The sequence below is a fragment of the Melospiza melodia genome, unplaced genomic scaffold, assembly GCF_035770615.1.
Source record: "Melospiza melodia melodia isolate bMelMel2 unplaced genomic scaffold, bMelMel2.pri scaffold_32, whole genome shotgun sequence".
Lineage (NCBI taxonomy): Eukaryota > Metazoa > Chordata > Aves > Passeriformes > Passerellidae > Melospiza > Melospiza melodia.
The window spans coordinates 4,541,066-4,613,154 of NW_026948638.1; the positions used below are offsets into that span (position 1 = coordinate 4,541,066).

Here is a 72,089-nt window from a genome sequence, read left to right on the forward strand (position 1 = left end):
TTGTGACAAAACCTTACTTACCGATACCTGGATATCTGACTGACTCAGCTATCCAAAGCACTCAAACCGTTCAGAGAGCAGCATTTCTGCCACATTTCCCCAGCACAGGCACTCCTGTGTGCACACAGACACAAAGTGTCGGTGCAAGGCACCTGTGAGCAATTCCCCTGAGGGCAGACAATGCTCAGTGCTGATGCTTTGGCATCTCCCCAGCGGGTGAAGGGTTGAGCCTGGAGGAGTGGGGGGATCGGCCCAGGCTCCGTCGTTGCTCAGGATCCCTGAGTGCAACAAACGGGAGAATTCCCAGCTGGGACAGGCCCCACTCAGAGGGAGTCGCTGGCCCAGGAGAGCTCCAAGGGCTCCTTTTGGAGCGCTGTTTGCAGGGCCCCAAGAGAGGGGCTGCAGTCCCAGCAATGGCTCATCCTGGCTGCACTTGGCACCAACAGCTTTCTTTGGCAGTGTGAGAACAGGGATCTTGTGCCACGGATGGAACAAAAACAGTTCCCAGGGCTGCTCCTACAGAAAGCAGGAGCTGGTTGGGCAGCAGCAGTGCCTGGAGCAGACAGTGTTTGTGATGAGCTGCAGAGGAGCTGAGCCCAGGGGCTGGTGGCCAAGGCCAAGGCCCAAGAAGCATTTCTCAGCTGGCAGGGCAGCCTGAGAAAGGGAGGGGGGAATGCAGCAGCACAGGGCCATGGAACCAAGGGACCATTGCGACACATTGGGGCCCTGTGAGACCAAGGGACCACTGTGACACTGTGGGTCCCTGTGAGATCAAGGGACCATTGCGACACTGTGGGTCCCTGTGAGACCAAAGAGCCAGTGTAACACTGTGGGACCCTGTGACATCAAGGGACCATTGTGACACTCTGGGGCACCATGGAATAATGGAGAGCACTGTGACATTGCTGGGCCTCATGGAAACATGGAGACCATTGTGACACTATGAGGCCCCGTGGAATAAGCAAACCATTGGGACACTATGAGGCCTCATGGAACCAGTGAGACCATGAGGAAGTCCATTGTGATACTATGGACCTCCTCATGGTGGCCCTGGGAGGACCATTGTGATACTGTGGGGCCTCATGAAATCAAGAGGCCTTTGTGACACTACAGGGTGTGGGATCTCAGCACCTCAGGATGAGGGTGCAGAGCGACCAAGACCACCCTTGGGGGGCTCGGGAGTCCTGGAATGTTGCCAGAAGTGTCTGGTGGCAGGACTTTGATCCTACACAGGAGATGACACCTGTATGAGGACTGGGAGGATTTCACTGGGGTGAATGGTGAAGGGATAAGTTAATTAAGGTGTAGAACACAGGGTTTAGGATTTCTGTACAGGGGGGTCTAAAGAAGTAAGATGGAGGGATTGGGGTGTGTCCTGTCCTTCTTCTTCTTCTTCTTGGCCTCCATCTTCTGTGGTGATGGTGGCACTTTGGGATTGGTCTTTACTAGAAGTGCACCGGTTAATAGGAGTAGAAGGTATTGGAGAAAAATTGTAAATATTGTACACGTAACTTCAAGTATAAAGATAAGTGACCGCCCCAGGGGCTGCGGGAGTGTGCCCATGGCTGACATGCTGTGCAGACCTCTGTTGGGCTGAAAGAAAATCTTTTAGATAAACAATTAATAAACACCAAGACCGAAACAAGATCAGAAGTCTCTCCTCGTCCTTTGAAGCGCGGGCTGTCCAAGGCCACTCTGAGAATTCCAGGTCTTTGAAACAGCCGAGAAACCGAGCAAGTGGCATCCCTGAGAATCTCCGGACATAAATCAGCCAGCAGGAGAAACAGAAAACCAACAAGCATAAATCAGCAATAAATCAGCAAAGAAAAGAGAAACACACTGAAATCTACACAGGGCTGCATGGAACCAAAGCTCCAGGGCAACACAGAGTGGCCTCATGTCATCAGTGGTCCATTGTGACACTGTGAAGCCAGAGGAGACCATCATGACACAGCAAAGCCCCAGGGTACAAAGGTCCATTGTGACATTGCAGACCTCATGGAACAGAGGAGTCTCATGACATTTGGGTCTTGTGGAACCATGAAGACCATTGTGACACTGCAAGGGCTCATGGAGTCCTTGGGACCATTGCGACACTGCAAGGGCTCATGGAATCCTTGGGACCATTGTGACACTGTGGGGCCTTATGGAACCTAGGGGCCACTGTGACATTGTGGCACCCCATTGAACCTAGGGACCATTGTGGCACTGCAGGTCTTCTTGTAATCAGGGGGCCATTGTGACACTGCTGGAAACCATGGAATCAAGTCACCATGATGACACTACGGGGCCCCATGGATCCAAGGCACCATTGTGACATTATGGAGCCCCATAAAACCAAGGGCACACAGAACAGCTCTGGCTGGTTTGGCCTCCCATGGACTGCCTGACTGGTCCAGCTGACCTGTGTATGTTGAGGGTCACTTCTCATCTGCTGCTGAAACACTGGGGCTCTGTGCTTTCCTTCCCAATGGAAAAGAACTGTCCGGCTCCAGGCACCCATTGCCAGAATTGGGATTTCACCTCCAAATTTCCTTATATCCCGAGATTGTTCCCATAGGAATATTGCCAGGACAAGTCTGGCTGGCAGTGGTTTCACAATAGTCACTTCTCATCTGTCCCCAAAACACTGAGGGAGGGTCCATGCTCTCCTTCCCATGGGAAAGAACTGTCCTGCCTCTCCAGGTGCCCATGGCTGAGATTGGGTTTCCACCTCCAAAATTCCCTAAATTCAAAGACTGCTCCCAAAGAAATCCACCATTCCTGACACGTCTGGCTGGCCTTGGCCTACTGAGGTTCTCACCTGCCTTCCAAACCTTGGAGCTCTGTGCCTTCCTTCCTATGGAAAAGAATTGTCCTTCTGAAACAGGTGCCCATGGCCAGAATTGGGATTTCACTTCCAGCATTCCCTGTAGTGACAGACTGGAGGAGATTGTTGGCTCTAAACATTTTGTCTGTGGGGGAGGAAGGGGCAGGTCCAGCCTTGCCCTGTAAGCCCAGCCCTGCCCTGCCCTGGAACCTCAATCCCCCCAGAGCCTCTATCCCAGCCCAGCAGTGTCTGCCAGTCCCTGGCACAGCACAGGCAATGCTCCACAGCCACCTCTGCAGCCCCCAGCCCAGCTCCTGAGGGACCAAATGAGCCCAAGTCCCACCTGGGGGAAGGGCCCAGGAAGACCAAGGGGTATTGAAGGCTGACCACAAGGCAAGCACACATCTTGACCCTACCTCCTCTTGGAATTTCTATCTGAACACTGCTGGAATCCAGGAGTTGGTAGCTGTGTGTGTGCTTCTCTGTATCTTTTTTGTCTTTCTCTCTTTTTAATTCATGCTTCTTGTAAAATTTGAGTAACTTAAAATTGATCAAGCTAAGAGTTTGTGAAGGTGAATGGGCCAAGTCAGTGCTTTGAGAACTGGTTGTTGATTGAATGTCATACTAAACCTTTTGCCAAAGTTTCCCTGATTTTTCTAAAGTACCCAGTAAAGGCTGTTTTGTTCTTTTGAGCTCACAGCCACATTCCACACTCCATTTCCCAGCTGGAGCCACTGGTGCCTCTGAGCTGTGCTGCCCCAGCCCCAGGGATGCTCTCCTTGTCTGCCCATTCCCCCACGGTCTCTGGGCAGGGATGGTCTCAGTGGGGGCTGCTGACATCCTCAGCAACTTGGAGGCTGCTGCTGAATTTTCCTGCTCCAGAGGCTTGTTCAGCCTTCAGCTCTTGAGTGCAGGAATTCAGTGTCCCAGGGCTCAGTAACATTCAGAACACTTTAACAAGCCAAGCCTCTGGGGATAATTTGATTTCAGTTTTCAAATCTTGTGTGGTTAATTAGGCAGATTTCAAAAGTGCATTCAAACTGAATATATTCTATTTTAAAAAACAGTGAGAAAAGATTTCCTAGGTTCCGTTTAGGTTTTATTTCCTGTTAATAAATTGATATGTGCAATCTTCAATTGACACTGAATCCAAGTACATCCTCATGCAGTTTGAATAGATATGAAAATCAAGACTCTTCATGGCTGACAATCAATCAGACTCTGTCCCTATCCCCACCCCACCATTTCCCCCATCCAAGCCCTGGCACCCAGAGCAGCCTTGTGCAAATCTGAGCTCCCTCTAGCCCAGGTTGCACCTGCAGCTTTCAGCTCCTTGGCTCCAACTCCCACCTGCTTTCCTTGGAGAAGGAGCTGCCCGAGACACAGAGGGATGTTCATTTATTGTTAGTCAACAAAGCCAAGGGAAAGCACAGCTCCATCAAATGCAACAGTCATTCCTCTGCTGGATATTAAATCCACTTTCCATTGCAGACAGCCTCAGAGCAATGGAAAACACCTTCTGTGCCCAGCACAGATCCCAAGGTCTCCCCAAACCCTCCCTGCCCCAATTCTGCCCAGATTTGCTCTTTGCACACATGAGTCACACGCTGAAGTCAGGAGCTCCCTCCATGCCCAGAGGGAGGAAAAGAGAGAAAGGGGATGAAGAGCTCTCCTATGCAGAGCCAAGGTCCAAGTGCACTGGGATGTCCCAGCACCATCTGACAAGTCCACCATCCCCCAGAGATTTCCGTACAGCAACAGTTTCAGACAAAGACAAAAGAAAAGGTAATTCTGTGAGATGTAGACACAATTAAGATGTTGACTAATATGATATCATTTGAGCTTCAGAAATATTTGGCAATTCCCTGAAGCTCAAAGCATGAAACCAGTCAGCTGAAGGGCACTTGAATGACCAGAAAGCATTGGGAGGAGTGCTGAGGGTTTTTTGCAGGACAATGGACATATGCAACATGTGCACAATCCAGCCTTCATAGAAACTGAGTAAGGTCTCTATGCCCTTGAAGGACACAAAAGGAGAAGAACATGCTCAGCAGCAGACAGTTCAGGATGCAAAGGCAGACAAGAAAACCTGCAGCAAGATGCACGAAGAAGAAAGACTAACTAAAATTAACTGAAATGTCAAAATGCATGCATAAAAAGGATTTAACCAATCATGTATTAGCTTGAGGTGTGAACAGTAGAGAACAGTATAAAAATGGCTTGCTTTTTGTAATAAATTGGCTTCACTTGATCATATTGATCATGGTGTGATGTCCTGTCAATGATCCTCCGCACCTGGGGACCAGAAATGCATGCAAGCCTCCACCCCGAGAGACATTATGAATTCAGAAAACATGGCCATTAACTGCTTGATACCAACACAGAGTAATGGCAACCAAAATGCAGTCAGACCAGGGGTTTTTCCACTCTCTCTCAAGCCCCATGCGTTGGGCGCCAAATTTTGTCCTGGTTTAGGGCAAATTTGGGAGAAAACCTCCAAAGGGGCCCCTCCAGAAAGGAAACCCACACAGCCCCTCTCCCCAACCGGGTTGGGAAGGATTCCTTGGGGAGAAGTGGAAAGAACCTGTTTATTTAACAGGCAAAGCACCCCCAGGACACAAAATGAACAATACCAGGGGACAACACTCTTTCACCACTCTGAAAAAGATGACAAATTCAGAAAGTCTCTCTTGGGAGTGGTCGCTCTGTTATCAGTCCCTCTGGTGCAGGAGTAGCTGCTGCAGCCACAAGGTGCAAACTCTCGGTGTTTCCCAGGTCCCAGTCCAGAGCAGGCTTGAGTGGTTCCAAAAAAGGGGAAGGAAAACAGTCCAGGCAAAAATTCAGACTGCTTAGCTAAACTAACTAATGAGCAGAAACAAAAGCAAGAGCAAAGCAAAAAGCCAAACAAAAAGCCAAAGCAGCACCATGTACTGCCCTGTCTCTGTGTCCCGCCAGCCGTGGGGGAGCAGCTGATAACAAAACCAAAACAAAACTTCGCTCTTCAGAGCCAGTCTTGAAGGCACAGAACATAATATCCAGCATAAACAGAACAGACAGCTAGGGATACAAGCATCCTAATGTCACCCTAGGACAGCACAGTTACTCCAAACTGACCCCCAGCAGCCCCCTCCTCACCGATGCCATCTGCTGGGGCTGTGCCAGTTCAGGAGATGCCTCCAGGGCCTGCATTACCTGTGTGAAAAATGCATATTGTATGACTGGCTTTTCACAAATATTAAAATGAATATTATATGTGTTGTGTTAGACAGTTATGTTGTACTAATTTTCTTCAGTAGTGTGTTAAATCTAGTTTTAGGTTATAACATAATGTTAAAATAGAAACTATGCTACATAAGATACTTTTATACTTAGAGTATTAATAATTTGGACAATTTGAATTAGGACAATATGAGATAATAGAAACAAAGAGTTACAGACGTCTGGGTAACTTCTTCTGGGCAGCATAAGCCTGAAAAAGGACACACATTAACAGAGGGTTAACCCTAAAAACAATAGCCTGTTGCATATTCATACCCCTCATACACGATGCATAAATTCCATTCAAACACAGGATTCTGTCTGATCAATGTCAGCTTCTTCCTCTAAATCCTGATGGCATCTTCATGGCTGAGCAGGCAGGAAGAAGTTCGTTTCTTCTGATAAGAGAGCAATAAATTCTCTTTCTCTGAAAGATTTAGGTGTCCTGTGGCCGCTATCTCGTTGCGAGTCCTTTCTTTAAAAAAAGTATCTCACACAGCATAGTTTTTATTTTAACATTATGTTATACCCTAAAACTAGATTTAACACACTACTTGAGAAAATTAATACAGCATAACTTTCTGACACAACACATATAATATTCATTTTAATATTTGCGAAAAGGCAATCATAAAACATGCATTTTTCCCACGGGAGGACTGGGCTCCCCCAGTTATTCCCTGCACAGGCGGGACCCCTACCTTCCCCTCAGAGCTCTCCCGCGCTGAGGGGCCGCTGCCGCTTCCCGCCCTTCGCGCTCGCCCTCAGCGGCCGCCGGGAGCTGGGGCTGCCCCGGCTGCCCTTTTATCGGAGCCATGGAGAAGGAAAACCGCTTTAAATTGTTCATGCCGCCGCGCCTGAGTGCTGGCCAGGTGTCTGCGGGCAGATCCCAGATGAGCGCTCGGCCGCGGGGCCGCTGAGGGCAGCCCATATCGCACACCCCGGCCCCGGCCGCCTCCTCTGGCTGCTGTGCTCTGGAGGCCGCGGCTGAGGAGGGGACGGGGGGAAAGCGCAAGGGCCCTTCCCGGGGACACGGGGACAGTGCTGGGCCCGGGGAGTGCCCCGGCAGAGCCCCGAACTGGAGCACACACACACCTGCCCCTTGTCCAGGCAGAGCTGGAGCGCACACACACCTGCCCCTGCATAGGCCGGGACGGCTCCTGCACTCGACTCATTTCTGTGCGTGTGCCTTGAGTGGCGTATGCACAGACATCTTCGGTTTGAATTTTAAAGACTTTTGTTGTTGTTTTCTATCCAAACTGAAGGGAATAATCTTCTGGAGCATCCGCTCTGTGCTGTAAGTCCACGTTTGCTGTGGGTAATTCAGCCCAGAGAGTGAGCAGGGCTCTATCGCTGGCCGGGGTCTCTTAACAAATCACCAACGGGACAGGACTGCTGAGGAACTGCCTTGAGCTGTTTTATTTTCCAGCATCAGTCTCATTACATGGTTATGACAATGGGAAGATGCCAGCAGCTCACATCCCAGGCAGCCGACCAAGAACTTAATGGTACAACTTACTTGAAAAGTTTTTTGACCAATCACACAAAGCAAAAGCACACTGACAGTAGTTCTATCCAACCACTATAAGCACACATACCTTTGGTTAAAACAATGCTTGCTTATTTTGAATACAATACCTGCTTGTAAGCCTTAAAACACAATGCACAGAGCTCCATTATTAAGCTTAAAACTTCCTAATACCTTGCTAGATGAACTTTTCCGTAACTTAGGGAGTTGTTCTAGCCAAGCGTTAATACACAGACCATTGTTCTATTTGTCCTTGCTTTTCTACTTTTTACATAATTTTTCTGCTGACCTATCTCATGGCTGCTGCTTGGCTCTAATCACAGTTCTGCTCTCTCTGAGGCCTGCCTTTTGCAGCTTTCCCAAATCCTTCTGATTTTATGGATTCCCACAGGCCCCACTCAGATGCTCGCACTGGCATTGGTGTCTTGGTCTCATCGGATCAGGTGTGCAGTGAAAATGTTCTGTCCCCATGCTGAGTTATGGGAATTCAACAAGTTATTTTTTCATGTCGAAGATCCTAATGAAATAATTTGAGATTAGGGATGAGATATTCTGACAGCAGATGAGTTAGCTGTTTACAGGATGAACTTCTGTGACTTAAAAACCTTGTAAAAGGGTATTTTCATGCTGAAACATAATCAGATATGGTTTAGAAGTGCCCGTGGAAGTAAAGCAAAGAAATATCAACTACTGGTCTTCAAAAAAGTAATTTGTCTCCTTGAGTCCTTTGCCATGCAGCAATGCCCAGACAGGCAGGAGCTGCTGAGTTCCCTGCATTGAAAGCTCCCCTTTGGCCACAGTCTGTAAATCAAACTGCAGGACACCAACAGTTTGATCAACCACTGGGAAGTAAGAAGTGAGTTCCAAAGCCATTACCAATCCCCTGGGCTTTGAAAATTGTAGGCAGCTGTTTTATTAATGACAATTCTATTTTCACATCATCTGTAGGGATTTTTTTCCCCAGGATTTTATAAATCCTCTTTACAAATTTACCCATAAGAAACTAAGAAACTAAAAATTCTTAAATTTGTGCAGGGTTTTAACAGGCGCTCAGATGATGACTTTAAGTTGCCATTCGATGTGTTGAGCCGTGGCGAAATCACTGATTCAAGTACGATTGGAATATTTGCCATGCACCTTCTTTAGATTTGTATATATTGTCAAGTTTTAATTTTCATGAGTAGTCCCACAGTTTCATATCTGTAACTGTTAAATACAGTTTCACTGTTACTTTTTTTAGAAATAAATTGATCAAAATCTCTTCATGTTTCAGATACAATTTGACAGCAAGTGAAACTTTGCTCTGAAGTAGATGAAGAGGTCAGCTAAGTATCAGCTCTGCACATCTCATTCCTTGGGGTCTTTTGAATTTGTTCCCAAACAGTGCCTAAAGCATTATTCAGTAGATATTTGAGGGCTAAAGGAAGTAGTCAGAAGGGAATAATGTTTTCTGTCTCCTGTTTAAAGCTGAATCACTTAGAGGAGATACTTGTGATTTAGTGATCATGCCTGGAAATTAATCTTTAAAAATTAAGGTGATTGCAATATTGTTGTTGTTTTTTTCTTTGTTTGAAGTGTCTGCAAAGCCTATGAGCTTTAATTAGAGTAAGATTTAAACACTTAAATATCCTTGTGGAACTGGTTCTGAATATTCTGTTGAGGGGCAGAAGGGTTGAAGTCAGAGTATTCTTTGGAAAACTGAAGTGGATTATTCCAATTGCCTTTATTCTGGCTTTATTTTATCTGTAAAACAATGAATTCAGTGGTTTCCTCAAACACTGGATTCTTTTCACAGTGTATTTACCAGCAGATCTCTGCTGTAACACAATTCAGTACAGCTCATTTTTTTTGCAATAGCTTCTGTACTTTGCAGCTACAGAACACTGCTTGCTGCCACAAAATAAAACACATTTCTTGTGCTCTCTGTGCTGTTTTTCATATCCCTGACAACTTTTTAGACTTTTTTAATCCTAAGATATTAAAGTACCATCAGGACTGTAACAAAACTGTGATGCAGCCAAAACAAGGATGTTGTTTGGGGCTGTTGTAAGTGAACCAAAGGGCCCTTGGGGCTCCTGTGTTGCTCTCCCTGCCTCAACCACTGGCCCAGCACTGCTTGTAGGGCACTTTCAAGGTATTCTACGGGCACAAGGGTGGTGGTTTTCCTTCCTGCTCCGTGTGTGAGCAGAGAACTGCTGGGACACTTGGATATTTATAAATCTACTGGGTCCAGATGGGATCCATGCCAGGGTGATGAGGGAGCTGGCAGATGAGCTTGCCAAGCCTCTCTCCATCATTTATCAGGAGTTGTGGCTCACTGTAAGGTTCCAGATGATTGGACACTGGCCAGTGTGACACCCATGTACAGAAAAGGTAGGAAGGGGGATCCTGGTAATTCCAGGCCAGTCAGCCTGGCCTCAGTGCCAGGTGAGATAATGGAGCAGTTCATACTGAGTGCTATCACACAGCACTCACAGCATGGCCAGGCTATCGGACCCAGCCAGCAGGGCTTTACCAAGGGTGGGTCATGTCTGACCAACCTGGGCTCCTTCTGTGAACAGGTGACTGCCTGGTGCATGCAGGAAAGGCTGTGGGTGTCGTGTATCTGGGCTCCAGCAAGGCCTTTGGCACTGTCTCCCACAGCACACTCCTGGAGAAGCTGCAGCCATGGCTGGGACAGGAGCACTCTGTGCTGGGCTCAGAACTGGCTGCATGGCTGGGCCAGAGAGTGGTGGTGAATGGTGCTGCATCCAGCTGGCAGCCAGGCACCAGTGCTGTCCCTCCGGGCTGTACTGGGACCAGTTCTGTTCAATATTTTTACAGACGACATGGATGAGGGCATTGAGTCCTTCATCAGTAAATTTGCAGAGGACACTAAGCTGGGAGCTTGTGTTGATCTATTGGAAGGAAGGAGGGCTCTGCAGAGAGACTTAGATCAGTGGGATGGATAGGCAGAGTCCAGCGGCATGAAGTTTAATCAGTCCAAGTGCTGAGTTCCACATTTTGGCCACAGAAGTCCCCTACAACGTTCCAAACTGGGAACGGTGTTTCTGGATAGTGCTCAGGCAGAAAGGGCCCTGGGGGTGCTGGTGACAGCCGGTTGAACATGAGCCAGCAGTGTGCCCTGGTGGGCAAGAAGGCCAATGGCATCCTGGCCTGGATCAGGAATGGTGTGGCCAGCAGGAGCAGGGAGCTCATTCTGCCCCTGTATGGGCACTGCTGAGGCTGCACCTTGAGTGCTGTGTCCAGTTCTGGGCCCTCAGCTTAGGAAGGACATTGATATGCTTGAGCACATCCAGAGGAGGGCAACAAGGCTGGTGAGGGGTTTGGAACACAAGCCCTGTGAGGAACGACTGAGGGAGCTGGGGCTGTTTATCCTGGAGAAGAGGAGGCTCAGGGGTGACCTTATGGCTCTCTGCAGCTTCCTGCAGGGAGGTTGGAGCCAGGTGGGGTTAGTCTCTTCCACTGGGCAGCAAGACAGAACCAGAGGACACAGTCTCAAGAGACAGCAGGGAAGGGATAGGTTGGATATTAGGAAAAAATTTTCAACAAAAGAATAATGAAGCACTGGAATGCTCTTCCCAGGGAGGTGGTAGAATCACCATCTCTGGATGTGTTTAAAAAAAGCCTGGACATGGCACTTGGTGCTGCAGTTGAGGTGTCAGGGCATAGGTTGGACTCGATGATCTGAGAGGTCTCTTCCAGCCTCATTATTCTGTGATTCTGTGATTCTGTGATTCTGTGATTCTGTGTGTGTCCATGGCAATATCACAGGTACTCTTGGGCAAAGTCTCTGAAGCTGCTTTTACTTAACTCAGCAGTGTCTGTCAGAAGGAGAGGACAGAAATGGGGTGAAGAACCTGCTAGAAGGAATTTTGGCTTCACTGATAATTCTGGCAAAGCTTTTATTGATTTTGGTGGACTGCAGTTATCCATGTCTTTAAACCCATCTATTTGGTGATGTCTGAAGGGGGTTTGGGATATTTCATTGTATTTGTTTCTCCTGTGTGCTCTGTAATGCCTTTTGATACATACACAGAGGATGCACAAAGATTTAAACTTGGGCTCCTGATCATGTATAAACTCTTGTGATGTTTCTAAGAGATAAATACATTATCTACAACAGTATTAATTAGATATTATATACTATTAATTGGATAATATTGGAGATTAAATTGGTGAACCTGTTTTAATAAAATCCAGAAACAATGAATGAATTGTTCTCAAAACTCTACAAAGAGGCTGAAAAGATCAAGCAGTGGAAACTGACTGTGGAAACTGAACTAAACCAGAAAGAAAGAAAACTCCAAGAGAACAGAAAGATTATTGAAGCACAGAATAAAGCCATTCAAGAACTGCAGGCCAGTATTGTATAGTGTACATTGAATAAATGAAGTTCAGTGCTTCCTGATTCAGTATGACACTATTATTGATACAATTAAATATTAAAGACTGTTGCAGTTTGGTTTGTGCCTTGAGAAAATGATTATTTTGAGAAGTTGCAGGCACCTGTCCTGTGTGAGGGTGTGTATGAAGAATACACCTGTAAATGTCTCAGTTGCTGGTAAATTATTGTTCATTAATTATTACATCTTTCATGCAAAAGATGACTCAGCATGTAATACAGATAAAGCAGACTTCTGTCTACTGATGCCCCAAATGATTTTTCATGAGGGATTTGAGAAGTTCAAGTGCATTTCTAATATATTTTTCAATAACAGTGTCTTTTTGCATTTGTTCCCTATGAAATCAGTTTGAAAATGAGAAACTCCATTTGAAACTGGAAGGTGAGATATGTGAAAATAAAGATCTCTTGAAAGAGTAAGTAATAGCACCAAGTATATACATTTGTGGTGGAAATAATCAGTTTCCATGTGGGCAGTTTTATGCAGCTGTTAAATTTTGAAGGTCATTTCCATTGTTACTCCTTAGGTGCACAAAGCACTGTGCACTCCTGTGCAAACATGATATTTTTCCCTCCCTTAGAGCTGCTGCTTCAAGGCATCTGTGTAATCTGCTCAAGGAAACCTGTACTCGCTTCACAGAGAAGACCAGCAAATGTAAATGCTTTTTTAGCTTTTATTTATCAGAGTAAATGTACTTCTAGCTTGCTCTAAATTCACAAACAGAAGAAAGAAGAAGAAATTTCTCGTGCTGTTCAGAAAAGTTCTCCAGTTGAGATCGACTGGATGTGGCTCTCAGAATGAGAAGTGAATTTTAAGTGGCTCACAAAATTGGAAGTGAAGCCCCAGGTCTAACAGACTTGTGGTTTGTAATGCTGAATGCAGAGGGCTTTTGAAGGCAGTGAGATTGTTTGCTGCAAGGTTGCCAGCCTGGGAGCTCTTTGGGTGCCCAAACAGTGCTCCAGGTTTGAGGCAGTGCCCACAGCCCCAACTGGCACTGGAGCCACTGCAGAGCAGGGCAGGGCTCCCCAAGGCTGCCCAGCCCATTGAAGCTTTGCAGTCCCAGCCACACTCTGGGAATATATTCAGACATGAGAAGTGACACTTCATGCCTGGTTTTAGGCAGTAGAATCTGCTCAGAATTCCCAGCACTCTGGAACAAATTTCCAGAGCTGACATTTCCTGTTTTCAGCCATCACACATTTGTGGGGAAAAAGGTCTGAACCCCAAGGTATAATGAGTAACTGGAATTCTTCTAATGAAACTGAACTAGCCAAGACAGTTGGATAACTTATTGAAGTTTAAATTCTTGAGGTTTTAAAATATGTTATTGATTGGGAATTTTACTTTATATGCAATTTAGAATTGTTATTATAATTAGAATTTTACTAACTTGATCCTGGATACTTAAGAAGTGTCTATCTCTTTTTAGCCTTAATTCTAGAAACCCTGGTATATAGATGTACTGTTCTTTTTTGATAGCTGTTTCTGTTACTGTTCTCTTTTTAATTGTTTTCTTAGGAAAAAATTGTATCAATTACAAAAGTGAAAGGAAAGAAGGAAAATATGGATGTGGAGTGTTGAAATTTTATGACAGCTCTGTGGTTATAGGTATCTGCTGATAGGAAGAAATTCAGTGCTAAACCCTAGATTACAGTTTATCAATACTAACACTTTTGATACATTATTATTAAACAGTATTAATACTATAATAATTAATATTGTCACATAAACTGATCCAGAATTACACTTTTCAGAGAAAAAATATCTTAGGAAGGAAATTTAAAAGCTGAGCTTGCCTAATGTTTCATTGAAACAAACATTTTCCCTAGATTCTGTAACTTTTGGCACCATGTTTCATAATGACTTATTTAGTAAGAATGGAGCTGATAATTCCTTTTTAAATTTATTATGCTGATTAAGTATAATGACTTGGACAGCTGGAATTCTTATCCAAAAGAAAAAGTTTCTCATATGTTCTTGCTTTGATAGATGAACAGGAAAAGGAAGCAACAATACAATTGTATGAGGAACTTCACAGCAACATAGAAGTAAGTGAGCAAGCTGGATGAAAGGAATGTGAGTTATGTGAGCTGAGCTGAGTTCCATGTTTATGTTGGGATACTGTTTGTATCCATCATGTGTGGGTATCATGTCATGTGTGATGCAGGAAGTTGGGTTTTCAATCCCTTTTCAAGAATTATTTTTGTGTTCTATAAAGCATATTCAATGGAGAAGGTGCAGCAGTGTGTGGGATGTAGATCCCTGTGATCTGGGTGATGTGTGCTTAGTGCTGGGTCACTGCACAGCTTCTGGCTTCTTTCTGGGCTCTGTTTCACCTCCCTGCTGGTTCCTCAGAATGGCTGAGGTGGGCAGCAGCCCCTGGAGAAGTTCCAGGGTTTCCAGTATTGAACTTCAAATATTAAATTTTGTTTTTAGAGAATGACAGTGGCATTTGAAGAGCTTCGTGTGCAAGCAGAGAACGACAGATTGGAAATGAGTTTCAAATGTGAGAATTCTGTTTATTGAGTTTATGCAGCTGGCTCAGTTTTGTACTTCATAGCTTGTGTTACACATGCAGTGTCAGGGCAGAGAAATGTGAAGGGTTGGAATGGTGAGCAGCTCACACTGAGACACTGGGACCCTTCTTTTATTCATGCTGCCTTTGGTCACTGCCTGGCCCCTTCTGTTGCTGTTCCACTGGGCCAAAGCTGGAACTTCATTTCTCAAACAGTCACTCAAAATTGAAGTTTTGTCTGTGAAGTACAGTCTAGAGATCAATACTTACTTCCCATAGTTTGTTTAATCAAATGATAATGCACTAGTGTATAGCTACAGAAACTTTAGCTAAATGCTCTCTCTCTGTATGTATAGTCTGGTATGTTCCTGTTTCATTCTCACATGCTCTTTTCTGTTTGTATTTTGATTATAAAATCAAACATTGCCTCAACAATTACTCTTGGGAAACAAATGGTACAGCTGTACAATTCCAAGCAACCTTAAAGTGGAAGTTGTATTGAACTTGGAGTATATTTCAGCTAGAATGTTAACTATGGATGTTACTGTATCTCCAAAGTAAAAGAAGAAGCAGAAAAAGTTGACAAGTTTGAGAAAGAATGCAAACTGGAAGTCAGTCAAAAGGAAAAGCAAGTTTGCTCATTTTACCATCTAAGATGTAGAGCTTTATTTGTGACTAAAGGGGAAATGCAAGAGCCAAGAAGTGTTTCTGGGTATTAGTAAAAAAGACAAAATAACATCTGAAGCTGCATTTAAGTCAAATTCTGCTAAGTTTACTGGTGTTTGAGTACCTTTAGTCTCCTGGAATTTATGGTTTGATTTTGGAGAACTTTTTTGATTAGAGTTATGTGACTTGATCAATATTTGGCTAAGATTATATCTAGACAAATATTATCTATCTGTCTGTCTTTCTGTCTGTCTGTCTATATTTCTGTCTATCTATCTATCTATCTATCTATCTATCTATCTATCTATCTATCTATCTATCTATCTATCTATCTATCTATCTATCTATCTCTGTCTGCCTGTTTGTCTGTCTGTCTATCTGTCTAATCTAACTTGAATGACAGCAAAATGTCTGCTTATCATACCTGGGTACAAATGAAAATTAATATCTGTCCCTTTCCCAGACTTCATGATGATATTTCTTGCATTTTTCTAGATTTCAGCTCTTACCATACAGAGAGATGAAAAAGATGATGTCATAAAAGACATCAAGGCTCAGCTGCAGACATCACAAAATAAGATTGCTGACTTAATGGAAGCAAAATGTAAGAGTTCTGCCTGCTGTGTTTAAATGTAATTGTTTATCGAATTTAAATGTGATTGTTTATGATTGTTTATTTATTATATGTAATTGTTTATAGAAGCATAGAAACAGGGCCATAGCCTTGTTCTGTTGCTGGTTGGCAGCAGAATTTTGGGACTTTGAAGGCCTTATTTTTGTTTGGAGCAGGAGCTGCTCATGTGGGAGCAGGACTGGCAGGGCAGTTTTTAGGGTGAGTCAAGCAGTGAGAGTTTTTGAAAATTGTAAGGGGAAAATGTGTTGCTTCAGTTTTGCAAATGTACAGTCAGGCAGATGTCACTGAGGAAACTTACTTTTCAGAACTTGATTTTCAATATTTTTAAGCCATCTATATTCAAATTTTATATATTATTTTGTAGTATATGATGTCAGTACCATTGATTTTTGTTAAATTATTTAAATGTATGTAATTTTCCATTTTTGGCAGCATTATTTAGTAAATATTCTATTTTAAAAAATATAAACATCTTTTTTTGTTTAGTACATAATGAAGAAATGTTAAAGGAATCCTAGGTCAGTAAAGAACATTTGAGGGCAGAGCTGGAAGAGGGTAAAATTTCATTGCAAAAGGCAGAGGTACCCCTTGCCTATAGTTTTACAGTAGAAATAGACTGGATGAGTATTTGCATAAATAATTATGGATACTTTAGACATGAAACAGCTGTAGCTGTTTGTTGCAAAACATTTTTAGAAATGATATCATGTCTTGAAGGTTACTCAAAAGAACTTGTAAACTGAATTCCAGACTACAGTGAAAACATTAATTCAGGTCACTGGAGAAAAGGAAGAGCAGGAGGAAGAATGTAAAAAACTGAAGGCTTTGCTTGCAGCCCCGACAGAGGAGTTTGAGACTTCTGTTGCCAATTTGAAAAGCTTGCTGAAAGAAGAGCAAGATAGGTAAATTAATGAGTTTAAATTCCAAGAGTGATCTTACAGGTTGCAGTCTATGACAAAATCAAGAACAACTGGAAATGAAGCTGAAATTTGGAGGTTTTTCTCACACAGTGGTCTAAATGCAGATAATTTAATGTAATTTTTTTTGTTTGTGATAGTTGATACTGTATATAAAGTAAATTTTTGCCCCCTCCAACTTTCATAATTCTCTCTTTAGGAAATACAGATTTCTGTAGGTATATATTTGTTTACTTTTATTTCTGCTGTTCTGAGGTTGTACAAGTGAAATTTGATGTGTGTTGCAGGCAGATATATCATCTGCCTGGTGAAAGGTAAATGTTCTTAAAGTGCTTGTGGTAAGACTTTGTCTTCTTGTCCTGTAAGTTTCAAATGCAGTGCTTTGTACCCTACATTTGGGGTTTTTAATTTACCATTCCTTAGATTAAAGAAATCTGAAGATGATTCAAAGCTGCTTACCTTGGAGCTCCAGAATAAATCTGCTGAACTGGGTAAGGGTTGCAGAAAGGCACAAAATGAGCTGGGCAGTAATAAAAATGTTTTCTGCTCTTTTCTGGAAATTGACTGTCTCTGGTAGTTGGAGAAATGATTTTACAGTACCTGCACCTGTCAGGAATGCCTGGATTTATTTTTACTCAGCTGATCCCTTTTCTTTGGGGCTCATTGGTGCTGGCAGCAGCCAAAGGGCAGTGCTGTGCATTCATGCATGAATTCTTCTGGAGGTAATTTTGGTTTGCAGCTCAGAGCAGCAGCACTGCAGGTGCCAGGAGTGACTTCTGCAGCAGAGATAAAACCCTCCCATGGAGGTTTCTGTGACCCTCCCCATGCTGGAAGTGGAATGATGCTGGCAGGGGTTGTCTTTAAATATCATCAATTTGATATTTATCCCTTGGTTTCTAGGGATGTGCTCCTTAGTCCCCAGAGTAAGCGCTCTGCCTTGCTGTTGAGAACTTGTAAAAAATCCCAGAATTGTGAATGTGCACATAGAAACCATTTGGAAGTTAGTAACAACTGGTTTCCTTTCTCAGCATATCCATGAGATACCTTCAGCAGTTCAGATTTTTTTTCTGGAACAATGAAGGTGCATCAATACTTGGAGAATACTCTAGTCTTACAGTCCATGGTTTATTTGAAGCTATAATTGTGGACAACATAATAGGCTTTAAATTTTATTTAAGATAAATATTTAGTTTCTCTTCAGATATAGATTTGCTAATGTCTGAATCATTTTTTCAAGTCTACATTTAGATTAAGTCAAAAATAAGCTTTTCAGTTTCTTAACCTTATCCAGCAAGTTCTGAGAACTGGGTGTTGCAAAAGGGGAAATGTTTTATACTCCCTGCTAAATAGGAAAAATCATTTCTATTCCATTAATTTTACATTCCATGTGCTGTAGAAGAGATGACTAAAGTAAAATGTGATAAAGAAGTGCAACTTGAAGAGCTGTCAGAAACTCTGGTAAATGTTCATTTTATTAATCTCATGGCATTTGCTCTTCATATGAAATTCCTCTTGCTTTGTAAGTATCTTAAATGTCATAAGTAAACTCCATCTAGTCAACCTTAACATTTCTACTAAACTTTCTCACACACAATTTCAGTGCTTTCTTTGAAGAACTTCTTCATTGCCTCTGTTTTTCTTGTCTCCTGTGTTTTTGGTTTTTCTTGTCTCACATGTTTTTGGTTTTCCTTCTCAAGGTTTTTGGTTATTTCCTTCTTTGTTCATGCCCATTCAAAGGCCACTCCCTCTGGATATAAAGTTTTCCCATTTTTTCTTCCTTCCAGGAAGGTGATTAGCTCTGGCCTCTGTGAGCCCTGCTGTGCTGTGACACAGGCCCATTTTCTGTCACAGAAATCTAAGCTATATGAAATGCACTCTTAACAGAGGTTTATTTTCATTATAATTTTATATTTACAAGCCTAACAAGAATCCATATCAACTAAAGTTAAGATAGTCTGAAATCTTGTGTGAATTTTACTGTGTCTGCTTGTTGTTATAATCTGTGCATTGAGTGTTCTGAACTGAGTTTCACTCATTTTCTAAAATGGGTAAATTGGAGGACTTTTATTGAAGAAGAATCTTGAGGCTACTGTGGAAAATTTGCAGAGAGAGAAAAATGTGGAGAGAGAAATGAAAATGCTCTCCAAATGAGAGAGGTCTGAAGCAGGGCAATAGTAACATGTTTTTAGAAATAGTGAAGTTACACATCATGACTTGGATACAAGTTTATACATAGAAACAGCACCCAGAGCAGGGTCCCAGCCCAGGTAATGAAACTCACAGCAGGGGACAGACATGAACAGCACTGGTGTCACAGTCCACTGTCTCACACCACTTCCAGATCCCAGCAGAGACTGGAAAGATTCAATCTGGATAATCCATGGCATGGATGTTGTTGGGTTCTTCTGAAAGCCTTGTGCTCTTAGCTCATGTCTGATAACCTCCAGCAGTTGGAGTTTGCACATGGATACTCAAAACTCTTCCTTTGCATTTTGCAGAAAGAATTCCAGGATTTGAAAGCAGAGCTGACATGTACAGCTGAGAAGGAACAAGATTATTTAAAGCAGCTTGTGACTCTGAAAACAGATCTTGAAAAAGAGGGGTATGACCATTTTGAAAATAGAATATTGAATTCGTTTTGGTGTAATACAGAAGTTGCTTTAATCCACAGTGAAATGAACTATGATTGTTTTGAACCACATATATGCCATTAATTATATACTTACATTTCTAAATTCCACTTTCTCTATTTGTATGTATTCTATGGCATATGTAGTTGTTCCATATCTCTCTGACTTATTTAACAAGAAGAGAAAGTTTCTGAATTCATTGTTAATCTTGCTTTGAACTACATCACCTTCACTAACCATTATATTTATATAAAAGTTGACTCTGATTTTCTTTCCTTCTTCTGTCACCTTTTTACATCTCTCTGACTCTGCTGCAAAGCTTATATTTGTAGATAAAGACCTGGACTTCTTTCAGCATGGAATAACACTTGATAATCAGTATGTTTAATTTAAAAGGAGATTTCAAAATGCACTTTCTTATTCCTCTTGGCCATTTGTTTTAAATTAGGTTAAAGAATGAACAGCTAACAGTGTATCTCAGTAAGCTTTCACTAGAGAAAGAACAAACAGCACAAGAGAAAAATGCTGTCCTGCAGAACTCCAGAAACTGCAAGAACAACAAGAGGCAAGTTGTAAACTTCCAGCTTTCTTGAAAGGACAATTTGACAAATTACTCAGTTTCACAAATTAGATGATGAGCTGCAACATGACTTGGGTCTGTAGAGTACCTGAGCTATTTTTTGTGTTTGAATTGGAAAGGAAGCGTATTTACATGAAGCCCTAAAGCAGATAGCCTTCCAGAAATAATGGGTTAAAACATGGAATGAGAGGCATGTAAAGAAGGGCCTAGCACTAGAACACACGGAGAAAGCACAGCACTAGGAAAACAGAGCAACAAATTAGATAAGAGGTAGAGCATCATGACAGGGGAAGAGATAGGTATAGGAGAAACTAATGGGCTAAGCAGGTTTAGAGCCAGCAATGTTGAAACGACCCTAAGGGTTTTGCCAAGCCACGGGATCTAAGCCAAATACACCGGGAATTGACCAAATTAGGAAAGGAGTTCAAAAGTTTAAAGAGGAAGACTCATCGGAAAGACCCCGTCTAGGATGAAGGCAACAGGAACGACCACCTGAAGATTCCCCAAAAGAGATGTCTCCACCTACGCTCCGCCCACGCTCCGCCTACACCACGCCCCATATGAATATGCATGATTATGTATCTGATCTGATGTAATCCTATACCCAAAATTGTATATAAGGCTTGCTTTTGCTATGTGAACTGAGAAATCCATTTTGTGATTTCTCCGACGCGTCGCTAATAAAAATACCTCCTGCTTAATTGACTTAAGTTGAGTCTGATTAGGCAGTCACTCTGCCTGTTTGGGGCAAAATTTGGTATCATTTCTGGCGACCCCGATGGGACCAGACAGGAGATCCAGGACTTGAGGGGTCCTCCCCGAGCCGGGTCTGGGGTCGGGACCCTCGGGCGCCCCTGACTAACGTTTGTCAGAAGAGACTCCCCCCCGGACCAGTGCTCTCGGTGGACGAAGAGTACCCTGCATCTCCTGCTCCAATTAAGAGGTATTTAAATTCTTTATTGGTTTTAGAATAAAGCGCTTTTATTGGGAAACGGGGGTCAGACGTGACCGCCCGAAGGGAAAGCTGGGGGACGCCCCAGTAAAGAATCCCAGCTGGGTTGAAATCCTAGCATTGGTTTGCTAGCATTGGTTAGCTAGCATTGGTTAGCTAGCATTGGTTTGCTAGTATTGGTTAGCTAGCATTGGTTTGCTAGCATTGGTTAGCTAGCATTGGTTGGCTAGCATTGGTTTTGCTGGGGTTAAAAATCCCAGCTTCGGTTAAAATTAATTGGAGAAAGAAAAAAAAAAAAAAAAAAAAAAAAAAAAAAAAACAGGTTAAAGTCCTGCCGGAGGGAGTATTTGTTTATCTTGGTATCTTCGATCTGTTTTTACTGTGTGGGAACTGTTTTAAACATTGTGCACTGTGTTATAACACTGTGGATTGCTTTCTGAGAGGTCTGTCAGCCAGAGATCCTTTTGTGTCTGTTCTATGTGCCTGTTGCAGAATCTTACAGGAAATATCTTGTCGCTCTCTCTGTAATCTTTTAGAAAAGACTAAGTTGATAGACGTCCGGCAAGAAATTTGTCACCCCCTGCAGTTGTTATACTGTCTACAGTTGTGATTGCATGAATCTGGCAAACCGGTATCTCGCGGTCAGTAGGCGACCTCTCGTGACCAAACCTGGTAAAACAGTCTGTTCTGACATAAGACCATAAGGTAGGAGCCTTTCACTGTACGGGTGTGTGTGTGGAGTGAGTGAGACGCAGCATTGCTGCGAAACGAGAGCGGAGTCTCGATCCGCATTTTCTGGACGAAGCGAATGGAAATTGTGCGAATGAAGTGTTAAGGTATATTGGCATATAGTGCTTGTGGAAAAGAGCACGAATACAGAGAATAGCCATGGGAAGCCAACAGAGTAAAGATATAAATATGAAAACCCCTTTAGGATGTATCCTAAAACACTGGAAGGACCTGGGAGGGATTCCAGGGGGAAACATAAGTAAAAAGACACTTCTTAAGTATTGCACACAATGGTGGCCCCTGTACCGTCTTGATGACGGAGAAAAATGGCCACCGGAGGGGACAACTAACTATAATACCATTTTACAACTTATGCTCTTCCTCCGGTGGCTCAATAAATGGGATGAGGTAATATACGCAGACATGTTTTTCACCCTAAGGAATAAACCTGAGTGGCAAAAGGAATGTGGAATTAATGTAGCCCCTCAGGACCCCCTAGTATTGGCTTTGGAAAGAGATAAGAAGGGTCCGAAGTCAAAGGACCGTTGCTGTGATGCATGCAGTATTGGACAGCAGTGTCTCAAGTTAACAAGGAGAGATAGTGGAAAGGAGAGCGAAATAAGCTTGTGGGAATACCATCCATTCGCTCCCGGGCGGGAAGGACCCCTTCCCAGACCAAAAGAGGAACAAGGGGATCCTAGCCCATTAAAGGAATTGGAGCAGTGGTGGAAATCTAAGTTTGGATACAGCCCTCAGAAGCTAGACAACGGCTGGGAGGAGGGTAGCCCATCAAAATCGGGGATTAGCGAGGGAAAGGGCAGCCCTCAGGAACCAGGTAGCCCACAGGGGTCGGGGAGCTATGCTGACAGCCCACCCAGACTGGAACTCCAAAAGGAAGAAGGCAGTCCGTCGGGAGTAGAGAGCCGGGGGGAGACACGCAGCCCGCCCGAGCTTAGTCCATATGGGGATAGTAACACATCCAGAAATGGGGGTGACTGTAGAATAGAAACTAGCACACCAAGGACTGGAGTTTGCAGAATGGAAACCAGCACGCCAAAGGCTGGGGACAAGAGCGGCTCATTGGGGGGCGACGTCTCTGAATTAAAATATAGTAAGGGGAGTGGTAATATGACATGCGAAAAGGAGACAGAGAACAACTCGCAGAGACTGAGTATAATAATACAGATAGAGGATAAAAGAGATGGGAAAGCAGCAGAGGACGAGAGGGGTAGTAGCCCGGGGCAGGATAGGAGCCGACAGATATTAGGGGGACGACAGACCCAGGACGGGAGTCGGACGGACTGTGTAATAGAGATAGGAGGTGAAAATGAGGAACTGGACATAGAGGCACAGGAAGAGGACCCCGGGGCAAGGACCAGTCACTCGTATTATACCAGATCTGTGGCACGAGGGGAGGCAAAGCGAAGAGAGGAGGGGAACCATACGATAGCTCCTCTCCGACAAATTATGCCAATGGTAGGGGAAAAGACTAAAGGTGCCGTTCTCGACAAGTGATTTGAACAATTGGAGAGATGAAGCAAGAAACTTCAGGAGGAATCCAGAGGGAGTAGCAAAGAGGTTTGAGCTAATGGCAAAGAATTTAGATATTGACTGGGAAGATATAGAGGTGATGCTGTCAGAACTGACAGATACAGAAAGGGAACTCGTATTGGAAACAGGAAAACGACATGCCCAAGTATTGTCAGGGAGACTAGAGGATAATTTCCCCAGCAGTAAACCAGAATGGGACCCGGGCAACGAAGAACACTATCGACGACTGGTGCAGTATAGAAAGCTGATCGCGATGGGCCTGCGTAATGCGATCCCTAAGGCTATCAATTGGTCGATGCTATATGACATTAGGCAGGGAAAGGATGAGACCCCGTCAGAGTTTTTGGATAGACTTAGGGCAGCCATGAGACAATACACACCCCTGGACCCAGCAACGGAAGAAGGGAAACAACACCTGTTGGGATTAATGATGGGACAGAGTAACCCAGACATTAGGAAGAAATTGCAAAAACTTGAGCATCCAGAAAATAAAAACCTGGAGGCGTTGCTGAATGAGGCATGGAAGGTATATAATAATAGAGAAGTTGAGGAGAAGAAAAGAGAGGACAAGAGGATAGCTCGAGTAGTGGCTGTGGCAGTAGCAGCTCAGAAGACAGGTTACCCGGAACCTGGAGCCAGGGGTAGGGGTAGAGGCTACCCAGTGAGAGGGGGAGGGAGGTTCCAACCCCACCCAGCTAGAGTGGGGCCAGATCAATGTGCATACTGCCTACAGACTGGGCACTGGAAACAAGAATGCCCCCAATTAAAGAAAAGGCTAATGGCCACTACTACCACCACACGGCAAGAAAGTGAATGAGGGGGACCGGTGGGCCATACCCTAGCAGACCCACTGGTTAAAATGGAGCTAGGGGAAGGTAAACAGGAATTGGACTTTTTGATTGATACGGGAGCGACTTTTTCGGTTTTAAATCAACAACTGGTACCTAAAAGTGATGAATTTGTACAAGTTGTGGGAGCAACAGGCCAACCAGAAAAAGCTTACTTTTTGAAACCTATCAAATACAAAATTGGGAAACAAATGGGAATTCACCAGTTCCTGTATTTGCCAAATTCACCAAAGCCTCTATTAGGGAGAGATTTATTGGAGAACTTGGGAGCCACAATAAAATTCAATAAAGACAGATTGGAATTTCAAGTAAACGATGAACAACTGATTACAGCCCTAAGCCTAACAATCAGTTGTGTGGAACCCAAACCTGAGAACCACAACTTCGAGCGAATCCTGAGCAAGACTTATCCATTAGTATGGGCCACGGATATACCTGGAAAATCAAAACGAGCGACACCGATTGTTGTCGAACTTAAGGTCGGGGCAAGACCGGTGGTAAGAAAACAATACCCTCTGAGGATAGAAGACAGAAAGGGAATTGAGCCCATAATCAAAAGGTTTTTAGAACTGGGGTTATTGGTAGAATGTGAATCGGATTTTAATACACCGATCTTGCCAGTAAAGAAACCTAATGGAACGTATAGGCTCGTTCAGGATCTGAGGGCAGTAAACGAAATAACCAAGACATTACACCCGGTGGTTGCTAATCCATATACACTTTTAACTAGGCTAAAGGATAGCCTGGCTTGGTTCACCGTATTAGATTTGAAAGACGCATTCTTCTGCCTTCCCTTAGCCCCCGAGAGTCAAAGGATTTTTGCCTTTGAGTGGGAATCAGTAGATAGGGGGAGAAAGACCCAACTTACCTGGACACGGTTGCCCCAAGGCTGGTCTAACTCGCCCACAATCTTTGGGAATCAGTTAGCCAAAGAATTAGAACAATGGGAAGGGCCACCGGGAGATGGCGCCCTCCTGCAGTACGTAGACGACCTCCTAATAGCGACAGTGACGGAGGAAGAATGCATTGAATGGACTATTTCCTTGTTGAATTTCCTGGGTTTAAGTGGATATCGAGTCTCTCAACAGAAAGCACAACTGGTGCAAAAGGAAGTGGTGTACCTGGGATACGAAATCTCCAGAGGACAGCGATCCCTGGGAGCAGCCAGGAAAGAGGCCATCTGCCAGATGCCCAAACCAGAGATGGTGAGAGACCTGCGCGCCTTTCTGGGGATGACAGGTTGGTGTCGGCTATGGATCTATCAGTATGGGATACTCGCTAAACCACTATATGATTTCCTGAAGGAAACCAAGAATGTCCTAGTTTGGACTCCCGAGGCGGAAGGGGCCTTTAAGAGGCTGAAGCGGGAGCTGATGAGAACACCAGCCTTAGGTCTCCCAGATGTGTCAAAACCATTCTGGCTATTTTCCCATGAGCGGCAAGGGATGGCCCTAGGAGTCCTAGCCCAGCAGTTGGGACCACACAAGAGAGCTGTGGCCTACTTCTCCAAGCGATTGGATGAAGTAAGTAAAGGATGGCCAGGCTGTCTGAGGGCAGTGGCCGCAGTGATAATTAACATAGAAGAGGCCAGGAAGCTCACGCTGGGCCAAAAGGTGACTGTGTTAGTATCCCACACTGTGTCAGCCGTGCTGGAACAGAAAGGCAACCATTGGTTGTCGCCTTCCAGATTCTTAAAGTACCAGGCCATTCTGGCTGAATCAGATTATGTAACCATTCAGGTAACTAATATTGTGAACCCAGCTTCATTCTTAGAAGGAAGAGGCCCAGAAGAACCCATCGAGCATGACTGCCTGGAAACAATTGAAGCTGTCTACTCCAGTCGCCCAGATCTCAAAGAAGAGCCGTTCGAAGACGCGGACAACTGGTTTTCAGATGGCAGCAGCTTCGTGAAGCAAGGGGTAAGAATGGCTGGCTATGCAGTCACCACTACAGAAAGGGTAATTGAGTCAAATCCCCTGCCTGCAGGGACTTCAGCTCAAAAGGCAGAGCTGATAGCTCTGACCCGAGCCCTGGAATTAGCAGAGAACATGCAAATTAATATATGGACAGACCCTAAATATGCCTTTTCTGTCGTACATGCTCATGGAGCCATCTGGAAAGAAAGAGGACTGTTGACTACACAAGGAAAAACAGTCAAACATGCGGAAGAGGTTCTGCGACTGCTGGAGGCGGTCCAACTCCCAACGCAGGTGGCCATAATGCATTGCAAGGGGCATTTGAAAGGCAATGCTATTCCAGAAATAGGGAACAGGAAGGCAGATACAGAAGCTAAATTGGCGGCCGCAAGAAATAGGGAAGCGGAAATAGCGGCCCTAATACCAGGGGAGCTGGATATCAATATCCAGCCAGATTACCAAGAATCAGATCATAGATGGATTCAAAGGAATAAGGGCAAAATACTAGAAAATGGTTGGGGTCAATTAGAAACAGGACAGTTAGTGATACCAGGAAACGTGATGTGGCAGTTTGTGAAGGCAGAACATGAGAAGGCCCATTGGGGCCTAGATTCGCTTTACCAATATTTGCAGACCAGAATAGCAGGACCAAAATTATTTACTACTATAAAACACTTTACGTCCCAGTGTGAACGGTGTCTGAAGAACAACCCGAATACAGGAACCAAAGTACACCAAGGAGCCATAAGCCGAGGTAAATTCCCAGGGGAGGTATGGCAAATTGATTTTTCTGAACTCCCAAGAAAAGGGGGGTTTCGGTACTTGTTGGTATTAACTGACACATTTTCTGGGTGGCCTGAAGCATTCCCCTGTAGGACAAATAAGGAAAGAGAGGTAACTAGAGTACTGTTGAATGAAATTATTCCACGGTTTGGGGTACCGAAGAGCATTTCTTCGGATCGAGGTACACATTTCTGTGCAAAAGTAGTGAGAGCAATAAGCAAAGCATTACAAATCAAATGGCAATTGCACACGCCCTACCGTCCACAGGCCAGTGGGCAAGTGGAAAAGATGAATCATCTTATCAAACAGCAAATTGCTAAAATATGCCAAGAGACTAATTTGCAGTGGTATCAAGCTTTGCCTATTGCTCTGCTGAGACTGAGAGTCAAGCCAAGATCGAGGGAGAAGTTAAGTCCTTTTGAAATTCTGTATGGTAGACCTTATGCTATGCAAGTTGTAAATGGGGATGTCATAGACCAGATCGGTAATCAATACATTTATGATTATGTAATTGCGGTGGGGAAACAGTTTGATAAGAATGCTACTGTGATGATCGAGCACCAACCTAAGCAACCTGATTGTAAACTGCATCCGTTTAACCCCGGTGATTGGGTGTATGTTAAGAATCTTTTAGGAAAACCCCTACAAGAAAAGTGGGAGGGACCTTTCCAAGTGCTGCTGACAACCTTCACCGCGGTTCGGATCAAGGAACGACCTACGTGGATCCACTATTCACGGGTCAAGAGAGCTCCGGAAAACAAACAAGAAGAGCTTAAACCTGCCCTAGATGTACAGACTTCTGAGTCAGCTGACTCCGCAGGATCACGTGAGAATCCAACATAAACTAACATTGACTTTGCCAAAACCTTTATCTCTCATAGCAGAATTTAATGCCGAAGCTAGAGCTGCATTGCGTAGCACGCCAATACAGTGGATAGGGTGGGTTGAAACATACAGTCAACAAGGACCTGACCCACAGGACCCTATTCACGATCAGCCGTGTTTTGGGTGTGGGGAAAGAAATTGTGTGGGACTAATTGGATTTCTTTGTGGAGGTTGTGATAGAAAATTTTGGAACGTACAAAGTTGTTTACTGGACCTCCAATGTTATGAGTGTAGCTGCAAAGAAGCAAGGGAAAATGACGACTATTTGGCCTTAGAGAAATTCGCCAACAGACCCATTTTAGAGGCTAGGGAATTGTTTGAAGCTCCCGAACAAATTGTATTAGGGTGGTGCCATTGGAAAGTACACCGCTGGTTACAATATTGTTTGAAACTTAGTCGTTCTAAGGTTTTATCGACCCGCTGCTATTCTTCTGTCCCACGACATCCACTAACAAGTGACCAAATTGGACCCTTTAAAAAACAAAGAGATTTAGACACTGAACTAGAAAAGGTTATTTTACGGGTGGAACAAATTCACATCAAGAAACGAGAGCGCCAAAAGAAACAAAATTGACAGCCAGACATCATGACCCCGACTCCACCTCAAACCTTTACGACTCTGATCATTGGACTCTCGATAAGTATAGCTCTTCCCCAAGACCCTTCCCCAATAGACCCATGGTCTCAGGCACACCAGTGTATCCATCCAGAATTGGGAATGAGGAAACTCTATTTCGAGGTTTATGCCTTACGTAACAACCAGCCATTTCCAAGTGAAACATGGGAGCGGCTCTCCATGGTAGCGAACAAGGGAGACCAGATTCAGGTTGGGTGTCGAGAGCTTGACCCGGTAGAAGGACCGGTAGAAGGAAAAACGAGGCGACTACTATTAACCATTCAACCCTCGAACCCAGACTCTGAAAATGACATAATCACCTATAGTCCAGTGAAGATGGGCAAGCCCACTATTTGGACTCAGCATAAGGGCCCGATTTCATGTCAGTGGGCCGATTTCAGGGGAGATCCACCCGGGTCCCAACCCCGGACCTCGGTAATTTATAGAGAGGATTCGCTTGGGGAACTACGTCCCCAAAACATAACCTATAACCCTCACCCCCTTCTCCATCTTCCGGGAGAAATTGTAGCATCTAGTGGCCCGAAGGAAGGGAAAGCACAGTGTGAGATGGCATTCAGATTAGATCAGGCAATGATGTTCACGTGTGAAAGAGAATCGAAGACACTGAAACAGGGTTCTTTCTTCCCTAAGCGTAATGGTGCATATGAGGTGGGCGTGATCCCATCGGATCCGGATGTAAACTCGACCCAAGAAACCACCCTACCAGTAGAATGTAGAGCAGTACACAACCTAACCTTTATAGGGCCTCAGGTGATAAGAAAATCTAACGAACTAAAATTATTGTTAGACCCCACTTATTCCCTGAAAAAGGTGCAAATGAACATTCACACCGATATTACTTACTTGCAAAAGGATTGCCGACCATTTATACAGCAAAGCCTTAAGGGATGGAATGCATGGTTAGCGACAAGGTCTCATCACAGAAGAACAAAAAGAGATCTAAGTGGGTGGATTGGCACCGGATTTGGCATAGTAAACACAATAGATCAAGAGGTATTAGTAAACAAATTAAGTACCGTCACATCAAGCTTAGGAAAGCTTAAGATGCCCCTCAGTTCATCCATGCTTACATTAGCTGAAACACAATCACTAGTGGTGAAATTACTAACCATGGTAGCAAACCATACTGCAGAGGATTTTGTAAACCTCGCTGACTACACAGGGGAACTTAGCAGAGACATTGCACTCGCTATCCAATGCTCTCAGACGCAACAATGGGTGCAATCAGTAGCGGCAGGAATAATGAGAGAAGGAACGTCAGGTATATTACCTCAAGAAATAAGGGAAACGATATTAAAGGACAATCATACTACACAATTTGAGAGGGACCATCAGGCTTGGTGGCAGTTAGTGAACTTTACTTATGAGCCTCAACAGGAACACATTGAAGCTTATGTCCTCACCATTAGTGCGGCAGAGGAAAGAGCTATCTTTCCCATCCTCACTCTAGGGACAATACACCAAGATGCCATTGTCAGGCCGATAAACCATAACGTCTGGGCCAGTTATGATTACACCAAAAATAGGTGGCAATCGGTTAGCACAGAAGCATGTATCCCTAGAGGACAATTAGGCTATGTTTGCGAAAATGCTGTGGTAGAAGCCGAAGATTTATGCTTGGATGCTGAAAATAGTGTATGTACCTTAGAAATGCTTCCGCATGATAGAACACAATCACAAGTTTACTATATAGGAAATGGGTGTGCTTGCGTAAGGACGGCTTGTGACAACGTCACTATAGATAATTGCCAAGAAGAGACTAACAATACTAACTTTTGTGTATGCAACTTTGCCAAGATCGTAGGTTGTGATTTTCATTACACTGTCCCAATAACTACCCAACAGCTAATTAACGCAAATTTCAACCTATATCAAGAAATACCGAAATTACAAATAGGGATGGACGTCAAGATTCTCAAAGCAATGCTTGCACACCCTGAAGTGAAGAAATTGGTGCAAAAGGTGAATCAAACAACTAAACGAATGGTATGGCAGATAGAACACAATTCAGAAAGAATAAAGAATGTCCTGACTGAAGTAGAACAAGTAGGCCAGCATCACTGGTGGGACATCTTTACAGGATATTCCCCAACAGCTACACAGGTCTTCCATTACCTGGTGCACCCAATGCTAATAGTAATTGTAGCTTTGTTATTACTAACTCTTACAAACATTTGTTTGTGGTGGAGACTAAGGAGCATAATGAAAAGGACCCAAATGATTTGGGCAATGGTACGAGCCTATCAGCGTCCTGTGGGACCAGAACTTGACGAAAGAATTCGTAAGTTACAAGAAAAAGGGGGGAAATGAAGCCCTAAAGCAGATAGCCTTCCAGAAATAATGGGTTAAAACATGGAATGAGAGGCATGTAAAGAAGGGCCTAGCACTAGAACACACGGAGAAAGCACAGCACTAGGAAAACAGAGCAACAAATTAGATAAGAGGTAGAGCATCATGACAGGGGAAGAGACAGGTATAGGAGAAACTAATGGGCTAAGCAGGTTTAGAGCCAGCAATGTTGAAATGACACTAAGGGTTTTGCCAAGCCACGGGATCTAAGCCAAATACACCGGGAATTGACCAAATTAGGAAAGGAGTTCAAAAGTTTAAAGAGGAAGACTCATCGGAAAGACCCCGTCTAGGATGAAGGCAACAGGAACGACCACCTGAAGATTCCCCAAAAGAGATGTCTCCACCTACGCTCCGCCCACGCTCCGCCTACACCACGCCCCATATGAATATGCATGATTATGTATCTGATCTGATGTAATCCTATACCCAAAATTGTGTATAAGGCTTGCTTTTGCTATGTGAACTGAGAAATCCATTTTGTGATTTCTCCGACGCGTCGCTAATAAAAATACCTCCTGCTTAATTGACTTAAGTTGAGTCTGATTAGGCAGTCACTCTGCCTGTTTGGGGCAAAATTTGGTATCATACACTTGTGAACAAGGCAGGTCAGTGTGCTTTGGATGTCTTTGAGGTTTTTAAGAAGTCACTTTGAATTTTATTTCTTTGCTGACACATGGGTCTTTATTTAGGATAGTAAGAAAAAAGAAGAAAATACAAAGCAGTTAGTTGAAAACTTAGAAGAGGCAAATAGCCAGCTAAGGCAAGTAAAAACAAATATTATTAATATTTGATATTGTTAAAGGACTTAAATAATTGGTTGTGTTCATATGCTGCTTTCTGGGATATTTTGATTAATGTTTTTCTAGATTACATAGCTAAACAGAAACTATTCAGAATTGCTGTTGGCCAAGTAGAAATTTTCTCAGATTAGAAATACCAATTGCTACAGGAACAATGTTTGCCATCATTTTGTATTACATTGTAGGAGCTGCCTTGTTTTGCATTAGACATCTCAGGTGTGAAGGAAATTCAAATGGAAGCTGAAGGTTATGGATTAAACGTGACAAGGCAAAACTGGATCAGAGTTACTCTCTGTATCCTCCCCAGTTCAACAGACAGGCAGCTCCCATGTTTCACAGCTGCATTGCAATAGTCCAGGTCAGGATGTATTTTCCTTGGGTTCCTGGAACATCTTTTCCTACTTAAAAGAAGTATGGACAGTTCACATATTGACTTACTGGGCATGTTGCTGCATTTTAAGAACATTTTCATTGAGCAGCTTATTAAGTTCCCATCAACATTAGCAGCTCTTTTTAGAAAATAAAATATGGGTTTATTAGTAGTACTGAAAATAAGTTAAAAACAATAAATAAATATTTACTAATGCTTGTTAATTTGGCACTTAGAAATGAACTGGAGTCTTTGAAGGAGAAAATGGCAAAGCCAGGTGAAGAGATGAAAAGTACACTGGATGAAAGAGAAGAAAATGTATGTAATGTGTCAGGAAACTATCTTACAGAACCTGTAGGACAGCATTCAATGTAAAATCTTTGTTGGGGTTTTTTCTGCAAAGCTCTGCCTGGGGGATGTGATCTCTGCCAGAGGTTTCTTCTTTCCCAGCTTCTGCCAGCTGTGCCATTGTGTGTCCCCATGTGAGCCCTGGTATTTCAAAAGACAAGCACAGTCACTGGGATGTTCACTCTGTGCTGGAAGTTTAATATTAAAGATTTATTTGTTTGTTTTCAGGCAAACAGATAACCTGCTTTTGTTTTTTCATATACCCACTCAGTGATGGATGGGCTCTGGATTAGCTTTTTATATGTAGTGTGAGTTTGAGCTTAAATAGATTCAAACATTTTTACTTTTCTTTCTATTGGTTCAAAGCAGCCTGGGGTTTTTAGCAAATTTCAAAATTTCATTGTAAAAGTCAAAGATTTACAATTGTCATTTCAGGTTAAGAGTATTGAAAATGAAACTTCAAGAGAGGAAAAGCCATTGAAGATTCTAGAGAATAATTGGGAAAATTCATTTTTTCATGGATGTAGGGAACTTCATACAAGTGCATTTTTTAAATTGTGAAGATCTTGGGGTTTTTTTCTTCTTCTTTCTTAACTCTATAACCACTAAGGAACTGGTTCACTGCTATTAATTAACATCTTATGGTACTTTATGGCTAAAACTCTGATTATTCTAACATGTCAGCTGGTGTTTCAGTCCCATTGGAACAAACCAGACTGGTGCAAGGGCAGGTTTGAGAACATCTGCAGGAATTGCTCACATAGGGAGCCATTTGTAGAACTTACTAATTCATGTCTGAAATATCTCTTTCAGATGAATAATTTAAAGAAACACATGGAAAATAAAACCAAATGCATTGAAGAGTTGCAGCAGGAGGTGTGTTGAGATTTTAAATGTCACAAATACATAAACACATTATATTTTGGGTTGCCCTTTCAGCAGGTTTGTGTCTGCTGTGATGTCTTTAGATACACCTATGTAATTTAAAAATTCTCCTTTCTTATCCCAACCCTGAGCAAACTAGGGAGTCATCTTAGGGATCACTTAATTTGTTAAATGAGCCTTAATTTGAAAAAAGCAATTACAAAAATAATATCTTTAATAAACTTCTGCTCTTTTTCATTGAGTGCATAGTGTTATTTATGTACTTGTAATGAGTACCTCAGTTACCACTAGTAGAAAAGAATTCTGCACTGGCACAAACTGTAGTAACTTCACTGTAAAAATAAATAACTTGTGGTTTTGGTCATGAACATCTTCACACCTTCTGTCAGCAGCATCTTAGTTTTAATTCCCATTCTGCACCTTATTGGTTATTCCCTGCTGCTGCTCAGGAGGAGCCTTTCTTAAGGCCATGAAGAAATAGTAATTATCACAGAAATTAGCTGAACATTCATTTGTTTGAAGAATTGTTCTGGAACCTGAGCTGCACAACAGCTGAGAGGTATTTGCCCGATGAAAGCTGGAATTTCTTGATGCAGTTGAACCATGACATAATTCTATTAATTTATTAAGATACAGTGCTTGTTTTGTTTAATTTCAACAGAATAAGGTGCTGAAGAAGAAAATTACTGCAGAAAGCAAGAAAAGCAATACTTATGAAGGGAAGGTAGGTTTAAATAACATCATGTAGAAGACAAGGTGAGTGTTTTTAAGTCCCACTGTAAATAATGATAATACTTATTAAATACATTCTGAACTGGTTTTTGGATCTGGGATACAGACTTTGCCAGAATGAGCTCATAGTTTTTAGAAGATGCTTCCATTTTTAATCATTGGGCGCTGACTATTGGACATTTAAGAGATGGATTCACATTGCAATTAATGGTGTTTCCAATCTGTTCCTTTACTTTTTTTTCTTTTGTTGATAGTGGACTGAACAGGGTTCAGCAACCTCATTGTAACAGAAAAGCATTTAAAAGACATATATGTATATGTGTGTGTGTGTATATATATATATATATGTATATATATATGTGTATATATATATATATATATGTGTGTGTGTGTATATATATCTTTTTAGGCTGTTCTTTAAATGTGTTCTGCAGTGGCAATCCCTCTGATGGGAATATTGTGTCCAGCTTTGTGTACTGCACTTGGAGCAAAGTGGACTTTTTTGAGGATATTCATATGATAAACTTAAAAGGAAAAACTGTAATCAAAATGCACTGCTGGGAGAAAAATGTACCATAAAACCTGTGAAAATCTGATACAGATTTACAAGAGAGGGAATAAAATCTCCATCTGCATTTGTTTTTTTCTGAGGCATTCAGAGCATTTAGGGTGACTGCTTAGGGCAGTCTTCCCCATTGTGCTGTTGCCATTGCTCCTTTGAGTATTTTCTAACTCACTTCAGGCCAGAGTTCAACTCTTTATTAAATAAAAAGCTGAACTTTAAATAGGAAACACTTTAATCATATACCTGAAAAGTAACGGTGTTTGTGCTCAAAAATAAGAGGTAAGAAAAAATCATCAACATAGTAATTCCTAAACAAATAACAGCAGCAATTCTGCATTCTCCAAAGGTGAATAAATTGCAGTTAGAGATGGAAAATATGAACAAGCAACATAAGGAAGAAGTTGACATCTATCAAAAAGACATAGAAACAAGAAAAGTAAATGAAAATAAACTTCGTGAAGAGGTGAGAGGTGTTAATTTTTACTGCAATTTAAATTTTTTTAATGTAAAATATTTTTATGAAGCTTTATTGGCCAGACTCCTTGCTCATATTTCAGTCTTATCAACATAAATGGAACTTGTTGTGTTTGCCTGTGAGCAAAGCTTTAGTACATTAGGTGCTGAAGTTGAAGTATTTGAATTTGTCTTTGAAAATCAGAACTCCATTGAAAATTCTTTCTTTCAAGATATAATTCAAAGAAATTCTACCCTTGGTTGCAGTCAGCCCAGTTACATTAGATTATAACTTCTCCCACATTAGGATTTTTCTGTCCACACATTTTTTGATGGCAATGCTAAGAAATGTTAGGGCAGAGTGCTTGAAATGGCCTTTTGGTTTGCAGTGAGCTTGCCTGCCATGGATGTACCTTTGATCTTGCCCATTTTAACAATCTGCAGAAAAGATGAGGGATTTGAAAGGGATCTTAAAAGCAAATGAAGCCCAAGTGAGACTGCAAACTTTGCACCCACAGGGGGAAGAAGAAATTAAGATTTAAAAGAAATATATTGTTATGTTGATGAATGAAATGCAATTTATTACTAACAGGTAGAAAAGATGAGGTTGCTTTGTGAGGAAACTGCAATGATACAGAGAGAAACTGATGCCAGATGTCAGCACAAGATAACTGAGATGATGGCACTGATGGAAAAGCACAAGGTCAGAGATTTTCCTGCTTGCTGTGGTTTGCAAAGTGTGATACCATGTCAATACCATGTTTATAACTTGTGACACCACATTAATGACCTTTCAAAAGCAGAAACAGGCCTGAGTCTGGGAAAAGGAAGCTGAACACATGCTGGACTTTGCATCATCTAAAATCAAATTCATTTGAAGATTTTGAAAAGATTCCTTTGGGAGATAAATTCCATTAATCTGAACTTCTGGGATTTTTAGATTTTTTTAAATTCATGCTTCCTTTGATACCATGTGAATGCAATATTTTTCAGTTTAGTTTACCTTTCTATTCCTCATTTTGCAATATCTTTAGCAGATACATTAATAAAGACGGCACAGCTGGCTCTTAATATCTGCTGAGCAGATATTGCTGCACAGAAATAAAGCACTCTCTGCCAGTCAACAAAATAATACTTGAATTGAGCATTTCCTGTTTTACAGTTTCTGCAGAAGCATCAGTGGATCTTTTCTTTCTGAATCTTAAGGGCCTGGTTTGAAAAAAATGATGTTTTAAGACTGGATACCTCTGTAATTGTAACATTTAGTCACATGTTTTGAGTTTGTTGTTGGTTTGGTTTTTTTAACACAGAATGAATATGATAAAATGATTGAAGAAAAAGATGCAGAGTTAAAAGTATATAAAATGAAACAGCAAAAGCAGTTCTCATCAGAAAGAGCCCTGGTAAGGAGCACTTTGCAATGGTCAATAATTCAGTGAAGGGGCTGATGTCCCTGTGTAGGGGTTTTATACTGGCTAAGTGCAGGCACACACACAAAAAAAACATTCAGTCATTATTCTCTGCTGTAGTTGAGCAGAGGAGGGGAAAGAAAAATTCAAGGACTGAGTTCAGATAAGGATTAGGGGAAAAACACTTTGAGGGTAAAGCAGATTGAAACTTAAATAGTATAAAATAGTTATTATTAATAGAATTAAAAGTGAGTAATGAGAATTAAAATAAACCTTTAAAACACCTTTTTTCCCAATCCCTCCCTCTTGCCCACCGACAGCACAGAGAGACAAAAGATGTGATCTTCAGTCACTCTGTGACTTCTAAAATCTTTTTTCAGTTTGCTTAGAGAGTTTCTTTTCCTGCTGTGCTCTGGGGTCTTTCCCACCACAGACATTCTCTGAGAACTCTTCCAGTGTGCTTTTAATTTTTACCAGTAGCAGTGCCACCCAACCTGCTGCAACAGATCTTATTCTGGGCACTAAAAACTCAAAATGTTTCTAAAAATCATTTGGGGTAGCAGTGTGTTTGTGTCTGCTCCTCCAGATAGTGTGTCATGTTCTGACTCCCCACTTTGAATAGGAAACTTTTGTTTTAAATATTTAGATTGTGCCCTCTCACCCCTGCTCTCCCAAGGGTTATAAGGTATTACCTTGAACACTTATGATCAAATACCTGTTTCTGACAGTGCTTCAGTCTTTGTTAAACAAGCTAAAGCAAAGCTTCAAGTATAGGGCTGAAAAGCAAATAGAATTACCTTGTGTATCTAATGAGTGTCCCTGTTAATTACTGTCTCATCTGGGACTGTTTTCCTTTTTCTGGGCTGTGCAGAGTTAACCCTGTCCTTTATTTAATAGTTTGTAGGAAAATGAGCTGTCATGTTGGAAAAGGAACTGTCCTCCCTTAAGGAACAACTGAAAGCAGAAATGGAAGAAAAGGTGGAGTTTTTTATTCCCTGAGCACTGGGGGTGACAGGTGTGGCCTGGGCTTGTGCTGTGGGAGGAGCTGGGTAAGAAATGAAACTGAACAGAAAAACAGTGACTTTGGAATGCTGGGGTTGTGCCAAATCTGGTCATAGATTTGTGTGAACTTTTAACAGTCTGTGATTATAGATTATATATAAATAAACAAACAACAAAACAAAACTCTCCTTTATTTTAGTTAATTTTAACTAGCTAAAGCAAAAAAGTTCCCTAAACTGTAGGGTTTTTTAGTGACTTTTGAATGCTGAGGTTGTACCAAACCTGGTTATATTTTTATGTGAACTTTGTAACAGTCTGTGATTATAGACTGTGCTCTGTAATGGCAGCAAGAAGATTTTTAACAACTGAATTCAAATAAATATTTTCTTGCTGTCGCATAACTCTTTTGTAGGAGAATCTTGTAAAAGAGCACTCTGGCACTATGATTGCTGAAAGTGAAAAGAAGCACAAGGTAACTTTAACTTTTTAATTGCTTTTAGAATTTTGTAGTATTTATATGTGTACAATCAATTGCAGTGCCATGATAATTTATTTGCATTCAGCAAAAGACACTGGAATGCTTTTGACTTCAAACTTTTTAAATTATAGAAAATACAAACTCATGTTCCTGACTTCTAAACTTTGTTTAGATCTATACAGTGAATCTATTCATGTTAAAAATAGAAACTCTCCAAATTATATTCCTGAAATAAAAAGATAAAAATAAAAAATATGTTCTTCCAAACAGGAAGCCCCTTGGGCAGTCCAACATTGATATTTTATAACTCCTAACAGTGAATTTTTCTTGTTGCATTTTTCTGCCTGTATTTCTTACTTCTCTGTAGATGATTTTTTTCCCCCTGGGATAAGAAGGGATTTTAAAGGGTCACACCATTCCATGGAGATATTAGACAGCAGTGTCTGGAAGGGCTCCCAGTGTGTAATTTTTCTTGCTCAGTTGTTGATTTTTTAATGTCTCTAGAATTGTTTTACTTAGTCTTAAAAGTGTCCATTTGTAAAGGCACTTTTCCTCTATGGAAGAGAAAAAAGCTGATGTAGCTGTAAAAATGGTCAAAGTATCAAAGTAGTCCTGACTGCAGAACTGACCCTTCTTCCCTGTCAGGAGTTCACTTGTGGTTTTCACATTGGAACAATGGAATCCAGCACCATTTTGATGTTATCTGTCTAAAAAAGGACTGCACTGGACCATTCAATGCTTCTCTGTTTAACTTCTAATGAAAAAACTATTTTAAGTAGCACCAATCTTGATGTAGCTATCAATCTTTCTCTGGAAGCCTTTTCCTGCAGTTTTGTTTGTTCCTATTTTCTTTGATGTTTGATAGAGTCCAACGTAGTGGCTACAGTTCAGAATAACCTGAATTTCTGCAGATAAGCACAGAGAACTTAAACACAATGTGCCATGAAACTCAGCTCTTCCATAGCTTCCCCTTCATTCTCCTCATTTGGCAACAAAAATAATATAAAAAATGATATTTCCACCCCTCCCCACTTTGTTTGGGTCTTTGCTCCGTGTTTGGATGGAAAGATCAGAGTTCCACCATTTCTGTCAGGTGAATTCTTGGACATTCACACTGTAAACTGAGTCCTGAGTTTGGCTTTAGATTCCATACTTACCCCATAAAATATAATCTAAAAAGTGAAACATTTTCTTTCCCAGACATGTGTTATACAGACTCCTCCAGTGGATAAAATGCAGAGTGGAAGAAGCACAAACCTGCCTGCAGGGCAGAGCAGCAGGAAAAAGCAGAAAGTGCTTGTGCAGCTGGACACTGAGTCGGACAGCTCTGAGCACACTGACCTCCTGGTAAGAGTCAGAGAACAAATCATGTGCTGAGCAGCTCTTTGTGCTCACTGCTGGGGCTGAGAATGGAAATAAAGAGTTTGGGCTCCCACATTCCAGCCAATATTTATGTGTATATTTTTAATTTATTGGTTCTTTCTGGAATCGTAGTTGTATGTACATAATTAACATTCTTTTTATTAAACTGTTTTGCGTCATAATGACATCTTTTCTTTTTCATAATTTAATATCCTTAGGCAGAAGGAAAAAGTACTTTTAATATAGTGTGACTAAGTAACTTTTAATTTAACTTTCAACTTTTAATTAATTAGAGCATAGTCTCGGAAGAAGAAATGTTTAAAAATTTGTACAAAGATTATCCACAAGCTTCACAATTACATTCCACAGCACCACAAAAGGTATGTTAGCCTTTCCTAAGATTAAACCAAGCAGTTAATCAGATTGTTTACAGAAACTAAAGGATGGCTTTATTTTCCTTCCTAGAGCACAGCTCCATGCAGTGTGAAATCTCCAGGCTCTGCTCTGAAACTCAAAACCATGAGGAGGATGTGCGAGGCGGGCTGGACTGCGCTCTCCAAAACGGACAGGAAAAGGAAAATTAAAGATGCTGTAAAGCTCTTTGCTTAAAATGCAGAAATGCCCAGTGCCCTGACATTGCTTGCAGGGTTGTTTTTCTCTCAGAGTTGCTGCTTTGTTGCGTTTTTCTGTCATACTCAGTGTTAATACTATGTTCATTCCTTTACACATATAAACTTTATAGATCCATAACTGCAACCCCTGCAGAGCATCTTCCACCTTTCCTCCCTTGTGCTGCAAAATGTTGGGACACAAATTAGCCAATTTTAAATTTGGAAATAAATAGAACTACATAGAAAGTTGTTTCAAAGCTGTTTCTGGCATTAGAAATTCTGCTTTTAAAGAACTTCTGTTCTTTTAAATTTACTCTGTTTTTCTTAACACATAAATACTTAGTGGCAGAAATGTAGCTGTTAAATGTATGTACTTTTACCTGAAGTCTTTTTGCTTTTTCCTGCACCTGTCTTTTTAGACCGTTTGCTTTTCAGTATGTTAAAATGGTTTTGAAACTTCTAAAATTTCAGTAGAATTACTTGTATTTAAAAAGATTTCAGCTTCACAAGGAGTAAAATATACATGTTATAAGATTGTGAAAACAATGTTAAGATGCCAATAAATTGCTTATCTGAAATCTAAAGTGTGGGACTATTTGTTGTTGCTTTAAACATTTGAACACAGACAGAAATCACCCACTGGCCTTCCTAGGGACCAGCAGAAGTGCAAGGATAGATTAGAACATCTATTTCTGTATTAATCCTTGATTAATCTTGGTTTCACAACAATGACAAACCCTACTTCAGAGCCTAGACATAACAGGAAAACTACAAGTACATCTTAAAATATACTGAAAGATCAAAAATCCCAAATGCAGCTGAAGTGGGAAGCAAAACATATTTGTTTTATTCTGTTTGTGTAGTCTTAGGGATAGGCCAGTAGTTTGGGTTCCCTATGTTGAGCTGTTGAGCAGTGATGTAAATGAGATTTGTTAATATATGTAGCTAACAAATATTGTGCAAAGACCTGGAAGAATATGCTGTGCTTTCCCCATGAGCACCTGAAAGTGAAAAAGAAGTGACCACTAGTGAAAAAGAAGTGACCACTTCTAGACTCAAACAGTAACTAATCAATTAGAGCCTTGGTAATTTTAGGGACATGAATCCATGGTATATCACATAATTCTCCTGATCCTGTGAGTGTGTCCTGTGAGGTGCTGTGTCAATTACCTGAAAAAGGACAAAAATATTGCCAGCAACACTGCAGAAAGCTTGCAGGAAATGCAAACAGCAGGGAAGGGTGTAAAATCACATCTGCCCGTGTCTGTGCGTGATTTCATTAATGGATGAGGGTGCCCTGCTTGTGGCCATGGCAGCAGTGCACGGCTCCATCTCTCCTGTCTCTCTCTCTGGCCTCAGGCCCAGTTCCCTGGAGCACCCATGGGGGAGAATCCAGGGAGTGAAAGAGACAAAGGGCCCAAACTCCTGGGCTCAGGCACAGACAGGTCCATGGGGGAAGGAAAAGCTATGCAAGGAAGCAAAGCCAGGAATTCATTCCCTGCTTCCCACAGGCATGTGGGTGTTCATCCGTGCCCAGGTGAGCAGGGCTCCAGCCCAGGCAATGGTGACCTGGGGGCACAAATGCCATCACTGCCAGCATCCCCCCCTTTCTGCTCCTTCCCCCTCTTTCCAGACTGATCCTTCTTCCATACACTCTGGGAATGCCCTGGGCTCGAGTCAGGGTCCCTGTCCCAGCTGTGTCTCTGCCCCTTTCTGCTGCTCCCCCAGCCCTTCACTGCCAGGGCAGGATGAGGAACAGGAAAGGCCTCGGCTCTGGGCAGGAACAAAAACCTCCTGGAACCTTCCCTCTGTTTCCAGGCCAAACACAAGCCCTGCCCCAGAGAAGCCCCTGGAAAGGAAGTTCAGCCTCCCCAGCCCAAAGCAGTGCCCAGAACCCATCCCAGCTCCAGGCACTTCCTTCCCTGGAGCGTCTCCTCTAGGGCAGGGACACCCCAGCGAGCACCAGGCCGGTGGCGATTGCAGCTTGGGGGAAAACAGGCGGGACAGGATCCGTACTGGGAGTTCCAGTGGTGCTTTATGGGCCAGCACACCCAAGGGCTCCAGGCACAGAGAACCAAGAACAATGCAGGGTCCAGGGTTTTTTATGGGACAAGGGAGGTGGAGCTTTGGTGCTGCCATGGTATTTTCTGAAAAATCCCTTTGCCAGGAGTTTTCTCCTGAGAAGCTGAGAAGCCTCAGAGGAAAAGAAAAACAATAATTATCTGCTGCTGTGGAATGCAACAGGTGCATCTTTGATTGGTCCATGTTGGTTGTTTCTAATTAATGGCCAATGACAGTCGGCTGGCTCGGACTCTCTGAGAGTCACGAGCTTTTGTTATCATTCTTTTCTATTCATTGCTGGCCTTCTGATGAAATCCTCTCTTCTATTTGAGTATAGCTTTAATATATCATTTTCTTTCAATATATTATAAAATAATAAATCAGCCTTCTGAAACATGGAGTCAAGATTCTCATCTTCTCCCTTGTCCTGGGGCCCCTGCAAACACCACCACACTTTGGCTCTGAGGCCAATGGGCAGAGGGAACAAGGGCGGTGCAAAGGTGGCACAAAAGGGCAACAACCAACTGGGATTCAGGGGAGGAGCTGCAGGGAACGGGAACCAATGGGAAAGCGGGAGTGGGGAACATTCTGGAACTGGGGAGGAGAACAAGGATGATTTAACTTGGGTCACCAACATGTAACGGGCATGATGCCAGCAGGACACACACCAGGGGACAATGTCACCACACCTGTGGGGACGCTGCCACCAGGATGTCTCCAGTGACACCAGCATGGCCCTGCATGGCCCCTGTGGGTGACACTGACCCTTGCCCTGTCCCCAGGGGCGGTTGGGGTCCCCTGAGCGCGGTGGCCCTGGGACACCCTGGTGGCTGTCACTCCCTCCTGGGCCACTTGTCACCAGCTGAACAATCTCCCATCCTGCCCTGCTGGGGGGTGACATTCAGCTGGGACACCACAATGGTGGCAGAGGGAACGTGGTGGCAGGAACTGGATCAGGCAGTGCCATGGCTGAGATGAAGGTGCTGGTGGCACTGTGGTGGCACAGGTGGTGGCACTGATGCTGTCCCAGTTCATGTCCCCATCCATGTTCATGTCCTCCCATCCATGGCTGTGTTCCCCCATGTCCCTGTCCATGGCCATTCCCAACTCAGGTCCCCACCCAGGGCTGTGTCCCCACACGTGCCCATCCAAGCCTTAGTTCAATGTCTTGATTTTTACCCCAATTTCAGGGCTTTCAAAAGGGATGAACAGAAACCTTTGTGTTTGAAGGTCAAAACAAAAGGATTTCTGTGTTCCTGCCAGAAGAGCATCCATGTGCTTGGGTGGGTGGGAAGAACCTTTTTTGGAGGGGTTTCTACCCCACTGTCTCCAAAATCATGGGTTTTGCCCCAGTCCGACCTGATTTGGTTGTGGAAGATGCCTGTGGATGTGGAAGGGGCTAGCAGCGGGCCTGTTAGCTAAAAGAGCGAGAGGTAAGAAGAAGAAGAAGCTGATAAGGAGCTTTCTCCAAGGCCGTAACCAAGGAGATCGAGAGAAGGAAGATAAGAGCATTCTGCAGCTGGATGAAGCATTTTTAGAAAGTTAGGTGGAGTCAGAGTAACTTTTCACCAATGGCATGGTATTGAATTGTTGTGGCCAATAGCTAAGGTAGAGGAAGGGTAAACAACTGGAAAGTGTACAAAAGATCAGCCATTTTCACTAATAAACTGTTGCCAAGTGTTGCCAACTGAGACTGCTTGTGGTCTCTGCTTTATGTCATGACTGCCTCGACTGCGACATGTGGGGCAGAGAGAATTAAAATGATGGATTTATGTTGGAGAAGACCTGCAAGGCCATCCAGTGTTACTTGATGCCACCAAAAGACGCAAAAAGTGAGATTTTTCTGGGATCAGAAGTCAACAAATCTGCTCGATGTCACTATAGGACACAAAACAACACGAGCGCACATACCACTGTTGTCAAGGTGAAAAAAGGAAAGTTCATTTTCTGACTCCAACATTTATAGTTTTGCAAAAGTGACAGCGGATCAGAGGGTGAAAGTCCCACCTCTCCAATGACTCTGGACAAACCAACAGTCCATCAAATTTCTCCTCCTCCAGAAAAGAATGCAAAACAATAAGTTGTTTACAGGAAGTGTGTGAGAAAGTTTGCTACAAGAATGTAAACATCAGAAGGCTTAAAAAATCTTAAAAAATCAGGGCGACAGCTCTCCACAATGGATTTCTGATGCTGGTCTGTGGATGTACCCAGGTGCTCATGGGGAGCCAGGAGCCAGCCAGGTCTCTTCCTAACACAGATAACTAGCACCAGAGGTCACCAGGGCTCTGCCCACTGGGATCACTGGGGATCATCCAGTGCTGATCCTCCAATGAGGGATGGAGCTGTGGAGCTGGAGCAGCACATAAAGCTCTTCCTGCCTTGGGGGCACTCCCACAGCTTCCCTCAGTGCTGGCTGCGTTGGTGCTGGGTCAAGGCTGACCTCTGGGAGAAGCTCTTCCCACACTGGAGACACTAGTAGGGACTCTCTGTCGCAGACATTTTTTCACAGAAATCCATTCTTTCAGATTTCTGCGTCTTCTGGAAGGCAGAGGCCTCAGAAGAGAATGTAAACATTTATTATCAGCTGCTGTGGAATGCAATAGGATGCACCTATTATGATTTGTGATTGGTTCATGTTCCATGTTTATGGTTAAAAGCCAATCACAGGGCAAGCTCTCTGGGACACAGGGACAGAGAATTCTCTTGTTTATAGATTCTTTCTTTCTATTCTTAGCCTAGCAGCAGCTCTGCAACTGCTCTCTTTATTCTATTTAGTATAGTTATAATGTATTATGTATCATATATCAATAAATCCAGCCCTCTGATCAAGAAATGAGATTCACCGTCTCTCTCTCACCAGCAGCGACCCACTCAGGACGCTGTAATATCTGGTGACCCCTCGTGTCAGAGCAAAAATTAATTTGATAAGACCAGAGGAGCAGAATTGCTGCACTGGGTAAAAATGCTGTATGTGTTGCATTTGATGGTTGCTTTGAAGTGACCACAGAAGTGGATTCAAGCCAGGAGCTGAAGAAATGAAGATCCTGATTTGGACAGAGTTTGCAGCCAAGGCTGATCACAAAGAGAACCTTCTTCTGGAAAACCTTCAGGAAAGATGATAGAAAAGAGCAGCAGACCTGTGGAGCTGGCCAGAGCAAGCTGGACTCTTCTGTTGGCTTTTCTATTCCTGATGAACCAGCCCTTCATAGCTTGTGGCTTTTTGTATGGCAGACACATGCCTTGCCGGAAGAGGTTCGGTTCTCCCCTTCAGAGGAGAAGCTTATTGCCCCCTGGCAACACCGGTGTAGAGAAGATGGTTTTCTTCTGTCAGCAACAGATCTCTATGAGTTCTTTCAATGCGCAAAGCTTTCTGGGTTCTTTACTTATGTCCTGTACCCTTTGGATGTTTTTGTCTGGGAGTGCATGGACTCTATTTTCCAGTTCGTCTACAGTCAGGGACGTCTTTTGCCTTCTATCTACCCAGCATTTATAAAGCTTTTTCCAGTTCTGAAACGCAGAGTAGCTACCTTTCAATGGATTTCTAACTGCTATGGGCAGACTCCGTTTCCACCGTCCCTGGCAGAAGACTCAGTGGGGGATGACTTCCGGCTTCCCAGCTCCCCCTGCTTCGCAGCGGGGGGGAGGGTGAAACTTCGCAGCGCGAAGAAGTTTTTTTTAGTCTTTCTCCTGAAGAGCCTGCGCAGAAGGCATTTTCTCCTCCCCCCCTTCTCTCTCTCCAGGGGGATGGGAGGAGGCGGTGCTGCCACAGCTGGCCTCGCAGACTCTGCCTTGTTCAGACATGGGGGTGGCACCAGTCTCTGAGGTTTCTCTGCCTCTGCCAGCTCCGCCTCTCCGAGTGATCCCGTCTCCGCCTCTCCAGGTGGTCCCGCCCACGGCTTCACCGGCCTCCCCGCCCCTGCCAGCGCCTGCATTGGAGACTGTAGAGACAGCCCTTCCGGTCCCTGTTGAGTTGCTAGGCAACGACGAGGATGCGTCTCCAGCTTCCGACTCAGTGGAGGAGGAGATCTCATCGGCCCCTTTGACCCCTCCGCCGCTTCCATCGGCCTTCCCGCTGCCTCGAGCTGAGACAGTCCCTTTTCAGGATGGTGTGGAAGACGGTCCCGAACCCACAGGAACTTCGGGGCAGCCCGCGGTGGATCCCACGCTCAGAGTGATTCCCTCCCCAGTTCTGGCTCCCCCCCCGCTGCTTCCACTGGCCGTTCTAGCAGCTCTGCCATTGTCGGAGGCTCAGCTCTCCGTGTCGGCTTCAGAGACTGCCTTGGAACTGGCGGCTTGTTCGAGTTCGGACCATCCCGGACCGGCTGCCCCAGCAGTGGCCCCGGAAGCTGGTCTCTCCTTCCGTAGAGCGGGGGCTGCCTGCCAGCTGACTGTTGCGGCAGTCCAGCTGCCTGTTTTTAAGATCAGCATTCTCGGCGGTTTGGGGGGTGCTTTTTCAGGGATGATCCCCTGGCGGCTCCCATCTCTGCCGCCTCTCTTGCGTTCTAGTGGCATGAGGGGGCAGGTGCATCCCGAGAGCCCTGCCTCTGATCCCCAGCCCGGAGGGGATGTGGATGAAGCCATGGGGCGGATGAGAGACAAACCCGATGCATTGCAGAGGGAGAGGGCACAGCTGGAGGAGACCATAGCTGGTTTGCTGTGGGAAACAAACATCTCCAGACCCCAGATGGGATTTCTGGGGAAGGCTTCTATTTCCCTGCTGCTGGCATGCCTCAGTGGTATTGGGGAAAGGAAGCATCTCACTACCCGGTTCGGCCTGGGCCGTTGGGCTCAGGAAGTTCCTGGGCTGGGCCCACTGCATGGCCTCCTTATGTTTTTGGCGATTCTGGTTTCTCCTACCGGTCCTGGTCCCCCTTTGTGGGCCAGTTTTGGGGTTCCTGGTCCATCATGGGCCAGGCCCCCCAGGGCCTTTCCTTCTCTGGCACTGCTCTGCTCGGCTGCTGCTCTTTTGTTTTTCAATCAAAAAAAAAAAAAATTAAATAAAAAAGATTGAAAATAGCGGGCAGCTATTCAGCTCTGAAGAACTGAAGCATTGAAGGGCCAGAAAAGGACATTCCAAAGTTGTTCAAATTGTTTGAAATTGTTTAAAATTGTGTTATGCTGTTTTCAGGACCGAAAAGGACTCTCAGATGTCCAAAAGAAACAACTTCAGCTGATGGACTGTTCCTGAAACTCAGCTGCATGGACTTGAATTCTCTTTGCATTGTTTTTTGCAATTTTCTTAGATTGTAGGATTGTTTTAGTGATTTGTTAGTATTGTATATTTTACAGGTGAAGAAATTTCCTGTTCATTTCACATCACAATTTTTCTTTTAATTTATACAATTTAGAAAGGTGAGATGTCGCAGACATTTTTTCACAGAAATCCTTTCTTTCAGATTTCTGCGTCTTCTGGAAGGCAGAGGCCTCAGAAGAGAATGTAAACAATTATTATAGCTGCTGTGGAATGCAATAGGATGCACCTATTATGATTTGTGATTGGTTCATGTTCCATGTTTATGGTTAAAAGCCAATCACAGGGCAAGCTCTCTGGGACACAGGGACAGAGAATTCTCTTGTTTATAGATTCTTTCTTTCTATTCTTAGCCTAGCAGCAGCTCTGCAACTGCTCTCTTTATTCTATTTAGTATAGTCATAATGTATTATACATCTTAGATCAATAAATCCAGCTTTCTGATCAAGAAATGAGATTCACCGTCTCTCTCTCACCAGCAGCGACCCACTCAGGATGCTGCAATACCTCTCCCCGCTGTGGATATGCTGGTGGGCAGTCAGGTGGGAGCTCGTCCTGAAGCTTTTCCCACACTCCCCACACCTGTAGGGCCGTGGCTCCGCTGGTGGGCAGTCACTTCATAGCTGGTCTTGAAGCTCTTCCCACACTGGGGACACTCGTAGGGCCTCTCTCCAGTGTGGATGAGCCGGTGGATGATGAGGGTGGAGTTCACCCTGAAGCCCTTCCTACAGTTGGGGCAGCGGAAGGGCCTCTCATCCGTGTGAATCCGCTGGTGCTGGAGGAGATTGGAGGTGGTCTTAAACCTCTTCCTGCATTTATCACACTCGTACGGCCTCTCACCTGTGTGAATCTTCTGGTGGAGGATCAGGCTGGAGTTGTAGGCAAAGCTCTTCCCACACTCCCCACACTCGTAGGGTCATTCCTTCGTGTGGCTGCTCTGGTGGATAATCAGGCTGGACCTCAAACTGAAGCTCTTCCCACACCTGGGACACTCGTAGGGCCTCTCCCCAGAGTGGAAGAGCTGGTGCCTGAGGAGGCTGTGCTTGTGCCTGAATCCCGTCCTGCAGTGGGGGCAGTGGAAGGGCCTCTCCTCGGTATGAGTGCGCTGGTGCAGGAGGAGGCTGGAGCTGCTCTGAAAGCTCTTGCTGCATTTGTCACACTCATAGGGCTTTTCCCCTGTGTGGCTCCCCTGTGGAAAATCAGGCTGGATCTGACTCTGAAGCTCTTCCCACACTCAGGACATCCGTAGGGCCGCTTCCCCGGGTGGACGTGCTGGTGGCGGATCAGGCTGGAGTTGTGACTGAAGCTCTTCCCACACTGCCCACACTCGTAGGGCCGTTCCCCAGTGTGGATTCTATAATGGTAGGTCAGGTGGCATCTCTTGCTGAAGCTCTTCCCACATTCTGAGCACTTGTGGGGCTTCTCCCCATCCTGAAGCCGCTCAGGGACCCCCAGCTCCGAGCTCCAGCCGCCTCCCTGGCACAGGGTGGGTCTTTCCTCCTTGGATCCCCGTGATCCACATTTGCAGCCCCTCCTTGTGTGGGATTTCCAGGACTTTTCCTCCCCATTGGATTCCTGTCCTGTGGAGCCGCTCAAAACGGCCTCTGCCAAGAGGTTCTGCCATGGGGATTTGTCCGCCCTCCTCTCCATCCTCAGCTCCTTCCCTGGGGGAGGAAGGACAAGGAGAGGATGGGATTTGCCTCCGTGCCAGAGGGAAGGGGAAGAGATCCCCCCAGTGCATCCCTGGCTGGACAGCATCAGCAGTGGGGCTGTGCTGCAGCCGGGGGCTGTGCTGGGCTGGGAGATGGAGCAGGAGAGAGGGGAAAAGGGGCACTGACTTCCTCCTCACCTGCCTGGGGGTCCTGGGGCATCTTCCTCATCCTCGCAGCCTCCTCCTCCACCTGGTGAAGGTTTGGGAATGGGAAGTCCTGGTTTGGGGAGCAAAACAAGTGCTGAGCGTGTTGGGTTTGATGGTCCCGGTGCCCAAGGGCAGCTGGAGAAGCCAGCCCCCCTTTCAGGCTCGGGGGTCCCGGACCCCACTCATCCCCAGCCTCCCGCACCCCTCCCGGCTGCCGGGGGTCCCTCTGCACCGGAATCGCCCCCTCTCCGGGGCTCTCCCCGCTCCGGGGCTCCCGCGTTCCCCCCGGCTCTCCCGGGGATCCCCAGAGCCGGGATCACCCCCTCCCTGCCAGCACCGGGCCAGCGCCCCGCGGGACCCCCGGAGATCCCTGCAGGGGCATTTCCCGCTCGGCTTTGGGCTCCTGAACGATCCAAACATCCCCGCCCCGCCAAAAAACCCTCCCGGAGACCCCCCCGCCATGGGCTTGGGGCGACTCCCCCCTCCCCGCTCACCTGCGGGCTCCGGAGGGGCGGAACCGGGGCATCCGCGGCCCGAGCGGGGGAGCCGCGTGGGGTTGGTGCTGCGGCTCCTCCTCCGCTGCTCCTCTTCCTCTGCTTCCCGCTCCTCTCTTTCCCTTTCCCTTTCCTTTTCCTCCTCCTCTGTCCCTCCTCTCCCTCCCGCTCCTGCTCCTGCTCCGCTCCCAGCCCGGCCCGGGCAGTGCCGGCACCCGAAAGCAGCCGCGCTCTGCCCTGGGGGGTTCCAAAGCGGCCCCGACCCGCGGGGCTGGGAGCGATACTGGGAGCACTGGGAGCGATGGTGAGAGCAGCGGGCAGGAACTGGGAGCGCTCTCCCTGCCGGTGCCGCTCTAACTGGGAGCACTGGGAGCTATGGTGAGAGCAGCGGGCAGGAACTGGGAGCGCTCTCCCTGCCGGTGCCGCTCTAACTGGGAGCACTGGGAGCTATGGTGAGAGCAGCGGGCAGGAACTGGGAGTGCTCTCCCTGCCAGTCCCGCTCTTACTGGGAGCACTGGGAGGGAACTGGGAGCAAACAGCGCCCGTACGCGGCTCCAGCCGGCGGAGGGCGGGGCCGGAGCAAGGGGCGTGGTTATGCTAATCCGGGAGCGATCGCGCGCTGGGATTGGTGGGCGGGAGCAGCGCGGGGTTTGCGCGGTCACGTGAGGGCCGGGGGGGGCCGGAGCGGTGGCGGCGGCGTCCGGTGAGAGGGGACAGGGAGTGAGAATGGGAATGGGGAATGGGAATGGGGACCGGGAATGGGGAATGGGGAATGGGAATGGGGAATGGGGAATGGGGAATGGGAATGGGGACAGGGAATGGGAATGGGAATGGGGAATGGGAAATGGGAATGGGGACCGGGAATGGGGAATGGGAAATGGGAATGGGGACCGGGAATGGGGAATGGGAAGAGAGAATGGTGATAGGGACAGGGACCTGGAATGAACTGGAAATACAGTACAGGGACCAGGAATACAGGACAGGGAGAGGAATGGGGTCCAGACTGGGATGAGACCAGGACGTGAACGACATAGGGGGGACATGGACACGGGCCGGGTTAGTGGGAGTGACAGCGGGAATGGGGCAGCCTCTCCAGGGGACACCAGGCATTGGGATGGGGGCACAGGGGGACAGTTCCAGGGCAGGGGCTCCTTGATCAGCTGCCCCAGAACCTCTGCCAGGGTCTCCCAGCGCAGCTGGAGCTGCTCGGCCTGGGGTGCCCAAAGCCCTGAGCAACCCCCAAGTCCTTCCCAGGAGCCCTCAATTCCCTCGGACCCAGCATCCCCCACATCCCCTGGTACAGCCCCCCATGTCCCCATTCTTGTATTGCCTCAATATCTTTGTTTTTACTCTGTTTTTAAGAGGTTTGAAAGGGCAAAGAGAAATGAAAAGAAAATCCAGGCCATGGAGAGCCAGGAGGATGTGGAGCCCCAGCCAGGTGTCTTCCCAACAGGGATCACCGGTACCACGGATCACTGGGGCTCTACCCACCGGGGTCACTGGGGATCATCCAGCACGGATCCTCCCCGTGGGGATGGAGCTGGAGCAGCACACAGAGCTCTTCCCACACTGGGGGCACTCCCAGGGCTTCCCTCAGTGCTGGCTGAGTTGGTGTTGGGTCAGGGCTGAGCCGTGTGAGGAGCTCTTCCCACACCTGGGACACTTGTAGGGGCTGTGACATCCCCAGGAGCAGTGCTGGGATGGGCTCTGGTGCCTGGGATGGGCTCTGGTGCCTGGGACATCCCCAGCAGCGGGGTCTCTGTGATGCCCTCCAGTGCCTGGGCCATGCCCAGGGGTGCTGCTGGCTGGGTTTGGGTGGTGCCTGTGCAGTGTCCAGGGCAGGGTCACAGCAGGGCAGCTCTCAGTGTCCCCAGCAGGTCACACTGTCCAGGGCAGCCGTGCCAGTGCTCACTGCACACATGGGGCAGGCTGGGCTGAACAGGGCTCGGGGCACAAACGCCGCCCCCGGGGCTGGGCTCTGCCCCTGCCTCTGGGGCCCAGCCCCTGCTGGCAGCGCACTGGGCAGGGCACAGGGCTGCTGCTGGCCCGGGGGGGACAGGCCTTGCCCCTTGCCAGCTGCCCAGGCCCCTCGGGTGCCTGTCCCATGTCCCTGTGCCTTCTGTCCCCCCTGCTCCCCGACACCTCCACTGCCTCCAGCAAAGCCCCTCTCAACCTCTGCACTGAGACCTCTGGAATAAACAGAAGGACAGGAAAGAAAAAATGAGGGGAGGGGACGGGAGGGGAGGTGTAGCTGATTGACCCTGCCGGGATGCCAGACACCCACCAAAGCTGCTCTCTCACTCCCCTCCAGAGATGGACAGGAGAGAGAAAACAATGAAGGCTTCATGGGTTGAGATCAGGATGAGGACAGATCACTCAGCAAATGCCATCATGGGCAAAAATTAAGTTCAAAATTAGGGACATTAGTTGAATTTATTTCTATCCAGATAGGCAGGATAGTGAGAAGTAAAACAAAGCTTCTGCCCATCCTTCCCTCCTTCCCAGCTCTGCCTCCTCCCCCAGTGGTGCAGGCAGACAGGCACCAGGGGCTCTGCTCAGTTCATTCCTGTTGTTTCTCCTGCTGCTCTGGGAAAGGAGTCGTTCTCCTGCTGTGCCAGGGGTCCCTCCTGGAGACACTTCTCCATGAACTTCTCCAAGGTGAGTTCATCTCAGGGACAGCAGCTCTTCCCAAACTGCTGCAGCGTGCCTCACTCTCCCATGGGCTCCCAAGTCCTGCCAGGACCCTGCTCCAGCGTGGGCTCCTTTCTGCAGGGTTTGCAGCTCCCTGTCAGGTCCCTGCTCCAGCACAGGTTTCTCATGGGGTCACAGCCCCTGCTCAGGCACCCCTTGCTCCAGCACGGGCTCCTCCAGGTGCTGCAGGTGCATCTCTGCTCTCTGAGCCCTCCATGGGCTGCAGGGGCCCAGCTGCCTCCCCAGGGGCTGCCCAGGGAATCTCAGGGCAATCAGCTCCAGCCCCTGGAGCAGCTCCTGCCCCTCCTGCTGCCCATCCTGCCCTGGGCTGTGCAGAGTTGTTCCTCTCAGTGTTCTCACCCTGCTCTTCCCTGCTCACACTCACACCTATACCATCACCCATCTTCTGAAATCTCTCACCCCAAAGGTGTCACCACCATTTCCAACTGGCCCAGCCTTGGCCAGCAGCTGCTCCATCCTGGAGCCGGCTGGAATTGACTGTGGGACACAGAGGAGCAGCTGCTTCCAGCAGCCTCTCACAGAAGGCACTCCTGGATCTCTGCCGTACCAAAACCTGGCCATGCGAACCAAGTATAAGCGTGGCAGGGTTTTTATTACCATTATTAATTCTTATTATTGCTATTGTCACTATTATCACTATTATTACGTTATTATTTTTATTACTAATACTATTTTTACTATTTTTGACTCTATAAATACTGCCTATAGTAGAACTTGAAAGAAAAGTTCTTCCTTGCAAGTAGAAGTTATAATTTTTTCAGCCTCTTGCCCTGCCCTGTTCGGTGTCATTGCTGTGTGTGAAGCTGCTGCTGCCCGGGCTCCCTATTTCCCTGGTTTGGGAAATTCCATGGCATTGCTCACATGTCAGAAAGAGAGGGCTCATTCCAATCAAATGCATTGCCTGAGCTCTTCTAGTCCAAGTGCTGGAAGCTTGTTTTCTAACGATGTTGGCTTTCTCAGCTTCTGTTAACATTTGTGATTTTAAAACAAAATGTTCTGGGATGTGATTTTGCAAGATTCTCTAATCAGATTTCAGCTTTGCTCTTGGATTCCTGGATGGTGTGTCAGAGCTGAAGACAGCAGTTTGGGTGGGAAGCCTTCAGTGGGAGCTGGGATTGCCTCAGCAGTAGCTGGCTGTGCCCATGTGAGCAGAGATAGCAGAGATGCCATGACCGGAATGTTGTGCCCGGCTGGAACCCTCAGTGCCCGGCTGGAGGGAGCTGCGCTGGAGCCGCAGGTTGTGCCGGGGGCGGGCAGGGGCCGCAGCCCCGGGCAGGGCCCGGCCATGGACACTGACCCTGGGCCGGGCAGGGGCTCGGGGCCCGCTCCCAGCGGGGCCGTGCGGGAGCCGGAGCAGTGAGAGAGCCCGGGCCGAGCATCAGCCCCGGGGCGGGCACGGCTGGGAGGGGGCCCGGCCCGGGGGTCCCGCCGAGCCCCCCTTGTCCGGAGCCACGGCTGCGGCAGCACCGGGGGCAGCACCGGCAGCTTTGGGGCGCGGAGGAGCCGCGGGCGGGCTTTCCAAGGGCTCCTTCGGGCAGGATTTTGTCCCGGTGCGGGGCAATGCCCGGGGCTGGGCGGGCTGGGGCCGCTGCCGAGCGCCGCTGCCTTTGCCTGGAGCCCCCGGGCAGAGCTCTCTGCTCGGGACTGTGAAAAACCACGTTCACGCTCCTGTGAAAATTCAAAGAGTTTAATAAAGTACAAGAGGAGACAAGGAGCATGGAGCAAAGGTTATTACGGCCGAGTGCATCTTGGCACTGAACCAAGACCACCCTGTTATCTTCGGGATATCCCTTAAATACCTTTTCCTTCCATCAGCCTGTTGCATATTCATAGACCCTCATGCATAGTAAACTTTTTTCCCAAACTGGTTTCCATATTCCAAGAACTGTTTAGCATGGCTCCTCCTCGGTTCCACCTTTTTAGAGCATGCACATGCCTTGGTTGTGGTTTTGGTCCTTTTTTATCATCATCTTCAGTTTTGGCCGAAGTCCACACTGCCTTCAGACAGAGCTGATGGCTGGCACATCTGTACCAGGTGTCTTCGTCCCATGTTCATTGGATGTTATCCCATCCAACCAGGCATTGTAACACAAGGATACTTATATCAGCTATTTCACTGTTATGTCTAAGCTTGTAATTACAATAGAAATAAAAACTGTATCTTTATAACCAAGTTATTTTAACACACGCATACAGAATCCATGTTAATATTTGCACAAAGCCAGTATTGCAATCTGTATCTATAGCCAAGGGTGCCAAGGGCCGGGCACCCCTCGGCGGCTCCGGCCCGGCAGAATTTTGGGGGTCCCGGTGTTGGTGCCAGCAGAGCCCCATCGCTGGGCCAGGGGTGCGGGGGCCCCTCCCAGGGGGGTCGGGCTGCCCGGGGCAGGCGCTGCAGCATCAGCTCCGAGCCACGGGGGGATGGCCCGGGCCCAGCAGGCTGGGGGCTGGCACAGCGGAGAGGGGGCACTGGAGCTGGGGGAGCCTCTGCAGGCTGGGGGTCGGACACCCCGATAAGGGGGAGCCCGGATAGGGGAACCCCGGCAGCCTGGAGATGGTGGGACCATGGACAAGGGAGAGCCATGGGGTGAAAAATGCGTATTTTATGATTGGCTCTTTGAGAATATTAAAATGAATATTATGTGTGTCATGTTAGAAAGTTATGCTGTAATAATTTTTTTTAAGCTGTGTGGTAAGTATAGTTTAGGTTATAACATAATGTTAAAATAGAAACTATGTATGTGAAATATTTTTTTAAGAAAGGAATGAGGTACTCACACCAAAAACGAGCCCTAGGGCACTTGAATCTTTCAGAGAAAGAGAATTTATTGCTCTCTTATCAGAACAAACTAATTTCTTCCTGCCTGCTCAGCCATGAAGACGCCGTCAGGATTCAGAGGAAGAAGCTGACACTGACCAGGCAGAATCCTGTGTTTGAATGGAATTTATGCATCATGGATGAGGTGTATGAATATGCAACAGGTTATTGTTTTTAAGGGTTAATCCTCTGTTAAAGTGTGTCCTTTTTTGGGCTTATTTTGCCCAGAAAAAGGTACCTGGACATCTGTAACTCTTTGTTTCTGTTGTGTCATATTGTCCTAAATCCTAATTGTCCAAATTATTATTACTCTTATTATATTGCTATTTTTATAACCATTTTATTACTATTAAACTTTTAAGATTTTATAAACAAGTGGTTCGCGTTTTTCACCCTTGGGTACCCTGGGCCCTGAAACGGGGACCCTGCACAGGCGGCACCCCTGGAGCCCCTCTGACCCCACCTGGGGAGCCCAGGGAAGGAACCTCTGGCATTGCCAGGAGCCCCAGCAGCCCCGAGAGAGGGGACACCAATACACACTGGGGCTGCAGGAGCCCAGACAGGAGGGAGCCCCTGAACCCCAATGTAGGGAGACCAGAGAGGGGAACTCCTTGGTGGGTGTTTCTTTGCTGAATCTTGGTGGTTTGGGGTTTTCTTGCTGAATCTTGGTGGTTTGGGGTTTTTTGAGGGTGGCTGAATCTTGGTGGTCTGGAGGTTTTTATGGACATCAGACACCTGGTGACTTCTAGAGATGGACTCAGGCAGGAGGAACAGCCAGTCCCCAAAATCTCACTCTTGGCATCCCTCATCCCCCTCTGCAGTCCTCCCTCTAACTTAACTAAGCCTCTGCGAAGAGCCCAAAGGGATGGAAGAGCCTAAAACGCTGCTGGAGTGCCTGAGCTGCTCCCAGCTGTGGATGTTCCTGTCCACAAACCTCTCCTGGTCAGTGCCACGGGGGGCTGGGAAGGAGTTTAGGGGATCCTGAGAGGATTGGAAGGGGTTTTGGTGGCTCTTGGCACCATTTGTGGTGCTGGGAGAGTGTTAAGGGGGCTTTGGAGGGGTCTGTGGGAGAGTGTTGGGAGTTCTGGAATGCCAGTGTGGCTTGGAGAGAACTTGGGTGAGTCTTGGGAGAGGTGGGAAAGAGTTTTGATGGATCTTGGGGCCGTTTCTATTGCACAGAGTGGTTTGGGGTGTGGGGGGCAGCAGGGATCTGTGGAGTCGTTTGATGGAGCTGCAGTGGCTGTGGGGCTGGGAGGGGGTTTTAGGGCAGCTGTGACCCCCCAGACCCCCAGAGCTGCCCCCAGACCCTGCCCACAAGGTGCTGCTGGGGACAGGGGTTCCGTGGAGGCGTTTGTGTTCCTGGCACGATGGGAGTGAGGGGGGATCCCCAGGGGCCGTGTGTGACCCCTGCATGCCGGTGTCACCCCCTTGGCCCTCCCCACAGGGCTCCTGCCCCAGCTCCGCTCCCCCAGAGGGAATTTGGGGAGGGGGCAGAGGGGGTGAGCAGCCCCTGCTGGGGGATGGCCCCGGCCCAGCCCCTTTGTTCAGCACCGAGCTGGGGTGAGGACGCAGGAGGAAGAGGCCGATGGGAAGCAGATCCTGCAGCTGGGACAGTGCTTGTGGGCAGGGCAAGGTCCTGCCCTGCAGACCTGGCTCAGGTGTGACCCTGCCCTGGCAAGGGAGCGGGACATTCCCATCCTCACGAATCAGGGCTGGGAGCAGTACTTGGAGCATGGATGTGGAAATACTGGGAGTGACTGGGAGCTCACTGAGAGGGTGAATTATCCCCCCTGCCCTTCCCAGGCTGCCCTGCCAGCTGAGAAATGCTCCTTGGGCGTCGGCCTTGGCCAACAGCCCCTGGGCTCAGCTCTTCTGCAGCTCATCACAAACACTGTCTGCTCCAGGCACTGCTGCTGCCCAACCAGCTCCTGGTTCCTTTAGGAGCAGCCCTGGGAACTGTTTCTGTTCCCTGAGTAGCACAACATCCCTGTTCTCACACTGCCAAAGAAAGCTGTTGGTGCCAAGTGTGGCCAGGATGAACCATTGCTGGGACTGCAGCCCCTCTCTTGGGGCCCTGCAAACAGCGCTTCAAAAGGAGCCCTTGGAGCTCTCCTGGGCCAGCCACTCCCTCTGAGTGGGGCCTCTCCCAGCCGGGAACTCTCCCGTTTGCTGCACTCGGGGATCCTGAACAACAACGGAGCCTGGGCCGATCCTCCCACTCCTCCAGGCTCAGCCCTTCACGCGCTGAGGGAGCATTGCCTGCCCTCAGGGGAATTGCTCACAGGTGCCCTGCACTGAATCTTTGTGTCTGTGTGCACACAGGAGTGCCTGTGCTGGGGAAATGTGGCAGAAATGCTGCTCTCTGAGGGGCTTGAGTGCCTTGGATAGCTGAGTCAGTCAGATATCCAGGTATCAGTAGGTAAGGTTAAGTCACAAGGTCTAAGCTAAGTTAAATGCTGCTAAAAGTTGTTCTTTTGCTAAGTTGTTAAGTTTAATTTAATTTATTAGCTAAGTTGAATATTAAATGTTATTCCTCTCTTAAATTGCTAAGTCCTATGTTTTAAATTGGTTTAAATACTAAGTGCTGTTCTTTTGCTAAATTGTGAACTTGACTGTATCGGTTAAGGTTAAGGTTAAGGTATAAGTTAAGTCCTGTTAAGTTTAAGCTCTGTTAAGCTTTTAGGCTGTATTCCTTTTATCCCTGCTCTCACTGTCCTTATGTCACACACACATACGCATGCACAGGGGCAGTTCTCGATTCATTTCTGGTTTGATTGCCTGGATTTAGTTTGGTTTTGTTGTTGCTTTGTTTCCTTGATGTACCTGAAGTGTCCAGTCACCAGCAGAGTGACTCTTGCCAAGGAACTTTGTGCTGCTGTCCCTTAATATTCAATCTGGTTTTTGCTGATCCCTTGCTGGGGATTTTTCAGCGCTCCCAAGCCCTTGTTGGTAGAAGGGCAAAGGAGCCCTGGCCCAGGCTCTGGCCCTGGGGGACACGGGGACGCTGCCGGGGGGTCCCTGTCCCCCTGTGCCACCCCCAGGGCCCCAGCCCCCCGTCCCCATGTCAGGCTCTGGGGTCGATCTCGTGGAACATCCTCTGGGGGAGGCTGTGGGGCCGAGGGCGGGGGGACCCGGGGGGACAGGGGACCCTGCAGTGCACGAGCAGGGTTGGACTGCTCTGGGGGGAGCTGTGAGGGGGGCTGGGGCAGAGTGACCTCCCCAGCGACCTCACACAGCCCCTGTGATGTCACACAGCCCCTGTGATGTCACACAGCCCCTGTGAGGTCACACACAGCCCCTGTGATGTCACACTGCCCCTCGGATGTCACACAGCCATCTATGATGTCACACAGTGACCTGTGATGTCACCGAGCCCTCTGTGTTGTCCCACAGCCACCTCTGTGATATCACACAACCAACTGTGATGTCAAAAACTCACCCTGTGATGTCACAGTCTGTTCTGTGATGTTGCAGCCTCCTCTATGATGTTACTCTGACACCCAGTGATGTAACAACCCACTCTTTGATGTCACAGAACCACCCTCTATGACAGCAGAATCCATGCTCTGGCCTCAGACTCTACTCTGTGATGTCACAGCCAGCTCTGTGCTGTCACAACCACCTCAGTGATGTCACAAAACCCACCCTGTGGTGTCAAACTGACACTCTGTAATGTGATAGCACACACTTTTACCTCACAGAGCTCTATGGTGTCACACAGTCATGCCATGATGTCACAGCCAGCTCTCTGATGTCACAGAATCCTCTCTATGATCTTGTAGCTGCTTGTTGACCTCACACAACAAACTCTGTGATGTCACAGCCCAATCTGTGACCTTACACAGCGCACTCTGTGCTGTCACACAGCCCCTTGCTGACATCACAGCTGATCTGTGCCTCTATGACACAGCCACAGAGGTGCTGCTGTGACACAGCCCCCTCTGGGCCATCCCACAGCCCCTGCCAGTGCTGAGCCCCTGTGAGCTCTCTCTGTTCCCTGCTGGTGTCCCTGAGGGGCCCTGGCAGTGCCCCAGCCCTGCTGGGCTGTGCACAGGAGCTGCTCCTGGCCAGAGCTGTCTCTCTGCAGCCCTGCCCTTGCCAGGAGCTGCCTCTGGGCCAGGAGCCCGGCCCAGCTCAGCAGCACAGACACAGCACAGGGACTTTAATGACCCTCTGGGGCTTTGGTGCTCTTTGCATCAGACACAGACCCTCAGAGCGTGCTCAAAAAACTTCTCAAGAACTCAAAAAGTGATTGAAACACTGAAGTTTTCTTGAAGGGGTAATGGGTCCCATTGAAGGACTAGACTGAGAAAGTGACCCCAGGTTCCAGGTAGAGCAGAGCACTGGTGGCAGTGATGACAGTTGGGGACAAGCAAGGGAAAGGTGTCTCTGGTGCTGAGCAAACCTGTGCCTCCATCCCTGCATGCTGTTGGCATCCCCCAGCTGCCCCACCTGGCTGGGCCCTTCCTTTGCTGACAGCTCTGCCTCCTGCCTGCCTCTGCCTGCCCACACAAAGCCTTGAGCTTGATATCAAAAGGGTTAATTCAATTTTTACTGTGCCTATGAACTTTCAGCACAGGAACAAGGCATGCAGGAACTGCTTTCCCAGCAGGAATGGGTGGAAGAGTAGATGAAGACATCTGGCTCAAGAATGCAGTGATAGAAAAAGCAAGGACTGAATCTGGGAACTTGGAGTGGGTTTTATGGAAATGGGTAAATTTTAATATGCACATAGTGACTGTATATAAGCTATACACTAGTAGAATCACCTGTCCATGTAAGTAGTTATCACCCACTGCACCTCAGGCCTGAGTAAATGCTCTCTTAGACACCAAATTAGACTTATTCTGTTATTTTGGCCATTTGGTGACGGCAGAGGCTCACAGAACCAAGGATGCAGCTGTGACACTTGGAACCCCATGGAACAAAGGGTCCGTTGTGATGCAGTGGAACCCCATGGAACCAAAAGTCCATTGTATCAGAGCAAGGCCTTATGGAACACAGGAGATCATTGCTGACAGTATGGGAGCTCATGGAACCATGGGTCATTGTGACAGTGTGGGGCTGCATGGAACCAAGGGTCCATTGTGACACTGCAGAACCTTTTGGAATCAAGGTGGTCATGTTATTCTATAGAACCTCATGGAACAAAGGATCCATGGTGATACTGCAGGACTCAGACTTTGTTGACAGAGTAGAAACTTATGGAATCAAATTTTGATTGTGACACAGTAGGGCTTCATGGAACCAAGGGTCCATTGTGGCTCTGTAGGGTTGCACAGAACCAAGGAGACCATTTGGACATGTGGAGCCTCATGGAACCACCTGGCACTGTGGCACAGCAGGGCCACATGGAGCCAAGGGGCCATTGAGACACTGAGGAACCTCATGGAACCAAAGTCTACTGAGATGAAGTGGAACCTCATGGAACCAAAGGTCCATTTTTACACTGTGGAGCCCAGTGGAGCCAATGGGACCATGGTGACACTGTGGTGCTCCATGGAACCAAGGGGCCGTTCTGATTCTGCTTTGCCTCATGGAACCAAGGGGCCACTACAGCACTGCATGGCCTTGTCGAACTAAGGCAGCCTTGTGACACTGTGGGCCACCTTGGAACCAAGGGTCCATTGGGATATTACAGGGCCTCATGGAACCACAGAGACCATTATGAGCCTTTGGAACCCATTGTAACCAAGGGCCATTGGGATATTGCAGGGCCTCATGGAACCACAGAGACCATTATGACCCTTCAGAACCCATTGTTACCAAGGGACCATTGTAGCAGGGCAGGGCCTTATGGAATCAAGGGGACCACAGTGACACTGTGGGGCTTCATGGAACAAAGGGGCCATTGTGACACCATGGAACCAAGGAGACCATTCCTATGCTATGGGGCATCATGGAACCATGGAGACCATTGTGACACATGGGGCCTCGTTGAACCAAAGGACCATGGTGGCACTGCAGGGCCTCATGGAAACAAGGGCACAATAGTGACATGTGGGGCTCTAAAGGACCAAGGGGGCATTCTTAAAGTGCAGAACCCAGGAGGCCATTGTGACACTCTGGGGCATCATGGAGTGGAGGGTCCATTGTGACACAGAATGGCTGCATGAAACCATGGAGGCCATTTTTATACTTTGAGGCCTTGTGTAGCCAAATGGCCATCATGACACTTTGCATCCCCATGGAATCAAGGATTCCACTATGTGACACTATGAGGCACTGTTGGGCCAAAGGACAATTGTGGCACTGTGTGGCACCCTGGAACCAAGGAGAAAATTGAGACACTACAGGATCCCATTGAACTAAGGATTCATGGAACAATGTGGGACTCAAGGAACTAAAGGTTCATTGTGACATTGCTGGGCCTCATGGAATATTGTGACACTTCATTGTGAACCATGGGGTTGGCAGGACCTTATAGAACCAAGGACACCATTTTGAAACTGAAATATACTCTATTAAAAAAAATGCAGAGAGAATTGTTTTGTCCTGTTTTCTTTTCCAGTTTATAGATTGATGTCAGCAATATCCAATTGATATTGACCCCCAGCACCTTCTAATGCAGACTAAATAAATATTAAAATCAAGGCCCTTCATGGTTGACATTGTCCCCACGCCCTCTGAACCATTTCCCTTTTCCAGGCCCTGGGACTTGTATGGATCAGGAATGGTGTGGCCAGCAGGAGCAGGGCAGGGATTCTTCCCCTGTGCTGAGCACTGGTTGGGCAGCACCTCAAGTGCTGTTTGCAGTTCTGGGCCCCCAATTTAGGAAGGACATGGAGAGGCTGGGGGGGCTGGAGCGTATCCAGAGAAGGGCAACAAGGCTGTGGAGGGGTCTGGAACACAAGAGCTTTGAGAAGCGGCTGAGGGAGCTGGGATTGTTTAACCTGGAGGAGAGGAGGCCCAGGGGAGACAAGGTGGTGTCAGGGCACAGGTTGGACTTGATGGTCTCCATGGCTTGTTCCACCCTTGCTGATTCTGTGATTTTCTCAAAGAACCCTTGGAGCAGTTGCAGGAGGAGCCCTGGGCCTTCTCTTCAGAAGCTCCAGCAGCCCAGGTCCCTCAGCTTCTCCTGCCAGCCCCAAAGCCCATCCTGTCACTCCTGCAGAGCCTCTGCAGCTCCTGCTCACTGCCCAGAACAGGGAGCCCCAGAGGCAGACACAGCAGCCCAGATGTGCCCCCCTGGCCTGGGGTGCCTCTGGCAAGGGAGCAGCACCAGGCACTGCAGGAGCCTGCAGACAATTTCTGCAGCACTTGTAGGATGATCCTGCTGCCCAAGGGATGTTCCAATGGAGCCAAGTCAGGAACTGCCATGGGGAGTGGGGCCAGGGAGGAAAGGGCAAACAGGGATGGGCTGTTTGCAGGGGAGGGAACAGAGGTCTGAATTTCTTCCAGGAAAGAGTAAAGAAAGCAAAGGTGAAGCAAAGGAAATGCTGAGGGCAGTTTAGGGGTGGCTGCCAGGCAGCCCTGGCTCTGAGCAACAGCATCTGCAGTGGGACAGGAAACACCCAGCTGATGGGAACAAACTTTCTGGCTGACTGCAGAGGCCAGGACAAACCTGAGTGCTTTCCCTGGTGTCCCCCAACCCTTGCTGGCCTCAGGGGCTGATGGCATTTGTGCTCCCTCAGGTTCATGTCCCCACACCAACAGCATGGGGGTGCTCCCCCTGCTGTGTGCAATGCAAACAGGGGCTGCTGAGCCAGTGCTGCCGTGTCTGTGCTTGCAAGGATGGGGCACCTGTGTGAGCTGGGGGAGAGGTCAGGGCTGCAGAGGGGGGATGTTGTTCGCAGCTCCATGAGGACACTCTGGGACGCTGCCCTGGGCCGTGCAGCGCACTGGGGATGGATCAGCCCCTGCTCTGCTGCTCCTTCCCATCTCCCCCAGGGCCCTTGCAGAGCACCAGCCATGCTGTTTGCCCCCAGCCTGCCCACAGCCAGCCTGGGGTTGCTCACGGGGATTTTCTGTTGTGAGCATTGGCCTGGCCGTGTTCTGGAGAGAGCCTGGGCAAGGAGCGTGGAGCCCCCAGGCCCTGGCCTGAGGTGTCAGAGCTGCCCCAGCAGTGCCCATGGCCTGTCCCTGCTGCAGCCCCGGCACTGCCACCCCAGGGCTGTGCCCGGCCCTGAGAGCACTCAGGCCCTACAGCAACACCAGGGCCACCAGGGCAGCGGGGTAGGGCCACAGCAGCAGCACTGACAACACCAAGTGCTGCTGCTACTGGGCACAGCTGCTGTGCCAGCCCTGATCTGCCCCCAGCTGTGCACACAGACATCGCTGCTGCAGCTCCAGAGAAGGCAACAAAAGGGCATCTCCGGTGAGAACTTTCCTGGGAGATTCTTTAGTTCATTTTAAAGCCACTGAGAGCACAACCCCTCATTGAAACAGTCTCTGAGCACAGGGAAAGTAGACAGAAACAAAATGAGAAATGCACAAGCAATTATACTTGTTTGTTGACTATATTGTAAAAGTAAGACACATAAAAAGAACGTCCAAAATGAAACCAACAAGGAGTATCAAAGATGACTTTCATTACAAATGATTAGCAAAAATTTTCCAGCAGTTTAATGTTTCTGAAAGCATCCAGTCATCAGTTTCCACACTGCAGCCTTGAGCTCCTGGTTCCTCAGGCTGTAGATGAGGGGGTTCAGGACTGGAGGCACCACTGAGTACAGAACTGACAGGGCCAGATCCACTGATGGGGAGGAGATGGATGGGCGCTTCAGGTAGGCAAATGTGCAAGTGCTGAGGAATAGGGAGAGCACGACCAGGTGAGGGAGGCAGGTGGAAAAGGCTTTGTGCCGTCCCTGCTCAGAGGGGATTCTCAGCACAGCCCTGAAGATCTGCACATAGGAGAAAACAATGAACACAAAACAGCCAAGTCCTAAACAGGCACTGACAGCAATGAGTCCAATTTCCCTGAGGAGGGATTTGGAGGAGGAGAGCTTGAGGATCTGGGGGATTTCACAGAAGAACTGGCCCAGGGCATTGCCACGGTCCAGGGGCAGGGAAAATGTATTGGCTGTGTGCAGCAGTCAATAGAGAAATACAGTGGCCCAGGCAGCTGCTGCCATGTGGGCACAAGCTCTCCTGCCCAGGAGGGTCCCATACTGCAGGGGTTTGCAGATGGACACGTAGCGGTCGTAGCACATGATGGTCAGGAGAGAAAACTCTGCTGAGATGAAGAACATAAAGAAAAAGAGCTGTGTGACACATCCTATGTAGGAGATGTTCCTGGTGTCCCAGAGGGAATTGTGCATGGCTTTGGGGACAGTGGTGCAGATAGAGCCCAGGTCAGCGAGGGCCAGGTTGAGCAGGAAGAAGAACATGGGCGTGTGCAGGTGGTGGCCGCAGGCTACGGCGCTGATGATGAGGCCGTTGCCCAGGAGGGCAGCCAGGGAGATGCCCAGCAAGAGGCAGAAGTGCAGGAGCTGCAGCTGCCGCGTGTCTGCCAGTGCCAGCAGGAGGAAGTGGCTGATGGAGCTGCTGTTGGACATTTGCTGGGGCTGGACATGGGGACCTGTTCATGGAGAAAGGGACAGTGAAGAGTCAGAGGAGACATCTGAAACCAAAATAAAAGCCATTTCTCATACACCCTCCACTTTAACATACATAGACACTGTTTTGTGTTTAAGAGTTATGAGGTTTTCTTTTTGAGCTCCCTGCATATCTGTCCAGCTCTTCTTCAATATCAGACACACCCAGCATTTCTGCTGCCCTCTGGTAGAACAAAGTGAGTTCTCTGCAGCCAGATGGTAAGTGCAGACTGGGAGCAGATGATCTGTCACTTCATTCTGTTTTGAGTTTCTCTGGGCTTTTAATTTCCTAAATGGAGAATTTTCACACTCCCAAGTTTCTTTTACCAACCCCCAGATACTGCTGAGAGCAGATGGATCCACCACAGCCCAGCTCCACATTTGTAGCCAAGGACTCACATTGCTCATTCCACCAACTCAGCAGCACTTTCAGTATCACAACACCTCTGCCTTTCCCCATCAATCTTAAAACACAAAGTTGTTCTAGGACAGGTTTGCATCCTGGATTGAAGCTCCCAGCTTGGACTGAAATCTCAGAGAGACTCCCAAATGTCCTTATGATGGCACTAGATTGAGGGAGATGCAGCTCCTTCCCTGGCTGCACTGACAGCATTGCCCAGAGCTGGGCACTGGGGACAGTGTCACCCTGAGCCAGCTGTGCCCCCTTCCAGAGCCCCCAGGGCCGGGCAGCTGCTCCCAGCCCTGTGCTCTGCAGAGGGAACTGGGCCCGGGGCTGCAGAGCTGCCCCACAGCTCTGCTGCAGCTCTGCCTGCACAGGAGGGGCTGCACAACTTGGAGCCTTGGCCCTGACGGCAGAGACTTGGCTGAGGCACAGGAGGGAGGAGGCTTGTTCAGAGGGAGGAGCTGCATTGGAGGGGATCCTGTGGGAATCTTTCAGCTCTCCCTGCCACAGCATTTCTGAGTTTTGTTTCCTCTCATTGCCTGATTTTCTCTCGGCTTCCTGGAGATTTCCCTACTGCAGTTGTTTCCCTGCTCCTGATCTCTCTGTGGCAGCACTCACAGACCCCAAATCTCTGTGCACTCTCCTTGGCCTGACAAAACCCTGCCTGTTTGCTGGGCACTGGCTGGGAGCAGATTCTGTTTGCAGCTTAGATGAAGGACAGCTCCGACTGAGCCTGAAGGTTAAGAGCAAAGGTGATGCTGCTGCTGTCCTTGGGCACAGTGGCCTAAAGCACATTAGGGATCTCCTGTTAACCTATTGGAAGCACATTATGAATCTCCTGTGAACCTATTGATCACAAAAAGTAACACTTCGGATGTCTCAAGCACTTGTCAAAATTCATATTAAATACTTCATAATCAACCTTTAATATTCATCCCCACTACCTTTCATTCTGCAATAGTAGGAAACTGACTTAGACTTAGAAAGTTTCCTCATTTTTATCAAAATCCTTGACTTGGAAATATTCTATGACTAATCAGAAGCCCTCAGCATGTCAGAGCTTCACGAGCATTTCACCTCCCCTGCACCAGAAATACCCAGATTTATACTCACAGAGTCTGTAGGGGTTGGGATGTTCCAGCTTTAGGAGATGGCTCCAGGAGCTGCAGCTGCATTGTCCTGCAGCCAGAGGTTCCTATGCCAAGGGCTGGCAGTGATTCTGCCCCAGGCAATTCTCAGCACCTTCCCAGCCCTGAATCATTGAAGCTCTCTGTGCCTCTGTGCTGTGCCCAGGGTGGCTGCAGGCAGTGCCCCAGCCCTGCTGGGCTGGCAGAAGAGCTGCTCATCAAGAGAAATGTGCTTTCAAGCTCTTCTTGGTTACCAGGAGTCCAGCCCAGCTCAGCAGCAGAGACAAACCACAAGGACTTTAATGAGCCTCTGGGGCTTTGTGCTCAGGCCCTGAACATCAGTCCCTGAGAGGGAGCTGAAGAAACTTCTCAAGAACTCCAAGTCAGAATCCAAGTCCAAAGTTTCTTGGAATTTTAATGGGTCCCACTGAGGGACATGACTTAGAAAGTGTCCCCAGGCCCCAGGCAGAGCAGAGAACTGGAGGCAGTGATGGCAGCTGGGGACAAAGAGAAGCCGAGTCTTGGTGCCCTGGGGCACAGCAGGGTCTGTGCCAGCAAGGGCTGTGAGGAGACACCTTGTCCTGAGGCCCTGAGGCCTCCTGGCACAGCCCCAGCCAGGCTGGGCACTGTCAGCCCCTTGTCCTGCCCTCAGCATCCCCCCCTAGCCCACATCCCAGTGGCCTCAAGGATCTGCTGGAAGGAGTCCCTGGGGAGCCTTGCTCAGCAATGGCCCTGGGGGCTCCTTAATACTCCCAGGGACTGCAGGTTTTTCAACGGACTTTGGGTTTGACTTTTGCCTTGCAGTCTCTGAGAGGATTGTGCAATCATGGCCTCCAATTATTTGCTGTAATTAGTCCCTGGAGAGGCTTTGTCAGTAGCAACACTCAGTGGGGCTCATTAATACTTCAGGATACTTCAGTTATTTAAGCTACTTGGTGTTTCCCTTTTGATACAGACTCTATGAAAAAAATTGTGCAGTCCCAGCCTCCAATATCTCCTTTAATTATTCCCTGGAGAGCCTTTATCAGTAATGACACTCAGTGGGCCATTTATGCTTCAAGGTACTTCAGGTATTTTAAGGTATTTGGTGTTGCCCTTTGGATACAGACTCTGCGAGAGATTTGTGCAATCATGGCCCCAGTTATCTGCTTTAACGAGTCTCCTGAGAGCTTTGTACTGACACTCAGTGGGGCTCATTAATACTTTGAGATACTCAAGGTTTTTAAGGTACTTTGTATATTCCTTTGCACTCTGAATATCTGAGAGGTGTTTATTCCAATTCTGGTCTTCAGTTCTCTCCTCCAAGGAGCCCGTGAGCAGCTTGTGTTGGGGATGGACCTCAGTGAAACCCATTCATGCCTTGAGACACTTTGGGTTTTTTTTCTTACTTTAACTCCTGGAAAGGTTTGTGCAATCTCCTCTCAGGTCCTGAGCTTCAAGGGCTCAGCTCCAAATGCAGCACAGGGCTCATTAGGATCAAGCAAGTCCTGACAAACCATGGCTCTGCCTTGATTTCTCTCTGGTCTGGAGCAGTTCATGAGGCAGACTTCCTTTTACAGTTGTGGAGAAATATTTCAAAGAGCTTTTAAGTAATATGTAATCCTATTTTAAAGAGTGTATTTTATTACTGTTCTCTTTGGAGAAGGGCTGATTGGAGCATTAAGTGATTTATACTGATGTAGGGGTGCTCCTAAGGAGGTCTGGCCAGGTCAGTGAAGTTGTACCTTGGAGCTCACCTAGTGTGGACAATCTTGCCTCACATTTCCCAACCTCATGTGAGAAACCATTTTCATTTTCAAAAATTTAAAATATTAAGATCTTTTCAAAATACAACAGAAGATTTAATAAAGAAAATAACACAGTGCTGGGAGCAAAGGATTCCGTCACCATGTGCTCATCTACAAAATGGATGTTCTGTCTTTTATACCTCTTGCCCCTCCCAAAGTCTTGTCAATCAACTCCTTCTTCACTTTCCAGGGGTGGAGATCACTGTCTTACACCTTGATTGGAGGTCAGGTGCTGCCATAGTAACAAGCCAACCCTCTCAAATGCCCCGACTACTGAGGCCATCCTGTGATAACAATGCAAGGGGGAGGAGAAAGATAACTATATGTCTAGAAAACTTCTCTTAACATATATTTAATATTCACTCCTTAACTGTGAGAGTCAACCATAGAATTACTCATCTATAACAAACTCCCCTTTTCTTTTTCTATAAGTAATTTTGCTCGAACAATTAAGTAAAAAACTTTCTCTGTCTCTTGAATGAGTCATACCAGCATCTGTTGATGTGGGCAAGGACAGTGGGAACAGCAGAAAAAATCTCAGATTTTCCTTAGACACACTTATTTGGAATGGACAAAAGGACATCCCAGAGGTCCAGTATGGCTTTGACTCCCACCTACCGTGCCTATGTGGCTGCTACCCATAATCAGTGTGAGTTAGGGATGAGCATAGAGGCCAATTCAGTCCTGCCCTCCAGTCCCTGTTGAATTAAAAGACAACTGAGGAATTATAGAGGTCTGGTATGGCCTTTTGTCCCCACCTTACCATGCCAACAGGGTTTCTACCCACAGCAGGGCTATGGAGCCTTCTTGGTAATGAACAAAGGGGCCAACCTGATCTTGCCCTCTATTCCTTGTCTTACTTCTTAAGAATGCTGCCCCATTACCTTTTACAGTCCCTTGTGTACTTCTCCTCAACAGATGGTGGTAATTATCTCCCACTAAAACAGGAAGACAGTTCTCTAGCTGGTTGGTGGAAGCTTGACTCTACTTTTTGGGCATCTTGGTGTTTTCCTGCTTGTCATTTAGTCTCTGCTTGAGAGTCTGTCTTGTTTCACCCAGCTTATAGTGTTATAGTCCACTCTTTGGGTTCTTGTACTGGACCTTTGACTCTGTTGGCATGAGTCCATCCCCACTCTGCAGTTTGCATGGCTGATTCGGTGGTGAGCAGTACCTGAAAGGGACCTTCCATCTGAGGAGTAAGAGGCTGATCTCCCCATGACTTATTCATCTCCCAATTCCCAGGATTAATATTATGGATTCTGAAATCCTGGATGGTGGTTTGAGGAGTTGCCCCTTTATGCCTTAGCCCTTCTAAGGTTTGTGCTATGGACATCAGTTATTTCTTAGCATTGGCTTCCCCTCCCTCATAGGTGGCAACCTTCTGGGGCGAGGTCAGGAAGGGTAACCCAAACATCATTTCATAGGGTGACACCCCCAGATCTGACTGGGATTGGGTTCTAATTCTTAATAAGGCCATAGGGAGACATTTTATCCATGACATTTGGGTTTCAATCATTAGCTTAACTAGAGCTCTTTTAAGAATTTGATTCATTCTCTCTACCAACCAGAACTCTGTGGATACCATGGAGTGTGTACTTCCCATTTTATTCCCAGGGCCTGAAAACTTTCTGCAATATCTTCTATGTGAAATTAGTTCCCCAGTCTGAATCAATCCTGTTTGCCCTCCCATATTGGGGAATGATTGATTCTAGAAGTGTTTTATTCACAACATTGGCATTGGCTTTCACAGTGGCTACCACCTCTCCCAATGAGTCACGTGATCTACTATCACTGGCAAAAACCTCCACCATTGTACCTGGAGAAGCTCGGTAAAGTCAGCTTGGATGTTTTGGAAGGGCCTTAAGGCTAGTTCTCACCCTCCCCTGGGTGTTTTCCTCACGATTTTCTTATTCACTTTTTGACATATCACACACCGTTCAGTTACTTGCTTAGCTATTCTGAAAATTCCTATGCAGCCCGCAATCCCTTAGAAATTGATCACCTAGTACTTGTGTACCCCAATGTGTTGTTCCATGTATGCCTTCTAACATTTTCCTGGCAAGGGGTTTATTCAATATTTGTCTCCCACCTGCTCATCTCCACTTCCCTTTGTTTTCTTTCTTGACTCCTATTTCAATGAGTTCTTCCTCTTCTTTCCCACTGAATATGGGGACTTTTTGCATTTCTTTTATGGGTGTTAATACCATTATTAGTTTATCTGTCTCTGATTCTGTTGCGTTTTTAGCTTCAAAATCAGCTAAATTGTTCCCTCACACCTCCTGAGTTGCCTCTTTTTGATGCCCTTGAACATAGACCACTGCTACTTCTTCCGGCAATTGTAAGGTTTCTAAGTCTTCTAAGACAAAAGTTTCGTGAATCATTCCCTTTCCTTTTGAATTTAATAGCCCTCTCTCTTCCAAAATTTTTCCAAACTTATGCACTATTCCAAAAGTGTATTTTGAGTCCTGTATATATTGTTCCCCTTTTCCATGATAATGTTTCCAGACTTCGTTTTAGGGCACACAACTCACACCTTGTGCTGACCAGTTGGAAGGTATAACTTTCTCTTTTCTATGGCCTCTAACCCTTCATGCCCTATAGCGTACCCCAATACTCTGTGCCCCTTTATTACCCATGAAGATCCATCGAGGTACAATCATTTTCCATCTTGTAGTGTTTGATCTGTTATGTCCTCTCTTACTCTAGTTTGACAGTTTATAGCCTCTTGGCAATTATGTTTTAGTTTCTCATCTGTTTCTCCATCCAAAAACTGGGTAGGGTTGAGTTGGTTACTCATGATTAGCTCTAAACCATTATCTATTAAGATGTCTTCATACTTTAGCCTTCGGGAATCAGTGAGCCAATTCTCAGCCTTTTGGCTCAGGATACTCCTTACTGATTTTGCGATATATATATCTTCAATTTCCCCCCAAAAGGTTAATTTTTTGCTTTCTGCTACGAGTATGGCAGTAACGGCCACAGCCTGAATGCAGGTTGGCCACCCCTGGCTGACAGGGTCTATAATTTTGATAAATAGGCCACTGGTTTCCTGGACCCTCCCCAGTCCTGGGCTAATACTCCATGTGCTACCCCTTTTTCCATATCCACAAACAGATAGAAGGCAGGAAGACTCAGTGCTGGTGAACTGACAATGTTTTGCTTTAAAGCTTCAAACTTTTGTTCGTCATCTTTTCCCCACCTAATCTCTTCTTCCACTAACTTTTCATACAAGAACTGGATGGCCTGCATGCATCCTTCAATCCATAGCCCACTATATCCCAACAAGCCTAGAAACCTTCTGACTTCTCTCTTTGTTTTTGCTGGTGGGAGTGAGACTAACCTGGTAATTCTCTCACGGTTCAGCCACCAGCTCCCTTGACAAATCACATGTCCTAGGGAATTTTACTTCCCTCTCTACAAATTTGAGTTTTCCTTTTGATACCGAAAGTCCTTGGTCCTTCAGAAAATTTAACAGCACTATGGTGAATTCCCAATCTTCTTTTTCTTCCTGTCCTGTGAAAAGGAAATAATTTACATATTGGATGAGCTTTATCTCAGGTTTGATAGAGAAGAATTGTGTTACTTCTCCTAGGGCTTGACCGAAGAGGTTTGGAGATTTGGAAAACCCTTGGGGTATCCTAGTCCACCAAAACTGTTTCTTACTCCCAGGATCATGGTCCTCCCATTCAAAAGGGAATATAGCCCTGCTTTTCTTTGCCAGTAGACCTGCCGAAAAAGCATCTTTTAGGTCTATGACACTAAACCACTGGTGTGCTGGGGGGATATTACTCAGTAGTGTAGAGGGGTTAGGCACTACTGGGTACCGATTCACTGTTTTGTTGTTCACTTCTCTCAAATCTTGGACAAGCCTGTAAGTCCCATCTGACTTCTTTACTGGTAATATGGGTGTATTATGGAGGGACATACATGGTTCTAAGGTCTCATCCTCAAGTAGATCCTGGATCAGTGGCTGCAGTCTTCATCTCCCTTCCAGGGAGAGTGGGTATTGTCATACACAGACTGGATAGCTGTCATCAATTAATTTTATTACTGTAGGTTTCACGTTCAATTTGCCTCAATTTTTTGGTTTTGCCCACACCATCTCATGAATTTTGCCCTCATCCTCTTCCCTTATTCGAGAAGTTTAACTACCATTTTTTCTTCCTCTGGGAGTATTAAAATGCTTAGCTGCACTTGTAAATCTCACCCTAATAGATTGCATCCTGCTTCTGGAACTAATAGAACATCCTCAGTTCCTATTTATTTGTTTCTTCAAACTTTTTTTGCTTTATAACTGAGGCTTTGAACCCTTCCCCTTTAGCACCTACTACTTGCACAGTATATTGACCCTTTTTGCACCCCTTTGGTATTCTACAAAGACAAGCTCTTTCAGCCCCCATGTCTACTAAGAATTCAAATTCTTCCTCCTGG

At 46.5% G+C, this 72,089-nt stretch overlaps 1 pseudogene; it reads left to right on the top strand.

Annotated features, from left to right (window-relative positions):
- Window positions 1-6,882: 6,882 nt before the first annotated feature.
- LOC134434105 (synaptonemal complex protein 1-like) lies at window positions 6,883-39,609 on the top strand (annotated as a pseudogene).
- The last annotated feature ends 32,480 nt before the right edge of the window (window positions 39,610-72,089 follow it).